General features: G+C 44.8%; 1 protein-coding gene and 2 pseudogenes across 1 annotated transcript; all 3 read right to left on the bottom strand.

Annotated features, from left to right (window-relative positions):
* Positions 1-30,591: 30,591 nt before the first annotated feature.
* Positions 30,592-31,354, bottom strand: LOC125546477. The gene has a single exon (XM_048710732.1). It carries the CDS (start codon positions 31,348-31,350, stop codon positions 30,592-30,594), a length of 759 nt encoding a protein of 252 aa, XP_048566689.1. The 5' UTR covers positions 31,351-31,354.
* Positions 31,355-32,288: 934 nt separating this feature from the next.
* LOC125547625 lies at positions 32,289-48,204 on the bottom strand (annotated as a pseudogene).
* Positions 48,205-50,339: 2,135 nt separating this feature from the next.
* Positions 50,340-67,354, bottom strand: LOC125546476 (annotated as a pseudogene).
* Between the last annotated feature and the right edge of the window lie 4,735 nt (positions 67,355-72,089).

Genomic DNA, 72,089 nt, shown 5'->3' with positions numbered 1-72,089 from the left:
TAAGATACGCACGTAACGTATCAGAATCACTGGAGCTGGTGCGACCCCTCCCATGGGCCGTTAGTCGGCCCATTGTTTTTCTTCCCTGTTAGTATGTGTACAGCCGATCGGTAGTACCTCCCCCCGTGTCCTTTTGCTTCTTCTTTTTTTCTTCCATTTTCAATTATCGCGGACGGTGTTGTGTTTTGCCTGTGCGTTTGGCCTTAGTTTTTTTTTTCAGTTTTGTGGGTTTTTGTATGGTTGGACATTTTGATGGACACACAAATGTGTCATATGCAGTTCCACGCGACTTGTGAATGCGCAACTAGAGCGTTGGAGGGCTTGCATATTGAGCATGGGCAAGCTGCGGCCACTTGCACAGAAGACGCTCGCGCGTGACTAATAGGAAAAACTAAATTGTCTAGTTTACTGGAATTGCTAGAATATTGTCCCATTGGTGTATTGCTACACAACACAATGTAGCTCTTATTCTTTACACTAGCATTGCTAATGCTCTGTTTCTTCTTTTTATGTCATGTTGTTTTTCTTTAATCTTTTTTTACAAAAAAAATATTTTGTATTTTTAAATGATCAAGAAATATTTAATGCAACAAATAAAAAAATAAAAAATAAACACAATATAAAGAAGAAGACAATTTAATTGTCTGTGACCAACGAATAACTATATGCGGCTGACTAGTGTGCAAATGGGTATCAACATTATTTTGGAAGGGGAAAAAGTAATTTGCAGGCGAAGGACATGTAATTGTATCCGATCGAGGACATGCAATTGCATGTGGCTGACATGTGTGCAACTGGGTAGACAGACAAGCAACTCATGTGGCCGACATGTGTGCCACCTGATGGCAAATATTAAAAAAATAAAACAATTAAGTTTGCTAGCAAATATTTAAAATACGGATTTGAATCTTCCCTCGTCCCTCACAAAACAATAAAAGGTTGCATTCTCTTTGAAGACATGCAATTATAGTCGGTTGACGCTTGCACTTGCGTGCATAGTAGCAACTACAATTGCCTTCCTTCACCCGGACAGAACAATACTGAGTTGGAGTTGCAATCAGAAGACGCGCATGCAATTGTGTAACTATTGAAAGACATGCAATTGCAGTCAGGGCGAAGTTTGCAGTTGCGTGCCTACTAGCAAACTCCCTTCACAGCAGCATTAAAAAATGTGTCCGAGTATCTGGACAAGTAACTCTTCTCTCCTTTAATATGCTCCTTTTTCTTTCTGAGAAAATGAGCTCCGCTGCGAGAATCAGATACAAAAAAAATCTTCATCCTTGGAAAAACAAAAAAAGGAAAATAAAAAAGGAAAAAAAATTGTATGATTTCAAAAAAGAAAAAAAGAAAACACAAACTGGTTGTGAGATCGGGTGTTTGATGTGTGTTTGCAGGCATGGCAGAGAACGGGGGTGTTATGGTGCGCTCGTGTGACATATAGCGAGGGTAGGGGATTCACGGTATAGCTGCCCCCCTTCCGCCCATGCAAAAAAGTCTAGTTGCAAAAAATGTTTGTAAAAAGACATGTAGTTATAGTCCAGGGACAGCGCTTGCAATGTCATGACTAGTTGTCCCCCTCTCTCTTGTTGCCGCCCCTCTGACAAAACAAAGGCACCTAGTTGCAACTAAGTTAGAAGACACTAAGTTACGACCATGCTAGAAGACATGCGATTGAATGAGTATAGTCGGACATGCAGTTGGACACCTCTCTCGTTGTCGCCCCCTCCGACAAAACAAGTGTCTCCCCTAGTTGCGACCAAGTTAGAAGACATGCAGTTGCGTGGCCGTTGTGGGACATGTAACTGGGCCCCATCTCTCTTGACGCCCCCCCCCCTCCGACAAAACAAAGGTCATCCCAGTTGTGACAAAGTTAGAAGACATGGAGTTGCATGCCCATTGTGGGACATGCAACTGACACCTCTCCCTGCACAACAAAAATGGAAGCTGAGTTGCAACCAAGTTATAAGACATGCAGTTGCGTGCCTAGTGTGGGACATACAACTGGTGCCTCTCCCCGTACAACAAAAAATGGAAGTTGAGTTAACATCGCAACCAAGTTATAAGACATGTAGCTGCGGCCATGCTCAAAGACATGTAGTTGCGTGCACATTGTGGGAGATGCAACTGGTGCCTCTCCCCATACAACAACAAAATGAAAGTTGAGTTGCAACCGAGTTATAAGACATGCAGTTGCGACCAAGTCAGAAGACATGAAGTTGCGTGCCTAGTGTGGGGGCAGGCAACTGGGACCCATCTCTCTTGACATCGCCCCCCCCCCCCCCCCCCCCCCCCCCGACAAAATAAAGGTCATCCCAGTTGCAACCAAGTTAGAAGACATGGAGTTGCGTGCCCATTGTGGGACATGCAACTGGCGCCTCTCCCCGCACAACAAAAATGGAAGCCGAGTTGCTACCAAGTTATAAGACATGCAGTTGCAACCATGGTCGAAGACATGCAGTTGCGTGCCTAGTGTGGGACATACAACCAGTGCCTCTCCCCGTACAAAAAAAAGGAAGTTGAGATAACGTTGCAACCAAGTTAGAAGACATGCAGTTGCGTCCCCGTTGTGGGACATGCAACTGGCGCCTCTCCCCGTACAACAAAAATGGATGTCGAGTTATACCTAAGTTATAAGACATGCAGTTGCGACCAAGTAAGAAGACATGCAGTTATGTGCCTAGCTTGGGGTATGCAACTGGGCCCCATCTCTCTCGACGCCGCCCCATCCGACAAAACAAAGGTCATCCTAGTTGGGACTAAGTTAGAAGACATGGAGTTGCGTGCCCGTTGTGGGACATGCAACTGGCGCTTCTCCCCGCACAACAAAAATGAAAGCCGAGTTGTAACGAAGTTATAAGACATGCAGTTGCGCGCCTAGTGTAAGACATGCAACTAGGCCCCATCTCTCTCGACATAGCCCCCTCCGACAAAACAAAGACCCTCCTAGTTGATACCAAGTTAGAAAACACGCAGTTGCGTGCCCATTGTAGGACATGCAACTGGTGCCTCTCCCCGCACAACAAAAACTGAAAGTCGAGTTGCAACCAAGAAAAACCAACAAAAGGGCTATACAACTCCTAGTTATGGCCCAGTAATACATATGAGGGTATTTGAGTTCAAAGATAATCCTCAAAAACATGGATCTGATTTCGCGAAAGTAATGTTTTTGCAAAATCATATTCTTCGACCTACTAATATCGACTAGAATAAAACAAAACAAGTGAATTGAATCACTCCTGCTGATGGCTTCAGTAATGTGTATGAGGGAATATGAGAGAAGCACTTCTTGAGACACCAAAAAATATCCCGGTAAAGAACAATATAGATGATAGCACTCACCAGATTAAAAAAAGGGGGGAAAATGTGTCAAAAAGGATAACTAGCAGAGGTTTATATCCTAAAAAACAAAAAAATGTCAACTTAGCAAAAACCCTAAGCACACATCTGTCTTGTCACCTACTCATGAATAGAGGGTGTAAAAAAATGCACTATACTCTCTGTACAGAGGATGTACAGAGGGGGTGTGAAAATTTCTCTATAAGTACATACAAGCATAAAAAATGTGTTGATAAAATACTACTTCCAGTACAATCCAACAGAGAAACGCACTTCATCTTCAGTCTCTTGGCCAACTAAAAGAAATTTAGTACTACTAGTTGTAAAACAATCTTTACTGGAAAGAACCTCAAAATAAACAGCAAAAAGAACTGAATGACACTTGACGGTGGCACATAAAAATGGAGCTTTATTTATCAAGGTAAGTGAATCTACCTACAAGCAAAGAAACCAGTTTCATCGTCAAAAATTCCACCACACCGACATTGCCAATAGACACGCGTGAGCGAGAGACATATAGTTGTAAACTAGAAGGCAATATTTTCAAATAAACATAAAAATAGGAAGTTTTTAATAAATAATTTAAAACAAAAAGGTAGGAAGAATGGCCATTAGCCTGAAAAATATTTGTAAAGACCATAAAAGAAAGTCACATAATCAACCGATTTTGCAAAATGAACACACCCAAAGTTGCTTATTCCATTGGATCTCGACTTCCAGGTCGGGAAAGAAGAAATTTCAGAAACACAAAGAAATAATTTTTTTTTTGTAAAATGACACATATCGGGCATGTTTCTTATCTCATCCCCGCACACACTACCTCATCTAGTTGCAAAACACATTGTACTCCTTGCAGTTGCCAGTGAGTTTGGATGCAGGCAGTTGTGCAGGCGTTCTACCCCCTTGTAGTTGCACGTGGTTCCCATAAATACAATTGTGCATATGGGACACATGGTTTTTTTTTAGTTCAAGAACACATGATTTTTTTAGTGGTAAAAAATACAAAGAAACAACAATTGTTTCTTTATCAACCTGACGTAGAAAAGGATAAGACATATAAACATGACTAAAATATTTTTTGGTAATACATAAATTAGAAAAGCAAAAATTATAGAAATAAATAGGCAATATAATAAACAAAAAAATCATGTAGAAAAGACATCAACAAAGTTAGTATAAAAATAGCTCAAGCGTACCAAAATATTTGTTTTACAATTTTTTAGATGTTCGATATTTCAATAAAAATAAAAAATATATAAATATAAAAAATGTAAAAATATCTTACTAAAAATGATAAATAAATACACTAAAATAGAAAATAAAAATTTAAATAAAAAGGAAGGATAAAAGTAGACGTGAATACACAAACTGAGCTGCCCTAGTGAGCTTCTTACTGTGCACACTTGCCCAACAAAAAAAAGAAAAATACAATGTATTCACATGGAAGACCTATGAGAAAATAAAATACAGAAAAGAAAAAATGTATAAAGAACTGCAAGCGACAACCCATGGCCCAGAATGGAAAGCAATGTAGCGGCAGAAGGTCCAGTGCCCGCTGGGACAAAGCCCAGTACGTTTTGGACAAGAAATACATCAGCACTATAGAATACAGATCGATCTAAGCAAAAGCAAATCGTACGGCTAACCTCGTCGACTGAGACTTCACTAAATCTTAGTCAACTGAGATATAGCAAACCCATAGTTCACTAAGAAGGTTTTCAGTTTCAAGAAATTCTTAGCAGCATCAGAAAATTCCTAACCGGCTGCTATGACTTTGATCTGACAGAGGGGTCAATAATGTAGCGCAAAGAGTGGTGCGGGAGGGTCACCAACTGAAAACTGGGGTTATATATGAACTGAATCACATATAATAATGATAAAAATAGTCGTCATAACCTTGACCGTCTATCATCGCATTCAGACACATGCAAAAAAAATAAATCAACCACAATGTCTTTGCTCAAAAATCTAAAAAATGCATCATTTTTTCAAATAAGGAAAAGTGTATTCCAACATGCATAACTTACAAGTACTTTTTTCTTTCATGGTAATACGTGTCTCATTTATATATCATAAGGATCATAATGCAAGCCACGCACAAACCGACCTGTCAAAACTGAGAAGACGGCCAAACGCTAGCCTTTGCACAAAGAAAGACCACCCGAGAAGTAAAAATACAAACAAGACCGAAGAATCCTATGAGGTGACACCAACGCCCATCACCTGCCTCTAGCACCACCACAGCAGCCGCCAAAACAAAAAATGACGGATCACCTCTATACCTGAGCTCGACACGACTCCATCACTGATATGCAGCTTTGCGGACCTCCAAGGTGGCTCATCAAAGACGAAACCATTACCATTGAACGAAACATATCAGGGCAACACCCCGGACACGTCATCAAACTCCAGATCTGGCACCCCCCACATGACTAAGACGTCAAAGAAGAAAGCCATACCTACCATCCACGAACCACAAACCTAGCACACGATCCACCATCTTTTAGATGGCGTCGATGCAGACCACAATCTACATCCGCTCCTGGACTATCTCCCAAGCTCCGCACTAGCGTTGGAGCCAATGGCAAAGCCAGAGGATACATGTCCACCACGAGGATGCCACGACCGCTGCATAATCCTTGCTTGAATAGACTAATTTTCAAATTCATCCCCAACCATAGGACCAATCACCTCGTTGGAGTAGAATATGAAGAAACTTTATTCATCACCGCCATCACCGCCGCCAAAGCAAAGACAATAAACAGCCTAAAACCCTAAACTACAAGAGCCTAAAACGATCAACACCGACGATCGAAGTCGTCGGACCAGGGGAGCCGCCAGAGGCCAGCAGTGGAGGCGAGTCCCTGGCGGCGGAAGGCGAGATCGCCTTTTCTTCTTATGGAGGAAGAAAGAAAAGCGATATTTCTTTTTGTTGAGAATTGAAGGAATTTACAAGTTCTCACTTGATGGAAAAAATGAGGCACTACGGTTAGAGATGACCAATTGTACAATATTTAATCCATTTACCATCAGTGGTTTAAATAGCAATCAGAATTTCTATTCCTGAGCCTGTAAAGGGTAGAAAACTCTAGGCAGCCACCCCTGGTGAATTTATCCCTTGTACCAGACCAATGCGATAGCATCAATAAAAACTTGAAAAAAAATTAACCGGTCTCGGTTGAAGTTGCATTGCAATGACATAACATCAGTAACTAAGCTGTCGTTCTTGTGAGCACACAAGAACCACAAACCATTTTCAGTAATCTTAGTAAGCCACCTAAGTGCGGTGTGAGCACCGCACTTTAATATCCCTCCCGCCTAATATATACAACCAGTGTTTACTCCATCACACAGTCCTTATGTTCCAGCTTCTAATCTACAAATTGTACATCGGATGTCGCATTATCCACGACTTTGGTGTTCCTTTAGTAGCAGTAAACATCTACAAAGGTTAGATGCCAATACCTACAGGAACTTAAGCCAGGGATCAGAAATCTAAGTTCAGTCGCAACCCACAGGGCCTGGAGGAAAGTTTTCGATTATACCTGATGCGCTGACAATATTTTAAGTCTCACACAGTCATCATTCTGTTTCAACGGGTGCCCTGGTTCTTATCAGTGGCAGGTCCTAGCACTGTAATCACCTGCAGCATGGTCATTCCTCCAGAAACAATTATTTCCGTAGAGAGCTAATAGCAGAAATTTAAGATTAGAAATCCAGGTGATATAGTAAGAATGCTATAAAAAGAATAAAAACTCAACGAACGCAAAGAGGCATGCCCTCAAAATAAGCTTATGCTGGATTGAGATGTTACAAATAAACTACCAGCAAGAGGATAACATGATATCTGAGTGAGTTCTGGTAGAGAACCTAACAACAACAGCACATAGTATTCGAACTGTTCATAGGATTTAGCAGTTGAAGGAACTGCTATAAAAGACATCAAATTAGCAGACTAATGCGTGAAGGCCCCATAAACTTTAAGCAGCTCTCATAATAAGCTATAAAAAGAATAACAAACTCAACAAACGCAAAGAGGCATGCCCTCAGAATAAGCTTATGCTGGATTGAGATGTTACAAATAAACTACCAGCAAGAGGATAACATGATATTTGAGTGACTTCTAGTAGAGAACCTAACAACAACAGCATATAGTATTCGAAGTGTTCACAGGATTTAGCAGTTGAAGAAACTGCTATAAAAGACATCAAATTATCAGACTAATGCGTGAAGGCCCCATAAACTTTAAGCAGCTCTAGCTGGCCTTTTCAGTGCTTGCACAACAAATTTATGTAAGAGAGACTGATTTAAACCACCAGCCAGGATAAGATGACTAATAAGATGAACCCAGCCAGGCTACATTAGGCTTAATCTTCAATTATTTTTGGTGAATCTTAACACTTTTGAGATTTAAAGAGATGACACAAATTACAACCCAACTAATGGATAACCCTTTCCTGAAAGTTATAACTATTTCATGAATGAGGTAACACAGAAAAAGAGCACACAAAAGTATGGTATGAATCTTTGTGTGTCTAATGAAATTATCAAATCAAATTTCTCAAAAGCATATAAATGAGTAAATTATATAGAATGAAGCATTCAAATGTGGTTGATGCCATAAATATCTGTAGAAAGCGATGTGCATAAACAAGTACCTGAAGAATCATGCTCGATGTTATAAATCCAAATGCGTATTCACCAGCACGGAGATGGCTAATTATTGCCACTTCTTTAAATGCTGCTGTACTTTGATCTGTCAAATGGATAAAATACATTATAAGAATTCTTTTCTGGTTGGACAGAAGGAACTACAAGTTGGAACATAAAGATTTCAATTCCAAGTTTGTAGATGAGTAAATGTGATGCATAGAAAATTATGTTGACCTGTTGTCTCATGATTCATATGGTCTTCATGTGGATTATCCTATTAACTTCATAAGCTCATGTAACTTAAAGAAAAGTGGCCTATAAACGTGTTTCTTTGTGAAAGTACTGGTACTATGGAAATGGGAACCATCCATGCTGGAGATTTCCTGGTTCGTTGCTACTTATTTTAGCATATAAACTTGCAAAATCGGAAGTTGATTACTTATAAGCAGAGGCGTTTCTGTTCAACTCTTGGGATGAAAACTACTGCTGTTAAAGCAGCTCAGGGGGCAGTTCAGTGCTCCTCTGAAGCTTTCTTTTCATATTGAGGCTGATATTTCTGATTCTCTGAACGAGTGCTTCGTTTACAGCTTCTGAGCTACAACATCGATGTCCTGGGTTGTCAACAGGCCTTGGTTAAAGTTTACACTTTGCAGGATAGAAAAAAAAAAGAGAATGCTAAGCATAACTCTGTCATAGCTATAATTAGGAACAATGCATACTGTAAGCCTGTAACAATTCTGTTCTTCTTGTCCTGAAAGGATCTTACGCATTTCCCTATTGCTTTTTGCGGATGATGTAGTTTGGCTTTTAGGTTTTTTTTTTTTGCAGAACTATCTTCCTAGCGTTTTTTCTCTCTCGCTCTTTATCTCCCTCTTAATTTCCCTCTCACTTCCATGAGCATGCCTACATATGTTGTTTAGGCAGAAATAGAGCAGGCAATCGCAGGCATATACCTCTTACTCCCTGGAAGTAGTAAATCTTGCCTTCATCAATTACAGGGAGGAGCTTCCAACTGGACTTTAAAGACCATTTGTATTGTAATCTATCAATATCTTGAGAGAATATATTATTAGCATGTGCATCATACGACGACTGGAACTTACAACAACACAAAGTGAAACAAATATCATGTGCATCTCTAGGAAGGAGAGAAAATGCCTAACTCATGTGAGTGCTTTACTTAGACGAACATGGTAACACGGAACCTATCTCGTAAATGGTTACACTGCAAAATAATCATTTGGGTTTGGGCAGCGATAGACTGTTACCTAAATAATTGTATAATAATGACCGCACTCTCTGGCTAAAGAATGAAAAGGCGTGGAGAACTGAAAAGATAAATCTTAAATGTCTATTATGGAAACATGGATGTCAAAATTGATAATTCCTGAAATCGATTATACTCCCCATCCATAGCAATGTTTCGACCCAGCAGGCAGAGCAACAAACAATTAAATAGTGCGGGTGACCTAGAAAAAATATACCAGATGTAAACAAACTAGAAGTGAAAAGCACGCCAAACAAATGATGCGGCGATTCCTACAGCCAAAACTATCGACCTCTTGAAATAAGTAGGCACTAAAGGGGAAAGAAAGGAAAAGACATGTACCTGAGGGATATTAGTGCGGAGCTAAGTATTTAGTAAACCTACAATCTAGTTCTATATTCCCTGGATCATGTGGCTTCCCAAAGTCAAAAGGCTAGAATAGAAGGTGTGTTTGGGAACTTTGGGTTATTACTCCTTGTCTAATTAGACAGCTAAAACATGACGTCAGGTTATAACCAATGGCAAATTCAGACCATATGACCACCTCCGTAGAGCACGTTCTTCTTCAGTAGAAATGGGGCTATCTAAGGCAGCATAAATCAATAGGTAGAAGTGCATTTTTCAAGACGATCTAATTTCTAAATAAATATTAGGGCACTGGAAAACGGATATATACCTTTGTATTTCTACAGTAGCTCAATGTGATTATTAGTCGACCTCCCGATGATGATTAATATGTGCCAACAGTTTTGGTCAACCTTTCTAATCAATATAAATGTTCAAATCTGTTAGATTAAGATCATCCTTTCCCATCAATGGATATAGAATTGTAACTCCATTGCTTATAGCAGAATACTTGCTGAGATAAAAATGTGTTTCATGCAATATGTATAAAGTAAGACACACAAACTAAAATTACAGAAGGGGTCATGAGAAACATGTGCATTAGTATTTAAGAGACCCCTTGCATACGACATGAATCAGAAAAGTACAGTGTGGGATGCATTATAATTTTAAGGTTGAGGTTGTTTTCCTGAGATAAAATCAAGAAATTGAGATATCCTCAGCACAAGCAGGAGAGAAAAAATCGAGGAGCCTATGATGATGACTTGAACTCGTACCTGCTGATGGTCCACAGCCTCCGTTGTCATCCCACCCGCGGACGTCACCAGTTGTGCCCTTGCGCAAGCCGCGCTAGGGTATGCTACCGCCATGCATTATATACAATATGACTTCATCGACATCATCACACAGCTGCACAAGTAGACACAAAAGAATAGCCAACTTATCACTATTTGGTAGAAAGTAGTCCAGACATTGCTGCCTAATGATTAGACGCAGGCCTCAGTATAACCAATGCCTTATGTGTAACATTTCTTTCTAAAACGTAAAACATGGACAAATGGTAAGAAAATATAGCTGCCTGAATACTAAACCATGATCTTATTACTAAGCATCATAATTTTCAGCTAACCGTTTCTATCTCCAAGAGCAGTATAGCAAATCCATGTGGGCATGGGAAGACAATATAGTGAAACAAGCAACAACATACTTTTTTGGTAAAGCATCGGCATTCTCAAAGAGTATCCGCGATGGCGGAAAATCGCAGCCCACCTGGTACTGTTTTACTTTTGAGAGTAGGAATTTCTACTTCTATACGGCGGCCATTGTGTGACCGCCTGCAAGAATAATAATAAAATTATTTGTTACCCCAAACGCAGACCTCTGCATATGAGAAACAACAGCATCAACTTGATTGTTCTCTTTTACAAATTTCTCTGCATATGAGCAAAAATATTTCCATGTGCAAATAACTACAATTTACTTATTATTACACTGCTCACACTGAGAAGGTCAAGAATGATTATCATATTGACCAAAATCACGACACCTACACGACTACGGAGGAAAGAAAATGAAGAAAACAAGAACTGCTCAGATCGGAGATTCTTTATCAAACAGGAGGCAGAAGGGAGTGAAGTGGCAGCTCACCACGGTGGGTAAAGATGAAACACAGCCAAGAACACAAAAACCAGCAGCAACCTCATAGATCCTGTAGGGGGAGAAAAATAAAGAGTCAGGGAGGACAGAACCGGGGCACACCAAAGGGATCGCAAAAAAAAACACGGCCCCATAGAGAAGCTGAAACGTACGGAGCAACCAAAGGACCGAGGGCCATGACAACAATCGAAAGAAACAACGAGCAGAACAAGCAGTCATGGCGGGCACACCGAATGTGCTCTTCAACCAAGCTGTGAAAGAAAGCTATACATCCTGTGATTAAGAAATTTAGTTAGTACTTAGTGCTGCATATACAAGCTTCAAAGAAAAAGTGTCATGGGTGTGTGTGACCACCAATTCATCCCAAAATATATTTTACAGGGAAATTGTTGCACAATGTTACTTCACAAACATGGATAGAAGATGACATACTTAACTTAACAATTCTTGCATAAATGGAAAAAAAAAACTGTACCAACTGATGCTACTTCTCTTACCAGAAGAACAAACCAGATCAACTAAATACAGGGGCACGAATCTGGTCAACATCGGGGCTTGACTTTCCTCCTGTTGCTGCTGGTGGCCATGGAACAATCGAAGGGGAGGAAGAACAGCACGGCACCTGACAGAAGTTGCCGGTGCGAGGCGCCGTCAGAGAGGAAGAAAGAACGGACACAACAATCACACAGCAACAAGAACGGGGAACTGGAGGGGAGCAGGGATTGGGAAGAATTTACCTACATACCATGTCCTAGGTCGTGGATTCATCTTGGGCGCCGGGGGGAGAAACGCCTGGTTAGGAGACACGAGTGCCGGCGGACCGCCTTCCCTCCAGCAGCAGCGTGCCCAAGACCAACTTCACCAGGGCTGAACCATGTGACCCTTCTCTTCGAGGAGAAGCTGGCACGCGGGAGAGGATCCGACAGGATCTGATCGAAGAAGAGGAGGAGAGGCAGCGCTGGGTAGAGAAGGAGGAGAAGGGGCATGGCGGCGGTCGAGAGGAGGAAAGATGAGGCATGGGGTGTGGGGATCGAGGACGGGAGGGGATTGGCAGCTAGGTTTTCACCCGCTTTGACTGCGCACAAAAAATAAGGGACACTGAGATTTCTTCCCAGTGTAGCTGTAAAATGGGCCCGTGGAGAAAGGAGGCCCGCCTGACATCCACTGAAGCACGAAAGAATAACGTGCAGAGAAACGAACGGAGCGATTTTTGACAGCACCGTAAAATCAAGCCAACAAGGCAGATCATGCGATCCAAAACTACTGCGCGACAAAGGTAACTCAGGATGGCGGGTAGAGTAGCGGCTTTTATAGGAGAAATATATCAGCACATAAAGACGTGCAAAGAGAAAGGTTGCAGCTGCCGATGTTATACCTGAGATGGAAGCAGATGTTATTTCCTTTTGCAAACCAGAAGTTATAATACTATTATTTCCGACCGTCAGTAGTTTAAGTTTCTATTTCTGCAAGAGTACTTGGTAGCAAAAGTAGCAACAAGCTAAAAAAAGGGCAGCCCGGTGCATGTAGCTCCCGCTTGCGCAAGGTCCAGGGAAGGGTAAATGGCATAAATTGACCAGTCATGCTAATATGCACAATCCGGGAGTTGCTTGACTCAAATTTTTATTTCAATTTTTAATGATTACAGATATGATAAATTTTGAAGTTCCTATTTTGTCATAGAAATTCACTATCAGTAAACTGCTGGTATTTAAATCATTACACATGAAAAGATGGCAAAAAATTTAGCATACCTATTAGTATAATCTTCTTCGCTCTCTTCTTGTACCTGGAATATAACATAACATTTATGAATAAAAGAAATGCCGTCCAATAGTACTACATTGGTTGTTTTTCCAAAAGAAAAAGACAAGTATCATATATTAATCTTACATATTCTGCCAATCAGATACACCAAAAAATTAACACGTTGAAAGATAGTGAAGAACAATAGAATGGACTACATATGTGAGTTTCTTTTGCTTGAGCTACCATGTCGCTCAAATACAGGTTTGGCAAAAAAAGAAGAAGTTATAGGCATGTGTAGATTTAATAGCCGATACAGATTCAATAAAAAAAAACGTGTGTTTCATTGACATTGCAGTGATGGTATCAGTATGCATAGCACACAATTAGGGGGAACAGGTATCCTATATGATTCTTCAATATTCTGCCGATGAAACATACTAAAAGAAAATACACTGCAGGATAGTCAAGAACAATAGAGCATTGACTTTCTTTTGAATGAGTAATATGTCGCCAATATACAGGTTTGGCAAAAAGAAAAGACCTATATGGATTCGATAGCCAATATAAAATATCACATACACTGTGAATTAGAAGCATGTGTTTCATTGACATTGCAATGGATGGTACATCTCAGTCCTGATAGCAATTATCAGGAACGTGCATGCTCTGTTAGTTTTTTCTGCATGATCCACAGTGCACGAAAAACAAAGAGTACTAAGGGTACAGAACAAGACCAATAAAGTGGTAGTATTTGGCTGGATGAGCCCCCCTGGGGATATTATCCCCCTGCTTATAACGATGTAACTGTTATTTCAATTTAATGAAGTGGTGTTGCTTTAAAAAAACAGAGTACTAAGGGTACAGAACTAGACCGGTGCATGAGTTCTGTTGAGATTGCACTAGTCTGTAGTTCATTTTAGTCCACATACTGTAATAATCAGCAGGTACGCGCATGCACGCTATGCTCATTTTTCCTGTAAACCTCCCATGTACTAAACTGAAGAGTAAACAGAACTAAACCAGTGCATCATTTTTGCACAGGTCAAACTCACTGCCACTATTATGCGTGTGAAGCTCACCACAGGTGGACGGAGAAATGCGGTCGGAGCAGTGGCACTCGAAGATATCATAGGCGGTGTTGATCCGACAACGCCCTCCACTCTCCTCGCACACCTTGCAATCATCCCCCATGTACTCCAGAAGAGACCTGCACTTCATCAACTGCCGGTAGTCCGCCCTGGAAGTGCGCCCTCGTACCCCAATACCGGCATCATGGACACCTGGATATGAATACAAGTAAGCTCTCTGGAGTAACAAAAAAAGGCAATACAACTTAAATTTGCTTTATTAATCAACTAAATACAGTTTTATGAACTACTAAACTAAATCAAGATGTACTCCATTTTTTTATCATGCCCATTACTAAATAATAAGTTTCATATTGCCATGCCATGTAACAAGGCTCTTCATTTAGAATTTTAGGATAAATTGTAGCCTATTTGCATGTCACTTGCTTCTTTCAAAAAATAAAGACATAGTATTAGCATGCATTCTAAGTCTTCCATCACGCTAACCAATGGATTATTCTAAGTAGCATAATGCAGACTGTCGAGGGGAATAATATATATAGCATAACTTCTATGGCTAACCCACATATTGCATTATTCAGTAGTCCTAGATCACCACAGATGTTAGAAGAAAATGTGGAACATGCTGTTTCACATATGTACTTACCTACCAGACTAAAAAGTCCAGGTTTCCCATAAATAGTTATGAATGGGAAAATGTCTCCACCTGAATATAATTACAACTATCACAAAGAAACATGAGAAAACATGAGAAACAAGATGTTACACATTTGCAGGGGCATGTAGTCAGTATACATGTATGTTTTGTTCATGCAAGTCCAGCATGTGAAATTGCACTACAGGTGACCTGGTATTTTGTTCCCTGCTTCAACAGGAATATAATTACAATTACCGACTACCAAAAACATGAGAAACAACATGTTCCACATTTGCAGTGGCATGTAGTCTGTCAGTACATGTATATGTTTTGTTGATGCAAGTGCAGCTGGTGAAATTCCATTACAGGTGATGTGGTATTTCTCTCTACTGAACTGTGAGTCTGTGATTTACACACCTTAACAGAAACGAACCGGTTCTAATTATCAGATGTCTAGCTATTCGTTGTTCCACTCAATCCAAGCCTGCTTACCACGTAAGGGAGATGAGAGGGTGTGATCTGAGAGGGAAACCGAACATGCTTGGCCTCGGAGCCCAGATGACACACGATCGCTGGTCGCTACATGAGCCTTGTCATGTGTGACTGTAGGCGCCTGCGGCCACGAATCCATAAAAAAACGGCCGCGTGGAAGGAGATGCTCATCCACGACAGTGGCTGCATCGGGAGCAGGCGGCGAGGGAGACTTTGGATTGCGTGGACGTGGAGCTTCTCAGCTCCAAGGAGGTCCTCTAAATCAATTTGAGATAGGCCATATCAGTACGACATTATTATCATGGCATGTGCTTGCTTTGTTTTAGATGCTACAGATACACATCCTGGAAAATGGCAATTGTTCATCAAGATACTGTTTTATCCCACTGAGTGGAGTGGTAAAACAATCGACAAGTGAATTCTGCAGTGGTGATGCGAACTCAATTAAAGTAGGAGGTGTCGCTCTGCGTGTGGCAACTATAAACCACTAATTCAGATCAATTAACTGAACTGAAAAAACAACCAAACACTGGGAGCTCATATGGCATCCAGATAAGAAATGTGGAGGCCATCGAACATCGAACCAGCAGCCAACTTCGTCCTACGTGATTGCTAACTGGAGTATACCCACGGTGACGAATCGACCAATGGACGGTGAAGCCATACAGACTCGACCATGCGTGCACGGGAGTAGGGACTAGGGAGTACGTCGAGGCGCGACGGCGTACCTCTCTTGCGGGCGCGGGGGCGGGGGGCGGTGGCCAGCGCGCGGCGCGCTGGGAAGGCGATCTTCTTTTGCCGCCACGCCATCACCGCTCGCACGGGCGCCGGTATCTTCGCGGCGGCGACCAGCCTTGACACCCCCCCTCTTGCTCTTCCGCTGCACGCCATCGCCGCTTGCCGTCCAAGATCCGACCGTGGTGGTGGTGTTTGTGGAGGCCGTCGGGTGGCGGCATTGCAGAGGACCAGCGGCGTCGTACGGAGAGGAGGCTGGCGGAGGCGGCGGATCATGTAGCGCCGATGGGAACCATGGGGCGGCCTCGTCGCGCTCGGACGCAGAATCGGCGACATCATGCCGCCCGGAGCACGGGGAAGGGGAGGAGATATTATGTGGCAGCAACGAAGCGGCGGCGGGTGAGAACCCTAGCCGGGTTAGGGGAAGAAGATAGGGGGGGCGCGGTGAGGAAAGAAGCGTGGGCGGCGGCGGCGGCGGCGGGAGAGGGAAGCGAACCGGAAGTGGAGAGAAAAAAAAAAGGCGTACGTGGGTGGGAGGACGGGCGGAGTGCGAAATGGTTTTTTTATGGGAGACGAAACTTTATTCTTTTTTTAGGTGTATATGTATATGTAGGTAATATAAATAGTAGGAGTATAAGTAGAGCTTATTATTTTTTTGACGGGAAAGTATAAGTAGAGATTAATAACATGGCGAAGTGTATTCTTTTGTTTTGCAGAGCATGCTCGGAAGATTATGGTGGGTTTGTATAAGACGTGGTTCAGAGAATCTATCAATTGCGGCGTCCTTAATTTGTGCCACTTCTTTGTATATGTCATTACTTGTAGTACCAATTGGAGTATTGAATTATGATTTCTTTTTCGGAGAAGGGAGAACAGAGGCTGCACTAGCAGGTTGGAGCAAATCAGCCAAGTTTATACTAGCAGGTTGTGCAGTGAAGAGGGGGTTGTAGAAATTATGAATGTGATCCTTTAAAGCCCCCTAACCTAAAATAAACCCCCCATGGTCATCCACGCAGCCTAGTGATTTTGTTTCACTTTTTTCTCTGTGAACAACAATTGTGAAAAAATGTGTATTATGGTCACTATTTCTCAACCAATCTATGTGTGCTCTTTGTTTCCAATAGCTGTCCATCTGTTCTTCCAGTCATTCCAGACTTGAGATTTTTGAATAGCACATGGCGACTGAATGTCATTTAATATGTGTTTGGCTACCTGCACCAAATCTAACCAAGCCCTGGATGCAGGTTTTTTTTTTGTTTTTTGGTTGTTTGGATTGTTTACAAACATTACTGGCCATGCATGACACGGTGATTAAAGCACCTCTGACCCTGACTTTGGAGGAACGGTAAAATCCACCGTTTCCACCGAGCCAAACCCGAGGATTTGGAGGAGGCGCACGTAGGTTACAACGGCCGCACACGCGGGGACACGTGGTAGAAGTCGCGTTGGTTTCCGAAGCGACGTCGTAACAACCCTCACCCTCCGCCCACTGCCCACTCTCTCCTCCGTGCACTGCCCACTCTCTCCTTCACCCACCGCTTCACTCTCCCCTTCTCTCCCTGCTCACTCTCCCCTCTATCTCTCACCGCGGGACCACAAAATCTGCACGGTGAGCACCGCAACGAGCACCCTCCTCCACGTCAATGCCGGTATGCCCTCTGCTCCCTCGGTTGCATCAATTTTTATGTGGCCACGTAACATTTGCCATGGTTTGTAGACACCTAGTTGGGCTTCGATTTTGGGACCGAATGAATCAATTTTGTTTAGAGATTCAAGAGTTTTCACGCACACGGGGTAGGAATTTCTAGGATTTGAACAAACCCTCGACTTGATTCATCGACACTTTGGATATAGCCTAGCCGCAACGAAGATTCGAGGGTTTCGCACACACGGGGTATGAATTTTGAGGTTTTGAACAAACCCTCGAATCGATTCATCGGCACTTTGGATATCTTTGTCGGGGTCGTCCGGAACAAACTTGATCATACATGTAGTACATTTTTTATCGGAGCCCTAGTTCATATGTGTATATTCATTGTAGATTGACAAGTTCATCATGGGAGGCAATGACAAAGGGATGTCGCCTTTGACGGGAAGGGCAAAGGGAGCGCCTCGGGGAAGAAGGGCAAGCTGACGCTACAAATCAGACTCGAGGGGATGCAGGCAAACAAACTATGTGCAAAAATTGGTTTTGACATGTATTCACTCATCCAGACTAAGTCGGGATATGCAAAGTGCCCAAAATAGATGCAGATAATCAAACAACTCCTTAACACATAGCCAGAGAGGAAGTGAGCATCGGAGAACCCAGTATAAGAAAGAACTCGGCGCTGATCAAATGATCCTTGCGCAAGTCACATCCATTACGCAAAAGAAGCCAGGATAGTTACCACTTGCAATAGTTGAGAATGTCAAAATATACAGGAAACATAATTATCTAATTTTATTGAACCAGCCGCTTTCTCCTTCTCAGTAGCAGTAGTTCCAAATATATTTTTTACCCCGCACTTCTCTTTTCCATCTTCCTTGCTCTGTCCTGTTCTTCAGCTTTATATAGAAAGTTCAACAATATCTGCCAGGATCGCCAGCTACAAATAGAAACAGTTGAGCTAAATAGACCAGGTCGGCAGCTACTGAGAAAGGACATAGGGAAAGAGCTCAGGAAGGAGCTGCCAACAACAAAAGAAACTACCAAAATCAGCCTATCCAGTATCTTTTTTCCTTGTTATTTATATTATCTTAATTATGTATTTTTCCCCATTTAATTAATCAATATAAGTATTCAGCAGAAGTCGAGAATCCTTTCTGTGAATCCAGCGACGTACTGGCACAAACAGAATGACCCTGGTTCTTCACCAAATATAGCATGCATCACTTGCTTTAAATGTGTCTGTCCTTTCCTGGGACAAAGGATTAACGCCAATTCTTAGGCTCAAAGGTACGTGAATCCTTCTCTCAGGAAAAGAAATACGCAAGGGAAAACAGAGCACGCAATCCAAGTAAGATAGTAGTACCTCATAGAGAACCTCCGGTGCTATCAAATAAGCTGAGAAGCTTGCAGCAGCAGCAGCATAGCTTGACACAGCAAAGAGCTTAGCCATCAAATATAGAATGCGAACCCGTGCCAGCAAAGGAGAGGAACTTTGGACAAACACGTTCATCATGCCTTACAGAACAATACTACAACGCACCTATCAGCTCTTCTGCACCACCTAGATAACTATTTTGTATCTAAAGTTGTAAACACACATAAGTAGTCTGCCAGCATTAGGGCATCTCCAAGGCGCACCCGCAAACCTCCCGCAACCGTCCGGAACGCACTGCCCATACCGCGGAAGCCATCTAACGCCGACCTGTATCGGTCCGTGGAGCGGTCCGAACACGATTTCTCTCGCAAACCGGAGACAAACACGGGGGGCTTTGCGGGCGTCCGGACCGCTCTCAAGCCCACTTCTGATTGCCCCGGCCCACCAACCACCCCCCCCTCCCACGCTCGCTTTCCGTCCGAAACAGTCAGCGTCGCTCCTGAGCGTCAGTGCCCGCATTCATGTCCGGCCAGAGCGGACGCGACCACTCAGTGGCGCTGGCATTGAAGCGGCACGCCGGCCGAGAGGCCGCCGCCCGCTCCGCTTTCCGGTGCAGTCAACTATCGTGCATTCAAACGGCATGACAGCCGCCCGTCCGTCCATCTGCCGCCCACATTGATGGTACGCGGTTGCCGATGTGTCTCCTCCGTCACCACTCGTCCGTCTCTCTGCCGTCCACTAGTGCTATATAAACCGCTGCCCTGGCCATAGCCACAGTCATCCTTCTCTGCACCGCCCCCCGCCAAGCTCTATGGGACAGGCTTACGTCGGAACAAAAGAAGGAGATGGCCGCCATTGCTGCCGGCTAGCAGGTCGGTAGGCAGCCGGAGGACGCCTCCGACGATGATGTGCAAATGGAGGAAACCTCCTCCAATGAACCAGCACCAGCCTCTTCCTCTGCGGCACCCTTCTCCTCCACTCCATCCTCGTCGGTGCATTGCACCATTACCATCGGTGAGGCCCGTGCCCATTATATGGACATGGTGTGGGAGGAGCGGGAGGAGTAGTTCCGGGAGGCGCATGCTGGCGCCAACTATAACCACAACCTCCTCCAGGAGCATCTGCAAGCAGAGGAGCAGGTCACCGCCGGCAAGGCGGTCGCGCCGGACGCGGACTTGATGGAGTAGGAGGCGCTGCTCAAGTCTTACCGCTCAGCCTCGCCTGCTGGCGGTACTACCAACGGGTGGTGGAGGTGGTTGCCACCGGCAAGGAGTGCGACAACGGGCAGGCGAGGCATTGTTTGATGAGACCGACGAGGAGGAAAACGATGAGGAAGCTGGCACATTCGCGGGCGCCGCCAACAGCGAGGAAGAGTAGTGCCACGGTAGGTCGCCGCCGCTCGTGTCCTAGGAAGGCCACTGCTCCTCCCCTCCCATCGACACCAAGCTTGGTGAGCTCAACATCGGCGGCCGATTAGTCGCTTGGCGGCGACGTGGAGGCGGACAACTTTAGTTTCTGGGGCTCCGGAGGCGGAGCTGGAGAGCGCCGAGGGGGAACTGGAGACGGTGAAGCTTCAGTTCTCGGGGCTGATGGCTGAACACGGGACCGGACACCGGCGATCATTTAGATTAGGTATAATTTTAATCCAGAGCCCGACTAGCACTGCTTTGATGATGTAATTGTAATGAATTCCGTCATGTTTAAATGAAATCCGGGCATGTTTTAACAAATTTCGTCCGATTGATTTAAGTTGTTGTGAAAATGTATGCGGCTAGCGCTGGATGGTTGCTTCCCGCATTCATGTCCGCGGATGAATGCGAAAGGATTTTTGTGGATTGCTGTTGGAGATACCCTTACTACATGTAGGCTTGTAGACTGCCATCAGCCCAAGGAGTCATGTATCGATTATTCCACAAAAATTGACTCGATAAGAGCGGATTTTTAATATCATACGGCGGATTTTGGATATCATACCATCGAGGATAACTGAGCTGCCACTTTGTTGAGTTGCACAAACCCTTGACCATCTACCGGGAATATGTGATATCCTAAAAGCATAAATAACAATAATAGTACTATATAGCATCCCCTATGCACGTTAAGCGGACATCGAATGCATCACGGCAAACAGATATTTATGTGCATGTCCCTTGAATATTACTATTGAGCAGAGAGTTTTTTGATGAACTACCAAAGGCAAAGTAACAACCAGCTAAAAAAAGAGGCAAAGTAACAACAGAAAATGGAGGGAAATGCTGACAAATCTTAAACTACCCCATCATCAGCAAACTACTGTAATTGGCATGAGAAACATGAACCGTGAGTTTTTGGGAGCCATCACTATGCTCTCCTCCTACACCACTCCTTTCCCCCTGCCACACATGTGGAAGATGAGAAGATCACCAAAGCGGGCCCTTTCTATTGTATGCTGCACCAAACCTCCTTGATCATCACCTACATTTCCGGGTACGCATGCTTCAAGTACCAAGCAGGTACGGGCACACACGAAGAGTAAATAAAATCTAAACAAAACACAAGACTGACCATGTTGGCTACATTTGAAATCTTAAATCACAAACCCTCTTTGGCGTGACGAAGGTTAATTACTCGCCGCTCAAATGTACGTAGTTGACATTCGAGATCGTAGGAAACCAATGGTACCTAGGAATAAAACCGAATCATGCAACACGATTTACAGAGGTTTGATTCGCCGCAACAAGGCCTCATGAATGTGTAAGCTTCACCGCGCCGGGAAGCTGGCGGTTTGACATGCGCTCAGCAGGTTGCAGCAGGGCCGCACTCTGGTTCTATACTGGGCGTTTTTATGTCCTTTTATGCGGTCCGGTTGGTGTCTCGCTGGTGAGTGCGATATACACCAAAATACACTCTACATGCAACCATTTTTTTGGAAATTAATGGGTATATATCACTCTAAAAAGCATGTAAGACCACACATGGTCGCATAGGGTTGCAGAGAAGTACGGTTGTGCAAATCATAAGTCAAAGTTGCACTTGTTGCCGTTGATAGGCAACAAATGGGGGAACTTCATTTGTTGTATTAGGGCATCTCCGACGCTGATCCTCAAATCAAACACTGTATTCGTTCATGAAACGGTGGGGACCAGCCTGCGGACACTGATGCAGGAACCGGCCGAAAACAGGGCTTTCGTTCGGCCAGAAAAGAGCATTAATCCTTGTTGCGTTACGAACCGGGACTAATGTGAGCATTAGTCCCGATTCGAGCGGCGAGGGCACCGTACAGGCATTACTCCCGGTTCAAATGGGACCTTTAGTCCCGGTTGGTGCCACGAACCGGTACTAAAGGGTGCGATGCCCATTAGTACCGGTTGTACCAGTTCGTGCCACGAACCGGTACTAATGAGGTTGAGACCTTTAGTACCGGTTCGTGCCATAAACCGGTACTAACGGTGCAATTTTCAAATCCTACCCCCCCCCCTTATCGCCTTTTCAGTTTTGTAAAAATCAAAAGAAAATGATAAAAACTTCAAAAGTTAAAATCCTTCGAGATGTAGTTATGTTACCACATCTACTAGTTAGGAAATTTTAAAAACTTAAATTTGGACATGTTTTGCAAAAAGTGCAGGGAAAATGTAAAACGGCTATAACTTTTGCATACGATGTCAGAAAAAAACGTATAATATATCAAAATGTTCAGCATGAAAATCCGCATCCGATTTTGACAACCTATGGCCTGTTTGCAAATTTTTAGAATCCTCAAATTCTAAAAGGAAAAAAAGTTATGCTCAAATTTTAGTTTTTTTTGAATTTTTGTTAAATTTGGTCAAACTACTTATTCAAGAAGTATTAGTGTTACTAAATAATTATTCAAGAATATTAGTGTTACTAAATAATTATTTTAGTTTTTTTGAATTTTGGTCAAATTTGGTCAAATTTGGTCAAACTATGGTCAAACTACATATTCAAGAAATATTAGTGTTACTAAATAACACTTCTGCTTCGGTACACCCCCCTAAACACAAGGACGGCTCAGATTAGCCCATACCTCTTCATAAGTAAGGGCATGATAGTCATAATTTATAAACTCTTCATGTATATGCTGTTTTTTTTTTTGACAAACACGTATACACTGTACATGAACGGACGTGCACACCCTGCCGCGGGCTGGCCCATTCAGCCTTCTTTTTCTTTATGAAACCGCAAAAAATCATGGTACAGCAGGATTCGAACCTAGGTCCTCCAGAAATTAGGACACCCGCACTAACCAACTCGGCAACGGGAGGTCATGTGTTGTGCATATTTTTTAATACTTAAAATAGGACACTGGAAAAGCGGAACATTTTCTGTTTGGTATTTTATTTTTGTTTTTTGTTTCTTAAATGCGTGAAGTTTTTATAATTAGTGATTTTTTTTCGAAAATGACGACAAAATTTCAAATTCTTGAATTTTTCTTCCAAATCAGTGAACTTTTTTTCCCCAAAATTGATCAGTTCTCTTCTCAAATTCATGAACTATTTCGCAAATTGGCGATTTGTTTTTAAAAATTGTTGAACTTTTTTATAAAATTGACGAACTTTGTTTCTAAATCAATGTTTTTTTTTTCAAATTTGTGATTATTTTCCCAAATCAATGAACTTTCCTTCAAAATCGATAAACTTATTTTGACTTTTTGATGAACTTTTTTCAAAATCAATAAAAGAAAAGAAAAACAAAATAATATAAAAACCCATGTAAAGACCGAAGAAAAAACCAGCCCGGTTGAAAAGGAAAACCAGAGTCTTTTTTCAGTGTTATATTTGACGCACTACAAAAGATGGAAAAAGAAAAACTTAGACCATGATCAACAGAGGTGTTCGAGTAGGCGAGATGGCTCCATATAAGAGCACGTCGTTTCCCGACATGCTTGAAAGGGCCCATATTTTTTTTGATGCCTTGTATGAGCAATTCAAGGCACCATGCCAAGTTGTTTTGCTTTTCCGTGGATGACTACCATGGTCATGCCCACCAGGTTGAAAAGGTTGGGGTCATTTTAAGAATGTCCAAAAGTAGACCATGTTTAATGGAGGATGTTCGGGTTGGCTAGAAGACTCTACCTGAGGGTACATTGTTTCTCAACATTCTTCAAATGGCCTAATTTTTCCCACCTCCTTCTATGAGTAAATCAAGGCGCCATGTCAAGCTGTTTATGTTTTCGACAATTCTTGCATTTTTTAGAGTTTTCTCGATGAAAAATGGCTTATAAATGGTCGGACGTGACACAACATGCATATGTTGTGGGAAATTCATTCAAACCTGACATGGATGCCTACCATGGGCATGCCCGCCTACTGGAAAAGGTTGGGGTCATTTCATGCATGTCCAAAAATATATCATGTTCAACAGAGGGTGTTCAGGTAAGCGAGAAGGGTCCATTTGAGGGCATGTTTTTGCGGCATCCATTAACTCACCCTAAATCTTTCCATGATCTTATATGATCGATTAAACACACCATGCCAAGTTTGTTTTGGTTTTCGACAAATTTGATCTTTTCTGGACTTCTCTCGGTTAAAAAAGGCAACTAAATGATAGGACGTGTCGCAACTTGCATATTTTGTCGGAAATCATTCAAACCTGGCATGGATCCTTACCACGGGCATGCCCCCTGCCTGCAAAAGTTTGGGTCATTTAAATTTTTTCAAAACTAGACCATGTTCAATGGAGGGTGCACCCGGATGGGCATGCCCATGGTAGGCAACCATGCTAGGTTTAACAATTTCCGACACCATATGTAAGTTGCGACATGTTCGACCATTTTATCGGTCTTCTTTTACTAAGAAAACTCCAGAAAATGCAGAACTTGTCGAAACCCAAATCAACTTGGCATGGTGCCTTGAATTGCTCATAAAAGGCCATGGGAAAAATTAGGTCCGTTTCTTCTTCTTTTTTGCTGGGGAAATTGGGGCCATTTCAAAGATATTGAAAAATAATGTGCTCTCAGAAGAACCATTCCGACCTTACCGAATAATCTCCGTTAAACATGGTGTTTTTTGGACATCCTTGAAATGACCCCAACTAATAAATATAAAGGGATAAAATTGAAAACCGTAAGTATTTTTTAAAAGCATTTAATAAAAAAATAGAAAAATAATTTGGAATCATTAGTTTAAAAAGTTAGTTAAAACATGTATTTTGGTATTAAAAAAATAGAAAAGTGAATTAGTAAAATAAGAAATGAAATGAAAAAGATAGAAAAGAAAATAGAACGCTTAGGCCTTGGCCTAACTAGGCGACGACATTGCTCTCGTCGGGCGCGTGTGGGCCCGGTCTAAGAGCTCACGGATTTGAAAAAAGTTCATCAATTTTTTTACAAAGTATTCATGGATCTGAAAATTTTCAAAAAAAGTTCACTAAGGAAATTTGCCAAAAGGTTTTCTCGGTTTTGGGAACCTCGGCTTCCCAGCCATTTTTTCCGGCTTTGGGACATTCTCGAAGTTCGTGAACCGTGTTTTCTCTTTTTCTCTTTTTATATTCTCTCTCGTTCATTTCTTGTCTTCTTTGACTTTTCGTTTATTCTGTTTAGTGTTTCTATTTCTCATAAATTAAAATTTTTCGGAATTCAATTTTTTTCATATTCTTCTGGAATTCCAAATTCGTTACTCTTTTAAAAAAATGTACATGTTTAAAATTTTGTTATTTTATAAAAAAACTGTTCCTGTTTTGACATTCTGAGCAAGTTTGAAAGGCATGAACATTTTTTTAAATTTATGCACAATTTAAAAAAACAAATATTAGTCTTTTATGAACAAAACAGGAAAACTAGAAACCATAACAAAAACCGTGCAAAAAAAACATAAACCAAAGAGTGAAGGTGCTGTGTTTTTTTTTCTTGGCGTTGTGTCTCTCGAACAAGAAGAAGAAAACAAGGTTAGTAAGCATATCAGATGTGCTAGCCCAGATGGTTTGTGTGGTTACATGTACTGCGTGAGGACTGTAGTTCTAATCCAGCCGACGACATCCATTTTTTGATGATTAAAACTAAAAAAGCTAAATGGGCTGAGTCCATGTGGGAGGGCTGTTCGCCGGGTATTATACGAACCTACAACGTATACGTAGAAAAGTGAGTACAATCTATAAAAAGTCCATACTACCCTTTATACGTTTTGTGAGGGGGGGTGTACCGAAGCATTGCTCTTGATTGGTTATATTAGGAAAATCCACTCAAATTAGGCACTGCTTGTCCTAGATTAGCTACGAGCTTGATTAAAAGATGATTTGACGGGTGAACTTACGTGCAGGAGTAGGAAGAGGGCGCTCCCATGTCAGGAGGAAGCCGATCGTTGACGAGCTGCTCGTAGTCACTCACGTTCGCGTCGCCTGCTCGAAGCCATCATAGTTGTTGTAAGCTCGTAGCCCCTCATCTCGTTGTAACGGCCTACTGCGCGAACAAACACCTCGCATTTGTTCCCGCACCTCATCCTTGTCTGCACTAGCTCTCTACGTTGACATGCCAGAGCCGCTGTTGCAGCCTCGTCCGTGCAATTGCACAACATGAAGTTCAGATTGGTGGCCGAATTTGATGGAGGTGTTCCAGATTGGTAATTGGCAGGTGTTGGAGGCGTGCAATAATGACAGCTTGCCTAGATCAACGACATGCAAACTATCATCCCCATAAGAGATGTTGATGATTGCAAGTCCGTAGCTGAGAGGTACAGAGAGGCTAGAGAGCTCAGTAGAACTGAAGAACTGTTGTCCTAGGCAACTTGCCTAGAACTGAAGAGCTATTGCGCATTGGTATGTTCTCACCTGCCACTCTCCTATCTGTCTCCCTCTCTCCACAGGCACTAGCGACAGTGGAGTATTTCTAGTGGTGGGAAGGTGCCTCTTGTTTTATTGTCTCTTTTCACGATTATATGGTCCAATTTTGTTTGTCATATTATATGTGGTTTCTAAACCATCCACGGCAGCTGGCTATGTAGTAGTGTTGGGCCGCCAATTTTTTACAGAACCTCTTCAGAAGGCTAGGTGGTCTGACATTGCATTATAGAAGAAGAGAGTCGATCCAGTTTATAAGGGCTTTACATATTTGCAACAACAAGATCAAACAAAGTTTGTAAAAGTTTTTTTTTATCATTTTCAGTATATCAACTGAATTACTTGAAGACAAATAATGGGTTAAGCTTGGAAGAGTTGATATGTCTCCATCGTATCTACTTTTCCAAACTCCTTTGCCCTTGTTTTGGACTCTAATTTGTATGATTTGAATGAAACTAAGTTGGATTGACGTTGTTTTCAGCAAAACTGTCATGGTGTTATTATTGTGCAGAATAAAAGTTCTCGCAATGACCTGAAAATTTACGGAGAATATTTTTGAAATATATAAAAAAATACAAGCGAAAGAATCAATAAGAGGGGGCCCACCGGCTGACCACAAGCCTGGGGGGCGCGCCCTTGTGGCTTGTGGGTCTCCTGGACCTCCACCGACCTGAACCCCGACCCCCATATATTCACTTTCGGGGAGAAAAAATCCAAGAGAAGATTTCATCCCGTTTCACGATACGGAGCCGCCGCCACCTCCTATTCTTCATCGAGAGGGCAGATCTGGAGTCCGTTTGGGGCTCTGGAGAGGGGAAATCGACACCGTAGTCATCATCAATCATCCTCCATCACCAATTTCATTATGCTCACCGCCGTGCATGAGTAATTCTATCGTAGGTTTGCTGGACAGTGATGGGTTGAATGAGATTTATCATGTAATCGGGTTAGTTTTGTTAGGGTTTGATCCCTAGTATCGACTATATTCTGAGATTGATATTGTTATGACTTTGCTATGCTTAATGCTTATCACTAGGGCCCGGGTGCCATGATTTCAGATCTAAGCCTATTATGTTTTCATGAATATATATGTGTTCTTGATCCTATCTTGCAAGTTGTAGACACCTAGCTACTATGATATAAGATCCGCATACCCCAAGGTGACAATAATTGGGATTCTTTCCGGTGTTTACCGTAGTTTGAAAAGTTCATGTATTCACTAAATGCTAATGCTTTGGTCTGGTTATTTATTACAAGGAGGCTTTAATATCCCATAGTTTCCAATAGGACACCGCTGCCACGGGAGGATAGGACAAAAGATGTCATGCAAGTGCTTTTCGATAAGCATGTATGACTATATTCGAAATACATGCCTACATTACATTGATGAATTGGAGCTAGTTTTGTGTCACCCTAGGTTATATCTGTTGCATGATGAATGCCATCCGACATAATTATTCATTATTGATCCATTACCTATGAGCTTTTCACATATTGATCTTTGCTACGTTACTTTACCGTTGTCACTGTTACAATTGCTACAAAACTACTATTGTTACTTTTGTTACCATTACCGTTACTTCCATACTACTTTGCTGTTAAATATTTTGCTGCACATATTAAGTCTTTCAGGTGTGGTTGGATTGAAAACTCAGCTGCTAATACTTGAGAATATTCTTTGGTTCCCCTTGTGTCGAATCAATAAATTTGAGTTGAATACTCTACTCTCGAAAACTGTTGAGATCCTCTATACTTGTGGGTTATCACTGGGCACCCCCATCGATGGATGCAGCCTCCAGGTGCCAGATCAGCTGTGGCCCTCCCCAGCACCACTCCGCATAACCCACAGGAAGGGAGGATAAGAGATAATGGCGCCGCCACCATGCCCGGGGCCACCGCCCCGGCTTGCCTATGCCGACAAGACGTCGCCGCCGCCAGTTGCCTCTCGTCGTCCAGGGCTGCCGCTACGGCTTTGCTCGTCGGCTTCACCTGTTGGTGACAAGGGGAGCTGGGGTGGAGGTGGGGAAAACGGGAGGCGAGTGAGAGAGGAGAGTGCGGTTTACACAAGGAAACCAATTAGATGTGTTTTTTTTGCAATGAACATCAAAGTTGGGAAAATGCTAGATAAAATCATTTTGAAATTCTAACCCGTATAATTTGAACTTCAATCCTTTCTATGAGTAATTTGATTTCACGTGTACAACAACTAACAATATAACCAGTTACATTCAATGCTCGCTAGTAGTAATAGCACTCGAGAATTTGTTGTCAACGAAAGTCACCATCGCCGTCTCACCGTGGCAAGCGAAGCGAGACCGTCGGGACCAAAAGAAAGGAGTCGGGAACAAGGAGTGGCAAAATCAGCAGCCACACAGGAGGGTACAACCTTCACCACCCTCGGCGGTAATTGACCAGACGCAACATTAGGAGCAAACCAGGCACCCTATGCCCGATCGAGCTCGAAATGGGCTCGTGTAGTAGCTCCCGCCGTCGCGGTGCAGTACGTGTGCCACCATCTCTGCCACCCCCAACATGAGCCATACCTCCGTTCGCCGAATACGACATCAGGCAAGCCCAGACCCAGATGGGGCTCAAAAGGGAGGGCGACGCCCCGTAGCCAAGCAGCCGTGCCATCGCCACCTCACCACTCAAGATGACACGCCACTGCCGGATCCGTCGCCGGCCTAGGAGCACCGCCGCCAGCTGGCACCACCCGAGCCGTACCACCACTCGGCGCGGGGGGGGGGGGGGGGGGGGGGTTGGGGTGATGGGGCCGCTGCCGCCGGCACTGCACGAGCAAAGCCCCGTGGCCCATGCCGGCGGCGGGGGGGGGGGTTGGGGGGGGGGGGGGAGGCGCTGGGAGGAGGAAGGAGGGGATTCCCCGGTTGCCTCGCTCGGGGATACGACGTGGGGGTCAGGATCCAAAGACAAGACCCAGACGAAGATCACGTACCAGGCATGCATTGCAGCTTGCGTATGATTTGGAATTGTCTCTATGAACGCCCTTGGGACACTGAACTAAGAGAGAACAATAGCGGAGAATGAAAGGTAGCCTGTATGGGAAATGCTACTATGCTAGTGAGTCTACACATCCTGGGAGAAAGAATAAACTTCGGTTGTTCTCAGAAGAAACAAAGACTGTAACTGGTTGAAGATACCTAGCCACCCAGGGAATAGTTATTTCAAATATATTGACATATTTTTATTAGTGTAAAAAGGAGGTTTACGTATGACTCTAAAATAATTTAACAGCAACATTCAAAATTTTCCCTTGACGTATTAATTTTTTTATTTTTTTATTTGAAAACTATAGAAGTGTGTCATATTTTTATGAATAGAAGAATGTGTTAGTAGGCTGCACATGTGGACGTCCACCCTAACGAGCAAAGCACCGTGATTAGGCCGAAATCGCCCCCAGAAAAATAAATATATGCGCACTAGTCCGAGCTTCATAAAGTAAGTATTTGCCATTGGGCTGTCCGAGGATGAGTGAACGCAGTCCACCAAGCCCAATCGGCCGTGGTGCAGACTTTAGAAGTTGAGAGTTCAGTCCAGACAAACAAATGCGAGTTCAGTAAGTCACCGTTACGAGGCAAAAGTTCTGTCAGAAGGCTTTGTTCGGAAGTATACCCCAGTTAAACTTGCTAATGAATGTCTAATGACTTACTTTTTTTTTTCGAAAAGGGTCTAATGACTTACTACCTCCATTCCAAAATATAAGACGTTTTGATAGACTATAAACTACTACCTACTGAGACCACAAAGTACTAACACGATTGATTGCTTGGTTCGATTATGGAAATCCAAGCAAATTAGGCAGTGCTGCTAGCCGAACTTGATTTAAAGATAATTTGAAGGGATTAACTTACGTGGAGGGGGAGGAGGTTCATTCCTTGTCATAGGTGCAGCTGGAGGGAGAGGAGGCAGTTCCCATGTCAGGTGGAAGCCATCGCGGATGAGCCGCTCGTAGTCACTCGCGTTCGCCCGTGCTGACGAGCCCAGCACCGGCACGACGAGAGCATCACAGCCCTCTAAGGCATAGCCGGCATAGTCCCCGGCGGGGTCGTATGGCACGCCCGCGCGAACAAACGCGTTGCTCGTGTTCACGCACCTCATCGTCGTGGCCTGCACCAGCTCTTTCTCCTGGCGTGCTGCTGCCCCGGCCTCCTCCGTGCAGTTGTATGAGATGAGGCTCAGGTTGATGGGGTCGATCCTAAACTGGGGGGCCAGTTTGACGGAGGTGTTCCACATCGGCAGGCAGCTGCTGGAGACCTGAAATAGTTCCAGCTTGCTTAGATCAACGATACGCAGGCTGCGTTCCCTATAGGAGATGTCCATGACTGCAAAGCCGGCGTTGTTGGGCACAGAGCTCGGAAGAAGTGGATAACTGCCGTTATAGCATGTAAGCTCAAAGTCCCGCGATCCAGGCGAACCACATGATCTTCCCGTTTCCAAGTCAGTGAACCAAAATGGATTTAAGATTGTAACGTTGCCGCACTTGGCCGAGCAGCCTTCCCCTTGCTGCTCCTCAGCCGCCGTGACTGCAAGCATCAGCGGAAAACACCAGGCCCAGACCAAGATCAGGAATCGGCCATGCATCGCAGCGGCAGTAAGGTTTGGAATTGGTCTCGGTGAAGGCTGTGGGAAAACTGAACTAACAGAGAAGAACACTACTGGACTGGAGAATGAATGGTACGTAGCCTCTATGGGCAATGCTAGTGAGTCCACACGTCCTGGGACGACCAAAACACTTTGACTCTTCTCAATAGAAACAAAGACTTTGACTCTTCTCAAAAGAAACAAAGACTTTGACTGGTTGAGTAACGAGTTCTATAAGATACCCAGCCAGTAGCCGGGACTTCCGTTGACTGACTATGGGCTGAAGTCACCCACTTGGCCTGCTCGAAGGCCCGCCCGCTTGGTGTGGTTACAAGAAACGGGAAAAGGCCGAGAGCCCAACTCTGAAAGCGTTACTGCCGCCGGCGGCTGATTCGCCGCGTCATGTCGCCGTGCCACCTCCCTTGCCCCGGCGCCGCCGTATCCGGCAGCTGCCGTCGTGAGCCACACAACATACTCTTATATGCTAGTTTCGTGGATAAGATACTTCAATCTTGAAATGAATTGTTGCAATTTTTAGCTTCACAATGATGCATCCAATCCAGGTTACTGAATTTTGTAGGGTCGTGGTTCGCATAGAGCCTTAATGACGCTTACTTTGATTTGGAGGCCGAGCTATTGCTTGCTTGCATGATCCTGCTAGTTGTCTGACTCTGACATACCACTCGGGTGCCTTTGGAAACTTGGAATACCAAGCACATCCAGTCACCCAAATAACTACTATTTGCTTTATTCCTATTTTGCTTTCTATCAAATACAACAATCTCAAATGACTATTCCTTATCAAATTGCGCAGCCATTCTTAGTAGAAACACAATGCGATGTTTGAAAATAAATATTTCTGTTACACACTGTACTATCATAATGGTAATGCAGTGGCAATTCGAATTTACATTTGTCCACTTAATCCTACTTTTGGACTATGGTAACAGAGAAGGGGATGCGGAGCAATACGATGATCTGTAACCATAACTTGTATGCGACGACAAGTATGACGGGATCGAGGGACATGAAAGGAACGGCTTTGGTGGCATCTCCAATTCGTTGATGCTCTTTTCCAACATATCAATCACCTTGCTCATCGAAGGACGGTTTTCAGGGTTAGTTTGTATGCACCATAGGCCGACCAAGGCCATCTTTCTCATGGCCTCTTCAAGGTCGCAGGTGACTTCACAACTTTGTACCAGTTCTGTTATACTGTCATAAATCTGGTTTGGAAAAATACACATAACTTGAGCTGTTGGTAACCGCTTTTCCTTTATTTATCCTTCCTCCTACCATTTCCAGGAGCATTATTCCATAGCTATAGACATCTGACTTTGTAGAAACGACTCCAAAACCTCTAGAGAATACTTCTGGAGCAATGAATCCAATAGTACCTCTTGCTTCGGCGAAAGAGAGGATGCTACCGGCCTTGAGGTGACACAATTTCTCTAAACCGAAATCCGCAATCTTGGGACAAAAATCGTGATCTAGAAGTATATTCTGAGGCTTGATGTCAAAATGGATGATGCGAGTACTACATCCTTGATGCAAATATTCCAATCCTCGTGCGATGCCAAGTGCTATTTGCTGTAACTTGTCCCATCCAATAACTAGATCTGAATTCTCTGTGTAAATATACTTCTCCAGTGAACCATTAGCCATATACTCATAAACAAGGGCTCGCTTAGCTCCTTCTAAGCAAAAATCGAGCAGACAGACGATGTTAATATGTGATGTCCTACAAATGCTAATTGCCTCAGGAACTCCTCTCCATTGCCTTTGGAAACTTTTAGGAGCTTCACGGCAACCGCACAGCCATCTTGTAGGCTACCCCTAAATACCGTGCCATATCCACCTTCTCCAAGTTTATCCTTGAAAGAGCTAGTCATTTGTTTCAGCTCCGAGTACTTGTATCTTTTTGGCGCCAAAGATCCATACATCCTCAACATTTCTTCCATGCTTGATTTATTATCAGTCTGCTTTGGGAGGATGGAAAGACTAATCTTTGCTTATGTCGGTGCACCCCCCAAACTAGACATGTTAGCCAGCCGATTGTAGCAGATAGAGAAACTGTAAAAAAAACGAAAAGTGAACATCATTTAGTAAAGTTGATAGTATATCAGTATATGTATGAGACTGTGTAAACTATCCCTTTCCCAATATAGCCATTTAGGAATCTTCACTAGTAGAAAAGGGGGCAACGGTCCAGGCCGGGTCAGCCCATTAGTCCCGGTTCAATCTAGAAACCGGACCAATGGGGGCATTGGACCCGGTTCGTGAGCCCAGGGGGCCTGCCGGGCCACATGGGCCATTGGTCCCGGTTCATCAGGACCTTTTGGTCCCGGTTGGTGGGACGAACCGGGACCAATGGGCATGGCTCCTGGCCCACCACCATTGGTCCCGGTTGGTGGCCTGAACCGGGACCAAAGGCTTCCCTTTAGTCCCGGTCCAAGCCACGAACCGGGACCAATAGTGCTGCCTATATATACCCTCGCCCGCGAGCAGAGCACTCTAGTGCTCTGTTTTTCTGGGCCGGTGAGGGGAGGGGTTTGTGGTGCTCTAGCTCACCTCCTATGCACATGAGGTGTTCGATGAAATGCCCGAGCCACACTAGTTAAGCTTTCTCCTCTCGAAGCTCGACCTCAAAGCTCCATTTTCCTCGAGATTTGTCTAGATTTAGCGGTCCGTCATGCCCCACCCCCGTCTTCACCGCCGTCGATCACCCGCGCCGATCTCATCACCGACACCACCGTGGTGAGCCTCTTGTTCTTATCTTCTTTCTGAAAGGAAAAATATTGTTACTTGTATGTTTAGATAGATACTTGTATCATTTTCTTACTTTTATTATTGCATCTTATATGATTCGGATGGTTTTGGTATCCGCCCCCGTCGGCCCTCGTCCTGTCTATGATTCGGATGTGGTATATATATATTAATCTTTATAACTATTGGTTCATTTATTGTTTATGAAAATTATGCGGACCAACGTGACATAGATTTTATTTATCTAGGATGTATGTGAACCGGAAATTCCAACCGACCCTATTGTCGAGAGGTTAAATTTAGTTGAAGAAGAAAACAATTTCTTGAAGGAAAAAAAAATTGAGGAGGAGAAGATGATATTGGAGTTGCATGTTACGGATGTCGTCGATAATCACGAGATCAAGATGGATGCAATGCGCTTGAAGATTAGAAAGATTAGAAAATATGCCATTCATACCAAGGCTTGGTATCATTATGCCGTTGGATCAATTGTTACCTTGGTTGCGATTATGATCGCCTTTGTTTTCGCATTAAAATATTTTACATAGTTTCAATGTATGGTTTAATTAATTAGATGCTCTGGAGAGCTATATGTTGTTAGATGAGAACTATGTATGTACTTTGCTTTTAATGTGATGATGAACTTCTATTAATTTGGACACTTAATTATATATATTATGCACGCAGATGAACCGGCAATGGATGTACGGTGACAGACACACCTCCGAGTACATTAAGGGCGTGCATGAATTTCTCGATGCGGCTGAGGCAAACAAGCAGAATGGTTTTATATGTTGTCCATGCCCTGATTGTGGGAATACGAAGTCTTACTCTGACCGGAAAATCCTTCACACCCACTTGCTTTACAAGGGTTTCATGCCACACTATAATGTTTGGACGAGGCACGGAGAAATAGGGGTTATGATGGAAGACGACGAAGAAGAAGAGTACGATGACAACTACGTGCCCCCTGAATACCGTGATGCTGCAACGGGGGGAGCTGGTGAAGATCAAGAGGAACCAGACGATGTGCCCAATGATGCTGCAACGGGTGAAGCTGCTGAAGATCAAGAGGAACCAGACGATGTGCCCGATGATGATGATCTCCGCCGGGTCATTGTCGATGCAAGGACGCAATGCGAAAGTCAAAAGGAGAAGCTGAAGTTCGATCGCATGTTAGAGGATCACAAAAAAGGGTTGTACCCCAATTGCGAAGATGGCAACACAAAGCTCGGTACCGTACTGGAATTGCCGCAGTGGAAGGCAGAGAATGCTGTGCCTGACAAAGGATTTGAGAAGCTACTGAAAATATTGAAGAAGAAGCTTTCAAAGGATAACGAATTGCCCGACAGTACATACGCAACAAAGAAGGTCGTATGCCCTCTAGGATTGGAGGTGGAGAAGATACATGCATGCCCTAATGACTGCATCCTATACCGCGGTGCATACAAGGATCTGAACGCCTGCCCCGTATGCGGTGCATTGCGGTATAAGATCAGACGAGATGACCCTGGTGATGTTCACGGCGAGCCCCACAGGAAGAGGGTTCCTGCGAAGGTGATGTGGTATGCTCCTATAATACCACGGTTGAAACGTTTGTTCAGAAACGGAAAGCATGCCAAGTCGATGCGATGGCACAGTGAGGACCGTAAGAAAGACGGGAAGTTGAGAGCACCCGCTGACGGGTCGCAGTGGAGAAAAATCGTGAGAAAGTACTGGGATGAGTTTGCAAAGGACCCAAGGAACGTATGGTTTACTTTAAGCGCGGATGGCATTAATCCTTTCGGGGAGCAGAGCAGCAATCACAGCACCTGGCCGGTCACTCTATGTATGTATAACCTTCCTCCTTGGATGTGCATGAAGCGGAAGTTCATTATGATGCCAATTCTCATCCAAGGCCCTAAGCAACCCGGCAACGACATTGATGTGTACCTAAGGCCATTAGTTGAAGAACTTTTACAGCTGTGGAATGGAAACGGTGTACGTACGTGGGATGAGCACGGACAGGAGGAATTTAACCTAAAGGCGTTGTTGTTCATGACCATCAACGATTGGCCCGCTCTCAGTAACCTTTCAAGACAGACAAACAAAGGATACCACGCATGCACACACTGTTTAGATGACACTGAAAGTATATACCTGGACAAATGCAGGAAGAATGTGTACCTGGGCCATCGTCGATTTCTTCCGACCAACCATCAATGTCGAAAGAAAGGCAAGCATTTCAAAGGCGAGGCAGATCACCGGAAGAAGCCCGCCATGCGTACCGGTGGTCACGTACTTGCTATGGTCAATGATTTACACGTAATCTTTGGAAAGGGTCCCAACGCACTAGCTGTTCCGAATGACGCTGAGGGACACGCACCCATGTGAAAGAAGAAATCTATATTTTGGGACCTACCCTACTGGAAAGACCTAGAGGTCCGCTCTTCAATCAACGTGATGCACGTGACGAAGAACCTTTGCATGAACCTGCTAGGCTTCTTGGGCGTGTATGGAAAGACAAAAGATACACCTGAGGCACGGGAGGACCTGTAACGTTTGCACGAAAAAGACGGCATGCCTCAGAAGTAGTATGAAGGCCCTGCCAGCTACGCTCTTACGAAAGATGAGAAAGAAATCTTCTTTGAATGCCTGCTCAGTATGAAGGTCCCGACTGGCTTCTCGTCGAATATAAAGGGAATAATAAATATCCCAGAGAAAAAGTTCCAGAACCTAAAGTCTTATGACTGCCACATGATTATGACGCAACTGCTTCCGGTTGCATTGAGGGGGCTTTTACCGGAAAACGTCCGATTAGCCATTGTGAAGCTATGTGCATTTCTCAATGCAATCTCTCAGAAGGTGATCGATCCAGAAATGGTACCAAGGCTAAGGAGTGATGTGACGCAATGTCTTGTCAGTTTCGAGCTGGTGTTCCCACCATCCTTCTTCAATATCATGACGCATGTCCTAGTTCATCTAGTCGACGAGATTGTCGTTCTGGGACCCGTGTTTCTACACAATATGTTCCCCTTTGAGAGGTTCATGGGAGTCCTAAAGAAATATGTCCGTAACCGCGCTAGGCCAGAAGGAAGCATCTCCATGGGCCATCAAACAGAGGATGTCATCGGGTTTTGTGTTGACTTCATTCCTGGCCTTAAGAAGATAGGTCTCCCTAAATTGCGGTATGAGGGGAGACTGACTGGAAAAGGCACGCTAGGAGCGGACTCAATAATATGCAGGGACGGGCATTCTTGGTCTCAAGCACACTACACAGTTCTACAGAACTCTACCTTGGTGATCCCGTATGTCGATGAACACAAGAACAGTCTGCGCTCCAAACACCCGGAGCAGTGCGACGACTGGATTACATGTTAACACATTAGGACTTTCAGCAGTTGGTTGGAAGCACGTCTCAGAGGTGACAACACTGTTTGTGATGAGTTGTACTTGTTGTCCAGGGGACCATCTTTGACTGTATTGATTTACAAAGGATACGAGATAAATGAGAATACATTCTACACGATTGACCAAGATCAAAAGAGCACCAACCAAAACAGCAGTGTCCGCTTTGATGCAACAACCGAGAAGGGAAAGGACACATATTATGGTTACATAGTGGACATATGGGAACTTGACTACGGACAAGATTGTAAGGTCCCTTTGTTTAAGTGCAAATAGGTCAATCTGTCAGGAGGCGGGTACATGTAGACCCACAGTACGGAATGACAACAGTCGATCTGAAAAATCTTGGGTACACTGACGAACCGTTTGTCCTAGCCAATGATGTGGCACATGTTATCTATGTGAAGGACATGTCTACCAGACCGAGAAAAAGAAAAGATAAGGAAACGAATACATCATACGATGAGCCAAAGCGCCACATAGTTCTTTCAGGAAAAAGGGACATCCTGGGAGTGGAGGGCAAGACAGACATGTCTGAAGATTATGAAAGGTTTCATGAAATTCCTCCCTTCAATGTCAAGGCTGACCCAAGCATCCTGATAAACGATGAAGATTATCCATGGTTACGGCGCAATAAGCAAATGACACAAGCGAAGAAAAAGTGAAGACTTTCTCCCGCAACTATTATGATGATACCATTCCAAATTTGTAATAGACGAGTATGCTATGCCAACTTTTTTACAGTTCATTTGAAAACTATGAATTTAGGTCGAATTTTCTCTATAGGTGCATCTATGTTCATTTTTTTAATAAAGTTAATCACAAACTTGTGATTCACACAAATTTCAAAGAATTCAAATTTTAACTATTCAAATTTGAAAACTAATGGCACTAACAGAAAGTTTATATTTTTTCTAAAAATAATGGCACTAACAGAAAGTTAATAATTTTGCTGACCTAAAAGCAAAAAGAATTAAAAAATAAAGCAAGAAAAAAAATAAAATAAATAAAGCAACAAAGAAAACAAAAAACTAAAAAAGTGTTTTCAAATTTGAAAACTAATGGCACTAACAGAAAGTTTATAATTTTTCTAAAACTAAAAGCTAAAAGAATTAAAAAATAAAGCAAGAAACAAAAGAAAATAAATAATGCAGAAAACAAAACAAAAAAACTGGAAAAAAATTAAATATAGCAACAATAAGTATTTAGTTCTAAGTAGAAACAAAAAAAAAACAAAAAAACAAAAAAAGTGCCACCTACTGGGCCCCCACGGCCTGAATACGACTAGAAACCCTACCATGGGCTAGGATTCAGGCCCGCGGGAGGCCCAGTAGGCCCACATGCACAGATTGCAGTGTTAGGCCCGAAAGCCTGCTTTAGAGAGGAGCTCGAGAGGGATGGCGCACCGCACCTTATAAACAGGTGCGCCTCCCTCTCAACTAGCGAGGTGGGACTAAATATTTGGGTTCGGGGCAGCACAGGCCTTTGGTCCCGGTTGGTGGCTCCAACCGGGGCTAAAGGGGGGCATTAGTCCCGGTTGGTGCTACGACCCGGGACTAATGCCACCCTTTAGTCCCGGTTGGTGCCCCCAACCGGGACCAAACGCCGCCGCTTCCCGCCCTTTGGGCTGCTGAAAAGTGACCTTTGGTCCAGATTGGTGGCACCAACCGGGACTAAAGGGGGTCATTAGTCCCGGTTTGTGCCACGAACCGGGACCAAAGCCTTTTCTATATAAGCAAACACTTAGCAGTTTTCGACCAAATCACGCACTTCTCCCCCGACGCCCCTGCTCCTCCTCGTCGCCGTCGCCGCCCGGCGCCCCTGCTCCTCCTCGTCGCCATCGCCACCGACGCCGTCAGGCTGCTCGCCTTCGCCATCGCTGCCGCCACCGACGCCGTCAGGCTGATCGCCTTCGCCGTCGCCGCCGCCCCCTGTGAGCACGCCCCCTCCCGTCCCGCGCCCCTGCACGCCCCTCTCCTGCGCGGCCGCCGCGCCGCCGCCCCTGCCCTGCGCGGCTGCCGTGCGCCGCCCCTGCCCTGCGCTGGCGCCGCGCGCCGCCCAGCCGCCCCTGCCCTGCCCCGCCGGTGCCACCGCTGCCGCCATGCCCCTCTGCCCCGCCGGCGCCAACAATTTTTTTATTAGTTTAATTTTTTTCATATATATATAATGTATGTGTATGTATGTGGCTATATGTTTCTGTTCATATGTTGCAATATGTTTTTTTATTTTTATTAGTTTATTTTTTTTGTTCATATGTGATGTATATGTGTATGTGGCTATAATGTATATGTGTATGTGATGTATGTGGCTAGAATTTGCTAAATGTATATGTTAAAAATGTTTTTTTGTTCATAGAAGTTTTTTGTTCATATATAGAAAGTTACAATTTTAGAAAAGTTTTATATATGCAAAAGTTACAATTTTAGAAAAAGAAGGATAGGAAAGAAGAAAATAAGAAGAGGAAAGAAAGAAGAAGAGGAGAGGAAAAGAAGAGGAGAAATAAATAAGAAGAAGAAAAAAGAAGAGGAGAAGAAGAAAGGAATAGTGGAGAGGAAGAGAAAATAGAATATTCTATTTTCTCTTCCTCTCCACTATTCCTTTCTTCTTCTCCTCTTTTCTTTTCTTCTTTTTTTTCTTCGATCTTCTCCTCTTTCTTCTTCTTCTTCTTCTTCTTCTTAATTTTTATCGGGAACGAGGGTGTCGAGGATCGCCGAGGGGTCGAGGGTCGGGAACTAGGGTCGAGGGTTCGAGGGGTCGAGGATCGCTCGGCACTAGGCAACCTCCCGACCCCTCGGCGATCCTCTTGAACATGAGAGGACGAAGAGGATAAAAAAAGAAGAGGAAGAAGAAAAAAAAAGAGGAGAAGAAAGAATAGAGGAGACTCCTCTATTCTTTCTTCTCCTCTTTTTTTTCTTCTTCCTCTTTTTTTATCGGGAACGAGGGTCGTCGAGGGACATAGATGTAGTGTCGTCGTTGTCGATATACCCCCTCCCGATAGCTTCAACACGTGGGGGGGGGGTCGATATTACCCCCTCCTTGAAGCGTTCTCGAGGCCACCCCAAACCCTTGAAGCGTTGTCAAGGCCACCCCAAACCCTAGAGAAGCAGCGTCGAGGCCACTAATTAATATATATGATTCCTTACTACGTTTGCCACTAATATATCCATCTGTCATGTTTGAATAATAATTGCCATGTTGTAAATATTTGTAGAAACTATGGACACCGACCGAGACGAAGCAAAAGAAGCGTTGTTGAGGGACATAATCACAAATGGAAGTGATGCCGTCTCGTTGTTTCTCAACGACACCGATGGTCTGGAAGGAGAGGGTGAAGAAGCTGGCTCCGGTGACCTAATGCCGGTGCAAGAAGAAGAACATGAGGATGGCTGGTGACCCAATGCCGGTGCAAGGAGACCGTGATGACGGCTCCGGTGACTGATCCGAGTCCGGCCAGGTATATATATATATATATATTAGTTAAGCATGTGCTGACTAGCTAATTGATGCATTCATTGTTTTGGTGTGTACACATATTAATTAAGTCTTTGTTCTTTTTTCTAGCCCTCCGGATCGAGCACAACTGAGGTAAAGAGACGAGGCCCGAAGAAAAAGTTGAGCTCAGATGAAAGGTTTGAGATCATAGCAATCGCGCCCGACGGCCAACCTATTGAACCCATCCGAACAAAGAAGGCATTTGTTGCTCAGTGCGGGGTTCTGGTTAGGGACAAGATCCCGATCAGCATCCAGCAATGGTTGAAGCCGGCTACTGAAGACCCTGAGGTGTCTTACGTCAATGATATGCAGAAAAATGATCTTTGGACTGAGCTGAAGACAAATTTCACCCTACCGCCAGAGGATGATCCAGAGAAGCTAGTTAAAGAGCAATTAATCAAGTCTTTTGCTCTTAAGAGGATGGCAGACCTATTCAGGAGGTGGAAGAAAGACCTAAATAGGTTTGTCGAGAAAAAAGAGACACCAGAATTCAAGGGCATATATGAGAAGATCAGAGATGACTGGCCTGCATTTGTGGCCCACAAGACATCGGAAAAGAGTAAGAAGATGTCGGCGACAAACAAGAAAAATGCTGCGAAGAAGAAGCTTCACCATCGCACGGGGTCAGGTGGCTACCTCGTAGCCCGGCCTAAGTGGGCCAAGGCTGAGAATGATCTGGTTGAAAAAGGGATCAAACCAGAGACAATGAGCTGGCTAGACCGTTGCCGGACTTGGTTCTTCGGGGCTGGCGGAACCTTGGATCCTGTAACAGGGAAGTGCATTTGGACGGACGAGCAACTTGACATACCCTAGAAGAAGCTTCGGTACTATATCGCTGCAGCGCAGAAAGGGACGTTCCTTCTAGACAGAGAGAATGACGAGCTCACATCGGCCCTCGAGAATCCTGAGCACCCTGGACGGACACGAGGCACGCCAGGCTCCATTCCATGGAGGGCTGGGTTTCCGGACGCAGGCGGTTACAAAAGCCAGGAGAGGAAGAAGAAAGTGCAGCAGTCCGAACTGCAGGCGCTTAAAGCAAGGGTACTCGGGATAGAGGAACGAGAAGCAAATCGCAGCAAACGAACTGCCAAAGCTTCCCCTGAAGCTACCCCGCCATCTCAGCGGAGAAGCAGCGTGGCTTCCACCGAGCTACTTCAGCCGGAGCTTGTCTTGACGGCTCCTGCCAGCTATCCCGTGGATGCTATCACGGGGGCTCAAAATTGCCACCTTATGACGCAATGGATGAATATGAAGGTCAAGGTGGCTGTTGGCTCTGTTTTTCCTAATGAACCCGACGCAACTTTTCACTGCCAGCCGATTCCAGAAGGATATGCTAAGGTGATGGTGGATGAAATAACGGAGGGATTTGAGGACCTCCCACTTGACAACCCTACCGGAGAAGGGGAGACTCGACTGGGTTCTGCTCTGAAGACTCCATGCCTATGGCGGAAGGAGCTCATCAACCTTCCAAACTGGACGCCTCCGCCTCCTCCTCCGGCGAGTCAGGGCACTCCGCCTCCTCCACCGCCTCCTCCTCCGGCGAGTGACGATCAGGGCCCTCGGCCGGCTCCTTCTCCGGCGCGTGGCGGCACTCCGCCTCCTTCTCCGCCTGCGCCGGCGCGCCCGAGCAACCAGCCTACTCATTCTCCGCCTCGTCAGCAAGGGCGGAAGAGACCCGCCGCCACTCCAGCAGCTGCTCCGGCGCGTCGTAGTCCTTCTCCTCCGCCTCGTAAGCAAGTCAAGAAGACTGCCGCTCCGTCTGCTCTGCCGGCGTCTAGCAGTACAGCCAGAGGCGGGAGGAAATACAGATTCAGTCCTTCTCTGAAGACTCCAGAGAAGTTACCATATGAGAGGACCCCGGAGGAGAATGCGAGGATCGCGCGAACCGAGAAGGATGACTGGTTTCAAGGGTTGAAAGCACAGAGACATCCACCTCCGAAGGAGAAGGTAGATCCGATGAAAGTGAAGTGCACTCTGGCTGCCCTGGCAAAACCACCCAAGTCTCCGCCGAAAGGCAACTATGAGCGCATTATTGGAAAGGCATTTGCCGAAGCGGAGCGGTCGGGAAGTACTGTCAGTGATAAAAGGATGAAAGAACGACGAGCTGGGAAACAAATTGCCCAGCTCGGCGAACAAGCAAAGCAATCGTGCCCCCCCGCTCAAGGTGCCTAGCGTCGATCCGAGGATGGTGCCCGATTATAACAATCTTGACGATTACCTGCCCGACGATGTACATTATGATTTCCTGGACGTACAGATACACAGATACGAGTACGGGAAGCCTCTCGTCAAAGATGAAAGATCTCTATCAATGATGATGCGAAGATTGCATGATTGGTACTTGAAAATCTGCAGAGTCTGGGGGGAGGAGTACTTTGTATGCGAGAGTTAAACCGGAGCATGACCTTGTTGGAATTGATCTGTTGCCTATTCCATTTGAGGAGTTCTATCAGTTTTTCAATCAATTGGCCCTCGATAAAGCAACGGTCACCTGCTACTGTCTGTAAGTACTACTACTTCTGTCATTAAGTCTCTCTATATAGCTCAGCTCTTTCATTGCATGTATTTATAATTATCCTCACTATATTATGCAGATTGAAGATCGCCGAATTGAAGAAAAGACAAATCGGTGATATTGGGTTCATTAACACAAATCTCATAGATGCAGTTCAGGTTAAACATCATGCCGCACAAACCGAGGCCAGCTTGCTACGACCATTCCAAATAAATGAACACAAAGATATAATACTCTTTCCTTACAACTTCAAGTGAGTGCTGTCTTGTGCATATTCGGTTTCCCTTATATATTAGTCCAGGTTATAGTAATGTAATTGATGAGTTATGCATGCGTGCGCAGTTTCCACTATATTCTCCTGGAGATTAGGCTTGAGCAGGGAGTAGTAACTGTCTTGGACTCGAGACGAAAAGATCCCCAGGAGTGTGCGGACATGACTGCAATCCTTGAGAAGTAAGTTAAATCGATCATTATCCACCATATCAGCAAATTTGTTCATTTCCTGATATCAAGTAATTGTTTTCTTTTGTCTGGCAGGGTTTGGAGAAAATTCAGCACAAAATCCCCGGGACTGCCGAAGGAGTTGCAATTTAGATACCCGAAAGTAAGTACTATAGTACCATGTTCCGCGCGTCTCCTAGCTATTGATTCAAGCGCTAGTTTCATCAATACCATTTGGCATTCTTGCTTATCTGTTTGATTGACCTCTATTTCTTGTAAAGTGGTTGTGGCAGGAACAAGGGAATGATTTCTGTGGATACTACGTTTGCGAGTCCATCCGCCACACGACCTGTGAGCGGGGCTACTCTGACAAACAATATGAAGTGCGTAAGAAATAATATTCACAATTTTTGTTTATTACCATCATTTGTGTTGAGTTTCATTCATTCATATATATATGTATTGACCCCCTTCTTTAAATTAGATGTTTCGGCAGCGGGATGAACTCCTAGAACCAGATCGCATGCGAGCAATTCAAGAGGAATTGGCGGCATTCTTTCTTGACCACGTGATCGCTGAAGACGAAGAATACTATGTGGACCATGCGTCCATAATTTAGGAGATTATATTTGTAAAAGATAATTATTGTATATATGTAGCCGGTAGTGTCGGACGATAGATATACGAGAACTTGTTGTTCGACCAATCTCTCGGAGAAGGAGAGGTGGTCGATATCACTTCTCTCTGTATGCATATATGTTCATGACGATCTTCTGTTTCCTTCGTTTGTTTACTAGCTAGTTAGCGTGCCTAGTCCTCTTTATACGTATGTATAGTACGTAGCGTCGACCAAGCACGGACATAAGAGAGGACACTTCTCTCTATTAATTAGCTATCTAACATAATATATGAAATACCTAAATTAACCCCCCAAAACCCCCAAACCCCCCCCCCTTTCAAAAAAAACCAAAAACCCCAAGCACAGAAATGTTGACGCGTGGAGGTCTATTGGTCCCGGTTGGTGCCACCAACCGGGACCAAAGACCCTCCTGCCTGGGCTCGGCGCACAGGCCACGTGGAGGCCCATCTGTCCCGGTTCTGGTTTGAACTGGGACTAAAGAGTGAGGGTATTAGTAACGACCCTTTAGTCCCGGTCAAGGAACCGGGACTAAAGACCCTTATGAACCGGGACAAAAGGCCGGTTTTCTACTAGTGCTTTCAATTTCACGTCATTAAATTAGAAATCTCCATAATTTTGTTAATATTAGAGTTAGCAATTTGCCTTTAGATAGAATCAAAGTATGAAAGTTTGAGACAAAGTATCATGTATTTTCCGAGCCGAAGCCATGATAGACATACCTATCAAAATTAACTTCTTGTTGTGTCTGCCATGCCATCTGCAGTGAAATTATTATGATTAGTCAATGTAAGTATCAATCACAAAATAAAAAAACAACAAAATGAGCCATGGCAATTTGACAGCCAAGCGCAACTAGCTATTAGAAATGCATGCGGCATAAGCAGATTAAAATTTTAACTCCAACGGGAAAGATCAGTAGACCGACATCACATCAAAACTTGTAGTTTCTAAGATGTCATGTAGGTCCAAATAGCAGCATCTCTCAACATGTCAGCCGAGCTGAACAAACAAAAAATAAAGAGGATAAGGGCATCTCCAACACGGACTCTTAAACCGCCACACAAAGCGTCTGACATCCCTGCCCTACCCAAATCCTCTCACTCGCCCTTTCCCGCCTGAAGCAATCAGCGCCGCTCTAGAGCGTTCAGTGCGGCATTCATGCGTTCATCCGTCATCAGATCATTCCATAAAGTGCAATGCGTTGACCAAGTCAAAATCATGTACTAATCTCAAATTGGGGATCTCAATTGATTGACAGAGCTTTCACGCCTAGAGAGCTTAGTGAATTAAAGGATAAGTCACTGACATGACTAATTTGCTCGGTTCGATTAGGAAAGTGCAAACAAATTAGGCAGCTGCTTGTCCTGGTGTAGCTACCAACTTGATTAAAATAATAATTTGGTGGTTGAACTTATGTGCTGCTGCAGGCAGATGGGGAGGGGGGTCCTCCCATGTCAAGAGGAAGCCATCCTTGATGAGCTGCTCGTAGTCGCTTGCGTTCGTCTTGCCCGACGACCAGCCCAGTACCGGCACAACGGTTGCATCGCAACCCTCCATGGCGTAGCTGGCATAGTACCCAATCCGGTCGTGATGCACTCCCGCGTAAACAAACACCTCCCACTCGTTCCCACACCTCACTCTTGTCTGCACCAAGCCTTTGTCCCGACGTGCAGCAGCCACCGTGCTTTCCTCCGTGCAATTGTACAAAATGAGATTCAGGTTGCCGAGGTCGATCTTGAACTGGGTGTCTAGTTTGGCGGAGGCAGGGGCGGGCCCAGGAATTGAAGTGTGTGTATTCAAATTTTAAAAACTTTTTTTTGAAAGCCTATAACCTTCCTTTTGGCGTGTATAACCATTATAGCAACATATTACTAGTTGTAAAATATAATAAAAAGGATATCTTGTAATATATTATACTTATAAAAATTAATCATAAATTGGAAATTGTCCAACATATAGAAGTAATATTTTTTCAGCATAGCATGGCAAAATTTAGGATAAATAGAGGATAGAAATAGGAAATGATAAGAAAGCTTACAAATGAAATGATAAATTTGCAATCCCCGATGTTTTGAAAATGAGCTATGATGTCTTCATCCTTAACTTGCAAGAATAATTCCCTTTCAATGACTAATCTTTATAGGTTATGCTGATTGTAACAAATTCAAAATTTATACACGCTCTCACATTACGAATTCAAATGAAAAGTTGCAAATTATCATATCTAAACAATTCATAGTTGACTGCAAACAACTCTCTAATTCATTATAATTAAATAGAAGACAAGAGATCAAACTAACTTACTCAGGCCGTGTTTGGTAATACTCCGCTCCTTTGCCAGGGAGCAGAGCGGACATAGCGCCCATTTAGCTGCTCGCCCAAATTACACTAGATGCCGCCCCGCTCCCGCAGTGGAGTTAGGAGCGGAGAGTTTCCGAACGGCCCCTTAGTCTTCGTACGTTTGTACTGCAGCCTGCTGGACAGTACGAGAAGAAAACCATGCCCCTGCCAGCAGTGAGAAATGAACTCAGTTCGACTAAGAAATAAAAATCGGCATGAGAGGAGAAATCCCAGTTTCAGAAGGCGAATGATTAATATATCTAATTAGCAATTATATCTGAATCTGTGGGTTGTGGATTTGAAATTGCATCTATGCCTGATGCCCGTTGCAGACTGCAGGGATCAGAATCAATGGGTTGGGGGATGGATTTGTTGCGCCGTCCGCGCCGCCGCACGCACGTGCGATCGCCGATCAGGCGATGGCAACAGCTCTGGCCGCATGGCGGCTCGCGTGCGAAGAGATCGAACAGGGGAAGGGATGTGACGGTTATCCTGCGTCTGATCGATGGACAGTTTTTTAGGGCGATGATGGACGTGTGTGGGCTGTGAGGTACAGCCATTTGGGCCAATGGGCAGTCGTGCTGTTGAGGGAAAATAGAGGGTGGGCTAGCCTCTGTTTTTGGGCTGAAATGCCTATCTTGCATGTGTTGCGTATCAGTTTCGTTTTTCCTTATACGTACACAATATTTATACAACATATACCTAGTTTTTTTGGCAAAAATCATGGGTATTCAACTGAATACCCTTGAATTGAGGTGAGCCCGCCCCTGGGCGGAGGTGTTCCCAATCTTTATGCGGCAACCGCTGGAGGCTTCCAATAGTTTCTGCTTGACTTCATCAACGACTCGCAAGCTGCGTTCCTCGTAAGAGATACTGTTGATTGCAAAGCCGGGGATGAGGGGCACGGAGCTCCGCAGGGTTGCACTGCTGTTATTATAGCAAGTGACCTTGAAGTCCAAGATACCACACGATCTTGCCGCGTCTGTCTCAGCGAGCCAGAACGGATTAGAGATGGTGAGGTTGCCGCACCTGTTGGCCGAGCGCGAGCAGCCTTCCCCTTGCTGCTCGTCAGCCCCGACGAGCATCACTGGCAGCCACCAAACCCCAATGAACACTAAGAACCAGTAGACAAGAGACATCGAAATACAAGAGCTGTAATTTGTGTCAGCAAGACACAGAAGGGGAGCAAACAAAATTCGTGATCATGCATGTGTTGTGTGGATATACGAGAGAGAAATGATGTGGCAAAGAACGGATGCGATATGGTTGGGGAATGGAGTCATCTCGCAGTCGTCGTACGTCTAACATGGGAACTCCTATCTTAATTGACGGAGCAAATGGAAGACCTGGGACAAATTATGAGTGGCTGTAGATCAAGTTGGTGGAGGACTTTTCAGGCATGTTGATATCGCGATGGTTGTCCTAGCGCTGTCGTGTGCCGCAGCGAGAAGATATTATGAATGGTGTTAGCCAACTACCTTGACTGGTTCTGTCAACGCAATTACTTCCCCATATACCCACTAGAGAGAGTTAACATCGAAATGTCTCAATCCACATTTAGTTGGTGCAGTGTTCCGCAATTTTATCAGGAATGCATTCCCACCATATAAGGCATTCTTATGTTTAGAGCAAGGAACTGGAGGCACGGAGCATTGTGTTATTTTGTGTGTTTAATGTTTATTAACAGGTATGTGAATTTGGAGGCAAGAAAATTGGAACAGGAACAATGGCAAAGCTGGTTGGGCACATCGGAATGGTAAGAAATAGATTTGCTGATGAATTGCGTGGATGATGTATGTGAAGGCGGAAGGCAAATAGATGAATGACAGCTAAAGTCTGAAGGAATTGACTGGTCGAGTTATGGCCTTTTTAAAAGATACTCTCTCCATTCACAAATATAAGATGTTTTGAATATTTCGATATAGAATACAAACGGACTGAAATGAGTGAGAAAACATACTAAAATGCGTCTATACTCTATATACATCCAAATCCGAAGAAAGATAGAACATAGAGAGTAATATTTAGTTCAGAAAACCCCATCGGACAAGTCTTGACCAATTAGATGCGATGTGACTGTACGTCGACCGAGGACGGAGGATGCTTTGTAGACAGAAGTACCATGGTACGTTCCTGTCTTGTATTTCAGTGTCAGCATTTTTACTTGTAAGAATCGGCATGTGAGATTGAAACCGTTCACGAACCTTCCATAAGTTGCATATACTATCTGAAAAGTCCTCTTCAAGTGAGCATTTTCCGAGGGAATTCACGAACCTTCCATAAGTTTCATTGTCAGCATTTTACTTGTAAGAATCGTCATTTTACTTGTATTTCACAGTCTGTTCTAGTGTCGGTGTTTTTCGCTGTGTTTTTGGGGCAGTTTGTTTTGGTCGTTTGTACTCCCTCTCTATCTTTAATATAATACATGCAGCTCTCCTACATGGTTCGAAAAAAAAGAGTGAGATCATTTCCCGCGTCACCAAAGTACAGTGGTTGTAGGCGGCCGAGCCAGAACGGGTACCCGGCGTACTGACGTTCCTGTACGTACGGCCTTGGACGCGCAGGTCGCCACAGCTGCGGCCTCCGGCGTCGTGGCTCGGTGCAGCAACATGAAAGCATGTTACCAGGACGGACAAGAGTGCTCGCAGAAACGGGGGATGCATCGACGTTCTATCCGTAGATCCTTGGGTGGTGTTGCGTGGAAAAAGGCACGTAGGCGGGGAATTAGCAATGGTAGGAGTTTGGGCCCCTTCGCTCGCCAGGATCCTGCTTGAACCAAAACGTTGGAGAGCAAAATGTTCCTCCAAAAAAAATGAAAGGGGGAGTTTTTTTTTTTCGAGGGATGGAATGGGGAGGTGATGGGTCTCACGCGGCCTGATGTGTTGCTCTGAGGACTCGTCTACATGGCCTTTTGCAAGGCCTACAGCCCAAACCTGCCGACGTGATTGGAGTCGTACGGCACCGCTGGCGGCCGGTAATGGTGTATTGCCCCCGATTAACCGCGCTCATCCCCGGCGCCGCTGCAGCGTGAGGCTGCCGCCGTGAGCTGCACAGAGCAGAGTCAGTAGCCTATGCCACATCGGACTAGCGTTGGTTAGGGCGGCGAAGGGGAGCCACGGTAGCGATGTTGCCTGAGAAACGGCGGAAACCCTCGTCTCGCCAGCGGGGGACAGTAAATTCGGAGTACGGCGGTGGTCATGGGCGAAGTTGTGTACGCGTGAAGGAAAGGCACGGCGCCATTTCCTCGAGTGGGTACCACCTGCCGAGCAGAGGACCAAGTAAGTATACCGCCTTAGACTTCCACGGTTAATCTGCTTGCTGCGAATTGGCATATAATTAGTCGCAAATTTATACTCTTGATGGTCTTGTTAGTTGTGTTTTTTTAGGAATAGCTGCTTGCCTTTGGCATAAGATCCAATCCTTTTATCTGTTTGAACTTGTAAGGTGGAACACAAAATTCGTGCGCTAGTACTTCCTGGAATACAGTGATCTTTGGAGGCTTTGGTTATCACCTGGTGACAGGCTAGTGGTACAACGTTGGTATGCGCTAGTACAAATATGACATGCATTTAGGTGCCTGTCGGAGAAAAAAAATTGATTGGCATTGACATGTCCGTATGCAGGCTAATTTCTGATTTTTGTAGAACTGTAATGTGTGCCTGTGCATTGCTGTGATTGTTATCAACAATGGGTTTTATGATAACCGGCTGTGCAAGTTTGTTGTCGCCACTCCTAATGTAGGATGAACTCAAAGTTATGACATTGTGCCGCTTCCGTTCATCACGCCCTTCCCAACTACCAACCTGAAAAAACATAATATGTTAGTCAATATAACCCCCATCTAGTTATGCAGTGACTATTTCCTTACATGGACAATGCTTTGCTGTAATGGAACTTCAGTTCAACAAGACATTTATCTGAGTTTTATTTATAATCAGAGAAGCATGCTTTACAAACAGAGCCACCCTTCACTCTAGGTCATTCGGACACAGCACATGGAATCAGCGTATGTTGCACATAAACTAAAACTTTTGATTTCACCACTGTTAGATCCCCATAACATGGTTCTTCTCTATAACCTTAAAGCGCTTCTTATTAGGGTTTTTCAATCAAAGTTAGAAGATTGAGTAATTTATATTGGAATTTCCAGTCAATTGTGCATTCACAATTCTTTAATGACTATGATACAATGTCGAACTTAGTTGAGCCTGTTCAATTTCTGAATATACTTTAGTACAAGTTACCTTCTCAAAGAGGTGGAAATTGTTATGTGTTTCCTGAATTCACAAGCCTTATCTCCTCAGATGTCGTAGAGCTTGCACTTTGTACATTCATCTTATGAGCTGCATTTTCACTAGAATCAGGGATAAGCAAGTAGGTCAAGTTACTAAAAGTATTTGGAAAAAAATAACTTCACGGAAAAAAGGGAAACCAAATAGATGTAGAAGTATCTTACAGTAGTCCACTGAAGTTTTGCTTCTCTCAAACATTTCTACAACTTTGGTTATAGTAGGGTGATACAGAGGTAATACTTGTATGCACCACAAGCCAATCAAGGTCATCTTTCTTGCAATTTCCTCAATGTCACTTGTAACTTCACATGCCTCTAATTCATCGTCTTGAGCAAAGTGATCATAAATCCAATCTGGGAAATACTTTTCGCTTGATTTTTCAGCCACCGATTTCACATTTTTCCTGCCTCCAACCATCTCTAGCAACACCATTCCATAACTATAAACATCTGACTTTGTTGAAACAATTCCGAAGTTTCGTGAGTGAACTTCTGGAGCAATGAATCCAATTGTTCCTCTAGCACCAATCATTGAAAGCTTGCTCTCCTTGGTACGACATAGTTTAGCAAGACCAAAATCGGCAATTTTTGGGCAAAAATCTTGGTCTAGAAGGATATTTTGAGGCTTAATGTCAAAATGGACGATCCGTGTATTACAACTATGGTGCAAATATTCCAGTCCACGAGCTATCCCGATAGCTATTGCATAGAGCCTCTCCCATCCTAAAATTTCTTTTGGCTTCTCTGAGTAAATGTATCTATCCAGGGAACCATTGCACATGTACTCATATATAAGAGCTTGTTTTGATCCTTCCAAACAAAATCCGAACAAGCTAACAATATTCACATGAGAGGTCCTACCAATGCTCATAACCTCATTAACAAACTCTTCCCCGTTTCCTTTGCAATTATGTAAGAATTTCACAGCAACCAGACGACCATCATGTAGCTTTCCTTCAAGACCATACCATAACTACCTTGACCAAGCTGCTTATTGCGAGAAGACGTTATCTTCATTACCTCTGAGTACGTGAATCTTTTTGGAGCAAGTCATCCATAAATTATTATCATGGCCTCGTAATGCCTTTCAGTGGTGCTGCTATTCTTTTTCCAGAGGAGAAACCAGTTCCTTTTCCCCGTCATATACCACATCAGCACGTAAATACATGCAAAGAGTAGCGCTGCAGCTGCTGATGTCAAAGCTGAGGTGGAAGAAGTAGATGTACCAGGTGTTATAATATGGGTATTTAGATCTATAAGAACATCGAGGGTTTTAAATTCAAGTTAATTGGTTCTATGGTTATGGTTTCACATGACCACATGCTTTCAATTTTTTTTCGGACACTTTAGACGCACTACACTGGGCACCTCCGCCAATTCGGATCTCCACCCGCCGGCGCCTGACCTTAGCGCCAGGGTGGTCCGCTCCGGTGCCGGTCGGATCTGGATCGCGATTTTCTTGCCTCCGTGCAGATGACGGAGGTGAGGACTCCTCGACGGCCGAGACCTCCGAGGCATCGCGCCGGCGTAAGACTGACGAGGAGCTGGCCGCCGAGTTTTGGGCCGACATTGGGTATCCTACATCAGCCTCACGAGTATGGGAGAGACCGTCATCTAGGCGAGGATCTGCTCAGAAGGATGGTGCACAAGAGGTAAACGGTTCTCCGACCTCGCCGGCAATTCATTCGCGGGGGTCGCCGCCGGCTGCATGCCGGCACGTGAGGGCTCCGGCTATATCTAGGCCTATGGTACGGCCCTGGATCGGACCTCTCCCTGCCCCCAGAGTCTCTCCCTCTCGTACTCTGGGAGATGCCATGCCCTCGGCCGGCTTGGCGAGGACGGCGGTGATCACGCCGACGGCGCCTCCGATGTTTCCTGCGACGGGCGTTTCGCCGGACGAGTGGGGCGGTCGATAGGCCTAGGCCCTCACCCGATCTCAGGTGCGTCACATCCGAACCGTTCTTTACGCATGGTTAATCTCAACCGTTGGTTGTTTCATATGTGGAACAGGGACACTCCTCGCAGAAACCCTAATCTTCCTCGATCCTTTGTGGCTGCCGTCTGCTCGGGGATGGGTCGCGACGCGCCCGCGCCGCCGGGCTCTGGGCAGGTCCGACCTGCAGCCGCCGCGCCGATGCCCTCGGACGCCTCCTCGTCTGGTGGTGCCCCTGGCTTCGCACCTGGGGTGTTCCCCCCGGTGATCCCTTCTTCCTCCGCTCAAAGTGTCATGCCGAACCTTCCCCAACAGACTCCAGCACCGGGGCAGCAGCAACAACAGATGTATCAAATGCCACAGCAGTTCTTTCAGCAGCAACCGATGTATCATGCGCCGCCGGGGTACATGCAGCAAATGGCGCCGGTGTACCCATATCAACCAGCCGGCCCTTTCTTGCAACAGAGCCATGGTCACCCCACTACTGTCCAGCCAATGGCCTTTAACGCTGGTCTGGCAAACCCGGCGGCCGGAGTTCAGACAGGGAATATCCGTCCTAGGAAACTGAAGGGAGGAAAAGGAAATCGGCCTAAGAACCGTGCGGGAAACGCCTCGATCATCGCTGCTCCACCCACCTTGCCTTATCATGGCGTACAAGGTGCTCCGGCTTTTGTCTCGGGGCCTCTTGTGACTGCTGCTCCTCTTATGGCACCGGCTCAACAACAACATGATGTGGCTCAGGCGACACCTGCTCCCGGGGTGAACACGGTAATGACCAAGTTGTGGTGTACCAAGTGTCAGTCGGCCGGACATGTGGCTTCAGATTTTGAAACACAGCAGTATTGTTTCATCTGTAACAAGGCGAACCATCCGATGACTACTCGGCGGTGTCCAGCTCTCAAGATGCCGAAGCCGGCGGCGATGCTTTGTGGCTATGGGACTGAGAGCATGGCCTTCTTTCAGATGCCTGACAATGTTTGCAGGGCAGACCTCGCACCACAATCCTCCCCAACGGCTCTTGTTACGATCTCGGGAGGCTCTATCTCTTCGAGCATAGTGGAGGCGGAGGTTGCTAAGATCGCTCAATATCAGCAACAGTGGACGTGGGAGGCTATCTCTCATGGCTAGAATGCTTTTATCATGTCTTTTCCCAGTGACGAGGTGCTCCTGAGAGTTACTGGTTTCACGGTCTTCATCAAATCGCATAATGTCACTTTGGAGTTCAAGGCTTGTCATTCCGAGGAGATTCTGAATCGTTTTGAGCTTATTCCAGTTTGGGTGCATGTGCACGGAGTTCCTCACGCTCTCCGGCATTTCTTGGGTCTCTGGGCAGTTGGCTCTGTTATTGGTGCCACTCTTGACGTCGACCTCCTTTGTTTGCGCCGCCGTGGTATTGTGAGGATTCAGGTTGGCGTGCTTAATCTTGATGCTTTTAAGATGAGCCCTGTCAACTCCCTCTCGTCGGATGTGGTTGTTCAGAAGAAGGGCTATGAATTCCGGTACACTCTGGAAGATGATGATTTCCGTGCGGACGCTGATTTTGTGCCTCGCGTTTGGGAGCATGGCGATGATACGGAAGGGGACAAGGAGCATGATCGAGAGGACACTTCAAGGGCTGATGACAAGAGCAAGAGGCCGAAAGCGTCTTCGTCGTCAGCTAACACGGCGGCATCATCTTCCTCGAGAGGAGTGGTTCCGATGCAAATCACCTCTTTCACGACCGTTCCTGCCAGTACACATCCATGCTTGGCATCGCGGCCTTTGTCGGGGGACCCGCCAGCGGCAACGGAGCTCGTGCCTCCCCAGAACCCTCCCTCGCTTGCCAGCTCTGCACCGCCTCCACCACCTCAACCGGATGCTTCGCCCATGTCAGCCATTCGGACATGGGTTGATGGGCCTGCGGCGCCCTTGGCGATGGGATCACCGTCGGAGGCTGCTTTGGAGCATCTGACGACACCGACATCGGCTTCTTCTCGGTCTTCTGGTCGTCGGGGTTTGATTTTCTCCCCGGCGGTGCGTGCAGATCATGACATGGTTGGCGATGGGATCACCGTTGGAGGCTGCTTTGGAGCATCTGACGACACCGACATCGGCTTCTTCTCGGTCTTCTGGTCGTCGGGGTGTGATTTTCTCCCGGGCGGTGCGTGCAGATCATGACATGGCCTTGGCGATGCTTCGGGCGCTGTCTCCTGGGAGGCTGCTCCTTGTATCGCTGTTATGGAGGATGAGCTGCAGCGTTCTAGGTCTCCCGCTGCTGCGCCGGAGCCGTCTACACCACCTTTCCGGCCCTTTGGGATGCGGGTTGCTTCGGAGTTTACTACTTCACTGCCTAGACGTAGCGGCCGCCATGTTGTGGGGGCTGATGGGGCCTCTGCCACTGATGAGGATTCCATGCAGAGGGCCATGCGTAGAACGGCATCGCGGAACCTCGACTTTGATGGTACGTCTCCTTGCAAATCTTTTCTATCTTTTGATAAAGCCAAAATGTTTTCAAATATTGCTAGCCTTGGTATTTCATTAGGTAGAAATGATGCAGTAGTTGATTTCTCAGTTAAAGCTCTTAAGCAAATGGAGTTCGACCGGCTTACGGTTGCTCCTAGAACGCTTCTGACGGCGGATCCACTAGTATCAGATGAGGGGGATGAGGAGTCCGATGCCAACCATGAAGGCAGACTCCGCTCTCATCTGGTCAATGATACTACAGAGGTAGACTTTGAAGATACCATGCGTGATACGATGCTTTGTGAGCTCGTTGCATCGGTACGTAAGAACAAGTCTAACTCTGGTAGTAAAAAGGGTCGCTTTCTCATCTGGTCAATGATACTACAGAGGTAGACTTTGAAGATACCATGCGTGATACGATGCTTTGTGAGCTCGTTGCATCGGTACGTAAGAACAAGTCTAACTCTGGTAGTAAAAAGGGTCGTCCTAAGAAGAAGACCAAAGTATCCAAACGTAATAAAGTTTCTCCATGAAAGGAATGTTTTGGAATAGCAGAGGTCTTGGTGACTTGGCTAAGTACAAACATATTTCCGATTGTGTTAGGGATCATGCCCTCGACTTCGTGGCAATCTCTGAGTGTAGTAAGCGTGACTTTCCAACGGGTGATTTGGACCATTTTTCATGTGGCAAAGATTACGAATGGCATATCCTGCCGCCTTCAGGGAGGTCCGGAGGTATTCTTTTAGGAATACACTCCACTTACTTGGAACTTCTTTCAACTTCAAAGGGGGAGTATCATATTAAATTCCACCTTAGAAACAAGTCCGATGATTTCATTTGGAGCTTGGTTGCCGTATATGGTGCTGCTCAAGATGAATTTAAAGCGGCTTTCCTCAAAGAACTTGTCAATACCTGCAGAGAAAATCCTCACCCCATGCTACTTGGGGGGGGGGGACTTCAATATTTTGTGATACCAGCAGGATAAAAACAATGATAGGTTCGACACTCAATGGTCGTTTCTTTTTAATGCTGTCATTGACAGTCTTGATTTGCGGGAACTCTCTCTCTCGGGGCGCCAATTTACCTGGGCCAATAATAGATCTATCCCGACATTCGAAAAACTTGATCGGGTGCTAGTCACCACAGACTGGGAATTTAAATATCCATTAGCATCAGTGCGGGCTTTGGAGAGAATTGAGGCCTTATCGGATCATGCTCCATTGCTTACTAATTTTGGTCAAGCAGCACCCACTTCGAACCGCCATCAGTTTAAATTTGAACTGGGGTGGCTCACTAGAGAGGGTTTCCCTGAATTGGTTAAAAAGGTGTGGCAACGCCCAACACGGGGTGATACACCAATTCAACGTTGGAATAATCGCATTCGTGCGTTGCGCCAATTCCTCCGCGGATGGGCTAAACACACCGCTGGGATTTATAAGAAAGAGAAGTTGCGACTATCTGTCATGATTGACTCTTTAGATAAGATCGCGGAGGTGAGGCTTCTATCTGCGGCTGAGATTGAGCAAAAAAGTCATCTCAATGAGTAGCTAGCCCGTCTCTTACGCGAAGAGGAAATCAAATGGTACCAAGGGTGCAAGAGCAACTCGTTGGTACTTGGGGATGATAACACGAAGTACTTTCAAATGTTAGCCAATGGCAGACATAGAAAGAAACGAATATTCACCCTTGATCAGGACGAGGGTCGCATTGAGGGGGACGCTCCGCTCAAGGACTTTATTACAAAATACTATAAAGACTTGTTTTGGTCCTTCCTTGGAAACTACGCTGGAGATGGATGAGTCTATTTGTCATGACATCCAGCAGGTTTCCGCTGCGGAAAATGAATTCCTAACCTCTGCTTTCACTGAGGAGGAAATACAGACTGCGATTTTTCAAATGCAACACAACAAATCTCCGGGACCGGATGGTTTTCCGGCGGAGTTTTATCAATTTTTTTGGGATATGTTAAAGTCTGACCTGGTTCAATTGTTTAATGAACTGCATGCTCATAGACTAGACATCTCCAGACTCAATTTTGGTGAAATTATCCTTTTACCAAAGATAAAGGATGCCAATCGGATTCAACAATATAGACCGATTTGCTTACTAAACGTGAGCTTCAAAATTTTCACCAAGGTCGCGACTAACCGCCTGAATGGGGTCGCAGACCATGTAGTCAAACCAACACAAACAGCTTTCATGCAAGGACGGAACATCTTAGACGGTGTTGCTGTCCTACATGAAACTGTTCATGAGCTCCATCATAAAAAGTTGAATGGGGTCATCTTTAAGATTGACTTCGAGAAAGCTTATGATAAGGTGAAGTGGCCTTTTTTGCTTCAAACTCTTCGTATGAAAGGGTTTTCCGATACTTGGTGCCGATGGGTTGAGAACTTTGTGTCTGGAGGTAGCGTGGCTATCAAGGTGAACGATGACGTAGGCAATTATTTCCAGACTAGGAAGGGGCTACGCCAAGGCGACCCCGCATCACCTATCCTTTTCAACATCGTGGCTGATATGCTAGTTACTCTCATTGAGAGGGCCAAGCTAGCTGGTCAAATCACCGGGGTCATTCCTCATCTAGTAGAAGGAGGCCTGTCAATCTTACAGTATGCGGATGACACCATTTTGTTTTTGAATCACGACCTAGAAAAGGCCAGAAACCTCAAATTGTTATTATGCGCTTTTGAGGATCTTTCTGGCCTTAAGATAAACTTTCATAAGAGTGAACTTTTCTGCTTTGGCGAAGCCGCAGAAACTTCACAAGAATATGCTGATATATTTTGGATGCCAACTAGGCCAATTTCCGATTCGATATCTAGGTATTCCTATTCATTATCGGCGTTTGACAATCGCTGAATGGAAACATGTTGAAGAAAGACCGGAGAAATGGTTGGCGAGCTGGAAGGCCAAACTCCTGTCCTATGGGGGCCGACTAGTTCTTATCAACTCGGTACTTACCAACATGGTTCTTTATATGCTATCTTTTTTTATCTGCCAAAAGGTGTTCTCCAACGCCTTGATTATTTTAGATCAAGGTTTTTTTGGCAGAGTGACAATGAAAAAAAGAAATATCGCTTGGCTAGGTGGAATATATTATGTTGTCCTAAAAGCCAAGGGGGACTCGGAATCCAGGATCTTGAGATCAAAAACATTGCATTGCTCAGCAAATGGGTATACAGATTACTCACCGAGGATGGTGTTTGGCAGGAGATCATTCGTAATAAATACATTGGGTCCAAAGCAATCTCCCAGGTCTACTGGAAACCAGGTGACTCTCATTTTTGGAGTGGGGTTATGAAAGCTAAAGAATTCTTTTTCCAATTTGGCACTTTCTCGGTTAGGGACGGCTCCCATAGATTCGATTCTGGGAAGACACCTGGCTCGGGACTACTCCTCTAAATGTGCAATACCCAAGCTTATATCGGAATAGTTAGACATAAGTTTGTCACGATTAAGCAGGTATTGGGACAAGAACACCCGGATATTTCTTTTCGCAGAACGATTTCTGGACCTCGTCTGACTGCATGGAACGATTTGCTGACTCGTTTGGGAGCTGTCCAACTGTCGGCTGAATCGGACATCTTTAAATGGAACCTGCATCTGAATGGAAGATTTTCGATTAAATCTATGTATGATGCATTGGTTCATAACGAGGTTCCATCTGATAATAGAAAATTGTGGAAGCTTAAGATTCCTCTAAAAGTGAAAATTTTCCTATGGTTTCTCAACATAAGGAGTTATCTTAACTAGGGACAATCTAGCTCGACGAAACTGGCAAGGTTGCAAAAAATGTGTTTTCTGCAATCATAATGAATCCATTAAACACCTATTTTTTGATTGCAAGTTTGCTAGATCGGTGATGGGCAATAGTCCAAATTGCTTCGAATCTATATCCTCCACGCAGCGTACGGAATATGTTCGGCAATTGGTTGAGGGGAATAGATAAACAATTGTCTAAGCACATTCTTGCGGGGGCAGCTGCCTTATGTTGGGCGTTGTGGCTCACCAGGAATGATATTGTTTTTAATCATAAAAGTGTTTCATCTCCTATGCAGGTAATTCATATATGCTCGCGATGGCTCCGTATGTGGTCTATCCTGCAGAGGCCGGAGGACAGAGACTTTTTTATGATGGCTTCTACCCGGTTGGAGTGCTCGGCCAGGGACATTTTTTACCCCCATGGATGGCGGTGTGACCTTCGGATTGGACCGGCATCACCTTAGGCCTCTTTTATCTTTTTTCGCTACTGCTGGCGTTTTTTGCCTTTTTATTTTGGCTTCTAGTACTTTGTAACTTTGGCTGTGTGCATCTAGCTATGTAGAGGCCGGGTGATCTTTGATGCGGTTGTATCAATTCGATATTTCAATTCAATGAAAAGCCCTTTATCGAAAAAAAATTGTTTTTCACACAACCACAGGTTCTGTTATAATCTTTCCAGTCCGCCCTAACGATCCTATTAGTGAGTTTGGACAGCAAACAGACAGCACAAGACCAACTAGTTAGGTGCCTAAGGGGACGCTTATGTGGTGTTTGTCACAGATGGACTTGGACCTCACCAATCAGCTTGCTCCTGCCTCTCTCTACCTTGTCCCTATCTCTACATACAACTCCCAATTTTGGACAATATGCTCTTCTGTACGGCTGCTCCACCATTGCAGACTTCCTGCTTGATCAGGAGCTCTACACGCACCCAAAGCTGTCCAGGAGGCCACCTCCTGGCCATCCCCAGTGGGAGCTATACCCCTCTGATCTGCATATCCCTCCTCTCCTGCCACGGTGTATGACACTATCCCAAGGCCGCTACTGTTCATCTAAGAGCGCGCTGGGTCGGACGGTTCCAGGAGGAAGAGGTTGCTAATGGTGCTGGCTTTCAAGGCTAACCACACGTGCTCCAGATTCTCTGACGCTCAACTAAGCTATGTCTCCGCAATGAGGAGCTTCACGTTGCACGACCCAGGCTCCAACGGGTTATAGGAATGGGTTGAAAGGGTTGAAAGATTACAAGGCGGCAAAAGTAGGGAAAAAACTGAAGATGGAGGATATTGATCCTAGTTGACTTTTATTATGCACAAACTGACAGTACTTGTTCCAATCAAATTATACAGTCGAACTTAAGAAAATATATCTTTTTTTTAACAGAAAAAATATGTATGTTAGGCATCATGTGGTTTAGGAGCTATTGACATTTAAATGATAACATGTGAAAATATGGTGCAAGTGCTAGCATACCTATTAGTAGTATCTTTGTGCCAGCCCTCTTGCTACCTGGAATATCGCACAATATTATTTAGTTCAAAAATCAATACCATCAAATATATTATATTGTTTTTTACAAAAATAGTAATTAACAGGCTCAATACATAAACATATAAAAAAATGTTCTACGCAATACTGTAAAGAGCACGGACTGCATATCTCACTTCGTTTAAATACTAATTTGATACAATAATACAGCAAGTTATATATATGCCCTCATAATTGTGGAAAATCTTACTCTGGCAGTTACCAGCCTGTATATGTAACTTGTTGTCATGAACACACTCATTCTGAGCACTGACAAAACTAAGTGGAGTATAGCTCTGGCAATCTTATTTTAATGTCACAAACTGATATAATATCACAAACTGATGACCCAGCAAGACACTAGATTCAAAAGTTGATTTTACATAAATACTGATGTTATCTAAGATCATGTACTAACAACACAACCTGTCGAAAATCTGCAAATAGCATATTAATATGTAATTATGCAATTCCGAAAGCAGCAGAACTATTGATGGTTGATAGAAAAGAAGCACACTAGCTTTTGGTACCCATCAAAGTAGGCTGAGCCACTTGTTCTGTCTCTAGTTTTTGGTACCCACTTGAAAGTATATTATCGAAGTTTTAATAATGCAAACAGCTGCCGGCGAGGGCATCAAGTTCTGAAATTTACTATAATGCAAGCAGCTGAGGCTTGAGGCCAGTGGGCCACTTCAAGTGGCCAAGTGCTACTGATTCTAGAGTTTATTTACCGATGAAGAAGTACAGTATTGAGAGTACTCTATCTTCCAAGGGGGGAGTTGGTCGGGAGGACCATTGCTCATACTGCGTGCCTATGAAGAACGTCTACTAGTCAATGTCACCAAGGGAGCCGCCTCCTCCCTCCTGATCCCCTCCCATACGATATGATCTAGGGCTTCAAGCTGCCGCCTCCCCTCTCTTCGCCACTGCCGGAGCTCCGCGAGGCACAGCCCAGGCGCGGGATCATGGCGGCGGTGGCGCCTTCCTCTGTCGTGGCTCATGGATGGGGTTGCGGTGGAGATTCACGCAGGTGCCCAGAAGGAGGGGCGGTGGGGTGGCTCCGGTCGTGCAGTTTCCCGACGGCTGATGTCACCCATGGGTGTGCTAGATGATGGAGGAGGTCAATCTGGTGGTGCAGACGGGGATGAATGTGAATTTGCCAGCGAAAGCTTGGTTCGCCCTTGGCGAAAACCGTCAAAGGCGGTGCCAGCGGGCGTCATTACCTCATTGAAGGCGTTGTGGGACAATCTGTGTTTCCTGTTTGCCCTGAGGGAAACCCCAGATTTAGGCCTTCCGTATCGGATGATGGCGAGGTTCCTCCATTATCACCCCCATGGGGGCATCATCTTTGGGGTTGTACACTAACCGGAGGGACAAGTGTTTGGCTTGGTGGTTGGGTGCAATGTGGAGCGACGTGCCATCTAGAGTATCGACGATGGCGAGTCTTCGCGGCAAGATGGAACGGGGTCTAGGCGGTGGATCCTCTTCGATGGGTATGTGTAGGAGGCATGCGCTATTCAGTGTCGTGGTGGCGTCGATGGCAGGAGGCCGGGTCTGCCAAGATCAGTGCATTATTTGCTCCTGAAGATGGGACTTCCGAAGAAGGCAGCGACGGATTCAGCGTGCACATGTGGTGCATGATGAGGGTCTGATAGACCGGTTGGTACAGCCGGCGGGGGGCTTGCTGAGGCCACCGGATTTCTTGATGTGCGTGGCGCGCGGTCAGGGCACATCATCAATCTTGTAGTTAGGGTGACAATTTTTGCCAGAAATATGACTTTGGGGTGATTATGTATTTATTTTGTAAAGTTGTTGAATCTATATCTATACCCATTATTAAAGGGAATATGTATTCTTGGTTTGGCTTAGTCCTTTTCGTTTGGTTTGAGTGCACGCTAAAATTCTGTAGTAAGCGATCTGGGCCAGATACTTGTATGTTGATAGGCCTTTTTTGGGCTTTCACAGACCATGAAAAATAATTGGATCAAAATAAATCAACATTGTGGGAATTGAACACATGACCTTCTGTTTGGATCTTTCATGTAACAACCAACAACGTACGCACCATTCACATTTACGAATCCCAACTCGTTCTAAATATACGAATGGCAGTCCTCATGTTTAAGGCTATAATTAAATGAAATCAGTGGGAGATTATGCCCGGCAAAGAAAATATGAACATAGCTAAATTGCATCTTATTATTTTATGTTCATTTTGTAGAAAGATGCTACCTTGCAGCATATTCTTCATAGTGAATCCGGTAATGTGCACAAAACATTAATTTTTCCCTTTGCAACGCACATGCATATGTGCTAGTAATGTAATAAAGATGAATGTGTGCATCGCTCGATGCACCTTTTTGAAAAAAGTCAATGCCACCGATTGGCTATATAAGTAAACACCGACTCTTAAATTGTGACCCATTGACTTGACTGAAAAGAAGAATAAAAAAGAATGTGATCTAGGAAAAAAAATACTGAAGGTGTAGTTCATGCCTAGAATGCAATGGACCGGCGGAATCTGACCTAACATAGTAAGCTTGCACTAATTTGGCGAAAACAACTCAAGAACTGGGGGAGAAGCTTAACCACCGGCTGCGATGTTTGGCCATTTTTTGATTTGACTTCCTCACAAACTAGCAATTTTTTTCTCTAAGTGGAGTAATCTGGATGGAAAGCTGCTAAGTGGGGTAATTAGCATTAAAAAATGACAAAGGAGAGGGTAAAAACTGAAATTCACTCTAAAAGATACTGCAATGACGATGGGTCACCGAAAAGCCAAACGAGGGCTTCATCAGCGTGTTAATTAAACTGATGCTTAGTTCGTCCTACAAATTACTCTTTCGTTCGTCTAAAATAAGAAAGAATTTACTAGGGTGCAGAGTTGAGTTACTGAACTCACCGCACTCTACGGGCCGCACGCCGTCGGAGCAATTGCAGGAAAACCCGGTGCCTTCATTGCCATAAGAGCACCGGCCGCCGCTTGTCACACACTTGGAGCAATCGCCTGACGGCACCGTCCACTCGAGAAGAAACCCCTGTCTCATGCTGGGGACATAGTCGCTGCCATCAGCGAAACCAAGGACGGGCACCACTGCGACACGACACGATGGAGGGAGCCCGCTTTGTTCACGCTGGTGGTCGCCATACGCCCCACCAAGGCGGAAGAAGGACTCGTCGGCGCAACGCGTGCGGTGGAAACCCGACGGCGTCACCTCTTGCTGCTGCTTGGTGCAGTTGTAGAGGACGACAACCTCCCTGTTCTTCTTGCTGATGGTGTACGGCCCAGCCCGAGACCCAGCGAGATGTTGAACCACCATGGCGAGCAGCCGGCGCGGGGCGGGACGAGGAGATTATGGTTCACGGCGACCAAGGAGGAGTTCTCCGCAGAGACCCGGGAGACCTGGTATTGCCCGAGGAAGGAGTTACTGAGGAATGCTTGGCCGCCGTCGCAGTTGAGCTGGAAGGACGGGGACCCGCATGGCTGCTGACCTTCTTCCTCCAGCCAGAACGGGTAGGCTATTGTCATGTCGCCGCATGTCTTGGGCGAGCATGTAGCCAAATCTTCGGTGCTAGCCACCGGAGGTAATGGAAGCACGGAAGCCAAGAGCAGCAGTAAGAGCAGGATGGCCATATCGTGGATCGTGGATGAGACAAGCGGGGATCGGGCATCGACTTCTGAAATTTATAATTCAAGCATCCGAGGCTTTAGGCAAGTGGCCAAGTGCTACTGATTCTAGAGGTTATTTATCAACGCTGCTATACACACGACAAAGTCAAGCCGATGCTTGCACGACGATATGGTTAGAACCGTCCATGCAAAGCAGAAAGTGCAGCCCAGCCGCAGATTTACTGTCGTCCACAAATCATCCAAAGGAAAGTCGTCTGTATAGTAGTTTCGGTTATTTATCGATGAAGAAGTACAGTAGTAATGAGAGTACTCTCTATCTTGGAAGGGGAAAGTTGGTCGTGAGGACCCCACCATTCCTCGTACCACGTGCCTATGAAGCACAATAGTTTACTAGTCAATGCAACCAATTGGGCATTATAAGTAAACACCGACTCTTCGATTGTGACATATTTGACTTGGCTCAAAAGAAAAATTGACCCAAAGAAAACTGAAGGGCTAGTTCAATATGCCATGCCTGGAAATGCAATGGATGTGGCCAAAAGTGCCAGCAAAAATTTGGCCGTCTGCGTTGGCAAAACTAAATAAATCGGTAAACAACCCAAGGATTGGGTGAGTTATTTTTCTAGCGCCTCGAATGTTTGACTACTCCGTTTTTCTCTTTTCTTTGATTTTTCCACAAACTAATTGGAGTATGACGACAGTTGCTTTAGGTTCAATCTTAAATCTTTTAGAAAAGAAAACTTCACCATGACTAATGCTTGGTGGCATCCGTTTTTTTTTAAGGTTAGCATAGATGTGAGCATTTCAGCCTACTCTAACTAGCCACCTGGTCTGACATGCAGTTCTTCGTTCACTTTAGACTTCCTTTACCGGGCATTGGTTAGGGTTAACCCACCATATATACTCCTATAATTTCCTGTTTTTTACCCAACCATCCTATTCGTTGATTTCTCTTAAAGGAACAACCAATTTTTACAAAGTACTAGCAATCAAACAAACATCCCAACATTAAACCAAAAAGGAAGCATTATCCAGAACACCGGCTTACATATCTATGACTAAATGATAAAGTCAGCAAATTAAGCCTAGTTACATTTATTACTGGCCACATAAGTGAATCAAATCGCGATCAAGATGCCAATAAAATGACTCAAGCCAAGCTTCACCACAAAGTAATTCTCAGCACTGTCATATTCTACGTGTGACTCCTTGTGTAATACTTATATACTCCTATACGCTGTCGTCGTTTCGTCAAACATAATGCAACAATAAGGGTTGTCGGAAAATCAAACAAAGAAGAATTGAGAAGTCACTCCACTGCTTACTTGGTGTGTTAATTAGAACTAGGGCCTAGTATTCCTAAAAAACTGGGGCGTGGTTCCTCCTAAAAATTGTGTGAGGATTTTGTACTCCCTAGTTCCATGGAGCTCGAAATTTTGCAAAACCCCAAAAATTATACGTGATATGGGGATGTATACTTCATGTTTGTATATTTTCATTATACTTCATGTTTGTATATTTTCATTGTGAAATACGTTTTGATGTGATCTACAGTTCTACACAGAAAAATAAAACCATGAACTTTTCTAGTGAATAATAGAGTACATGCTGCTAGAATTTCATTGGTTTTTTAGCTCACATGATTTTATCATGAAACTTTACAAACATGTAGTATACATCCCTATATACATGTGTAATTTTTGTTGAAATTAACCACGATTAGTAGTCTGTGTCCGGCTCGGACCGGAACACATCACCGAATAGAACTTGTAGTGGTAGGCTAGATTAGCTACTATATAATCCTATTTATCCCCTGTAATCTTGTAATAATTCTACGTGAGCAAGTCTCCTGTAGATCAATCAACCAGGCTGATTGCTTGGTTAGGACGTGCGCGTCAACTCCTCAGCTAGCTCGTGTCATCTCGACGAACAAGCCTTCGTAGGTACAGTCTACCGTACGGCCGGAAAGTACTCGGCCGGTTCGACAACTGCGTGATAGCTCTTGACAAAAAGTAATCGTCTACGAGCACGTATGAAATTTGGGCCAACAATTTTTTCAGAAAATGTTTAACTTATAAGTTGATTTTTGAAATTTTCAAATTCATGCTCCATGGTGCTCCAGCTCCATTTCATTCGTAGAAAAGAATTAAGAATTAACTAGGGAAATCAATGTGCAGAGTAAGAGTTTTCTTTAACAAGATGTGCAGAGTTGAGTTCCTGAACTCACCGCACTTCTCGGGGCGCACACCGTCGGAGCAACTGCAGGAAAACACCGTCGCATCGTTGGCGTACCTGCACCATCCGCCGCTTGCCACACACTTGGAGCAATCGTCTGAGGCTACCGTCCACTCGAGAAGAAACCCCTGTCTCACGATGGCGGCGTAGTCGCTGCCGTTGGCGAAGTCAAGAACCGGCACGACTGCGAGACTGCATGACGGAGGGAGTTGGCTCTGTTCACGCTGCTTGCCATACTCCCCGCCAAGGTTGTAGAAGGACTCGTTGGCGCAACCCGTACGGAGGAATCCGGGCGGCGTCGCCTGCTGCTGCTCGGTGCAGTTGTATAGGACGAGCAGCTCCCTGTTCTTCTTGGTGAAGGTATACGCCCCCGACCCGAGACCTTGAGAGATGTTGAACCACCACTTGGGGCAGCCGTCGTCGAGCGGGAGGTTGTGGTCAACGGCGATGAAGGAGGAAGTTCTCGGCGAAGATTTCAAGGACCTGGTAGGCCCCGAACATGGATCGACTGAGAAGAGCTTGGCTGTCGTCGCAGTTGAGCTGGAAAGACGGGGACCCGCACGGCTGCTGACCTTCTTCCTCCAGCCAGAACGGGTAGGCCACGGTCAGGTCGCCGCAAGTCTTGGGCGAGCAGGTAGCCAAATCTTGTGCGCTAACCAACGGAGGCAATCCAAGCACGGAAGCCCAGAGCAACACTAAGAGCGGGATTACCATATCGTGGATCGTGCATGAGCGAAGCGGGGATTAGACGGGCATGGCGTGAAGATTATACGATTGGCAGTCCTAAGAAGATGCCAGCGACAGCAACTGGTTTTGGCCCGAGCCACGAAGGGGACACACATCACATGTAGTAGTACAGTTTTCTTTCATTCTTTTGTCTAACTCCACTGTCATATTGGAAGCATGGTCAGCACTTTTGGTGACGACTTTAATTTGTCCAACGTCAAGCGTCCTCACTAAACTACTCCCATTGGCTATTGGCCCAATGGCCTTTCATACACTGACCCGGAAAACTGACTCCGAGATGCGCTGAATAATGTGCCGACGGCTGCAGCCTCGCCAAGTCAACTGAAAAGAAGTGTGCTGCTTCTGTGTGCAATTGAAAAGAAGTGCTCAAAAAAATGTGGCCTGCACGGCTGCACCAGTTCATTCGGCAAATCACACGTTGCTTTTGAAATGGGCGACATTGTTATCTGATCCAAAAAAATATCCAACCTTGACTAACCAACATAAGCTTCTACGGTATAAGTTTGAAGAACTCTCCTCTCTTCATGAGGCTTCATTTTGATGACATTGTTAAAATCAACGTGAAGCTTTCCGTTCTCGTGTCCATGTACCGCTTTCCATTCTTGTGCCCAAATATCAAGAGTCATTTTACGGTGCATCCGGACGATATGGACCGTCCGTCGGAGCGAATTCGACGGTCCAGATCCGATGCAATACGCTGATGTCACGTGTATTATATCAGACCCCGAGGGGCATTTTTGGGAGAAAAAAATATTTCGAACTGATCTGATTTTCCCTCCCAAATATTTCGATGGTATTCTCGATACCAATTTCAGGGCTATTTTCGGTTCGATATTTACCCCGTTCGCTAGGGTTTATTCCTCGCCGCCGCTATGGTTTTAATCCTCGCCGGCAGGATCTAGCCGCTCGTCGCGGCCCCTCCCTCCCTCGTCGCCGGCAGGATCTAGCCGCGCGTCGCGGCCCCTCCCTTCCTCCACCCCAATTCCCTCGCGATCTCGCACCACCTTTTCAACGAACACAAGAGGAGGCCCACTGCCCTCCCCGCGGCGGTCGCCGGCGAAGAGTCGGCGCCATCCCACCTTCCAGTCCTCCATGCGTGTGCCTATAGCCACAAGGTTATAGGCAACCTCTTTCCCACACCCCAATTGGTTGTTTGCGTCCTCTACATATCATTTCTCTGCCATGGCTGCAGCTTTGATCTGGCCATGCATCTCGTCCGATGGCAAGGTGGTTGGGTATGGATCATGTTCTGCGGGACTAGATGAAGCCGGCCGCCGGCCTCGACGGCCATCCCCATTCGTCCAGCCCCGATAGCTTTATCTACGAACGTTCAATCGTTGCATTCAACATGTATTCTTTCAATTTGGCTGATAGGTGAGATTTGGAGATCAATAGAGATGATAATCTATTAATTTTGGAATGTACTATAAACAATTCATAGCTTATGTTGCTCAATTTATGATGCTCGCTTCTTCTTGTGCAATTTTTGGACTGGGATCAACAGACTTGGCATGTGCTTTATATGAAAAATTAGATTCACATGGGATATCCACCTTTTCAAGATTGTTGTTAAGTCTTATTATGATGTTTTAGCCTTGTTAAAGGGAGAGTAATGGTCCTCGCAAAAAGCAGAGAGAAAGGAATGAGCATTCGATTCTTTCATATGTTGCATTTCATTCTTCCGTGTTTAGTTATGTCCAACATTTGTTACATGCACACACTTGACAAGGTTAGTACAAATAGTAATTTTTCCTCTGTTTTGCAGGGCTATGACAGAACATGCTATGTGATTCCCTGAGGCAGGATGGATGTACCATGGCCACACCACTGTGCTCCTGAAGGTGATCGCTTCAATTCAGCGTTGCATCACCTGCAGAGGCCCCCTATGGTACGTGCTTTTACTCTTGTTATCCTATGCTCTATTTTTTTGGCTTTGCGGCCTGCCTACGAGACATAGCTGGGATTGCGTGTTGAATCAGGCAGTATTTTTGACTTCTGTTGTGAGGCCATGCTCATGCTTTAATAAATTTTTCTCTCGTATGAAAATAGACATATCATAATCCATTATTCTTCTAGGGTTGTCCCAGGCACCATGACTATCACATGGTAGTAAAAAGCAAATATAGATTTCTACGAGATCTCGTAGAGACCAAATTTATTTCAAGCAAAATATAGTAACCAATATTATTGAGGTTTTACAACTTGACTCATGTGCAATGGACTAAGAACACGGCTAGGAAACCTTCTTCGGGACTAAAACCCAACCACACCCTACTCTATCGCTTTATGGCCAAGTGTACACTCCACATGTAAGAATGAACCACAATGCTGGACTAACTGCTTGCATCCTCGTCGTCTTCAACCGCAGCTGCATCTGATTGCCTAGCATGGTACTGCTTGAACCTACTCCTGTATTTCATTTTGTTGTAGGGTGAATCGACAAGCACAACAGGTAGCTCTCTTCTGAATTTGTCGATGTAGACCTGCATGCGAGGATATGTTAGTATCGTTCCATATGTTTCAGAAAATGACAGAATTTTAGGTGTTACTCTACGTACTTCGTCATATTGCAATCTCAGTTTTACTCCCATAAATAATTCGATGTTCTTCAGCATGTACAGTGCACAACAAGAACTGCAACATTTTATTTTGTTAGATCAGCATCTCAGATATTAACAATCTAAAACAAAAACAAAAGCTAATATTGTTGACTAACGTCTCATCGGATTTTGGCACATTAATATTCCATACTGGCCATTGCGTCACGTTAATGTCGTCCCATGCATTGCTTTCAATCCCATTGACTCGCATCGCTGCTCTCAGATGTGCTTCCATCCCACGTACCTGCAAGCCCAATGGGATGAGAAGTTTCCTACGACTAATACTTACATACGATGTTAAATCCTTTCTTATAATTAAATATGTTGAAATTCTCACCATGTTATTTACTTCTCTAGGTATCATACAGTGGAAAAGTGAATCAAGAACCTGAATCTCCTTCCTTCTGGGGTTTACGACCACAAGGAAATACTGGGTGTTTAAACTTTTCATAGGTAGGAAAACCTGGAGTGCACAGATAATTAGATCAACGTGCATAGTAATAAAAAAATCTGTTCTATGTCAGCTTAAAATACCATATCATGTTTCAGGTAGGTGGTGCCTTGTATTGTTCCAGGAATGCCTGCCAAAGCGTCCTCGTAGCACTCCTCTATCCTACCATCTCTTTCGAGCTTAGCGACGCCGGGCACCCTCTCAATGTAAACCAGTTGGCCGTCCCTTGTGTCAATTGGTTGATCATGACGCATGAGCTGGATCGCAACATCAACCACCTACAACAATAATCAAGTTAATTGTATTGTACAAAAATGAAACTTCATAAACTAATTTGTGAAATACTATCTTACTTCGTCACCCAACCATACGCCATCTTCAGATTCATCTTTATGGGTGAGGCATTGCAAATGCTTTGATAGCACGACAATGTCATCAACTAAGACCATTTGTTTTTCACGATTTGTAGTGTTGATCAGTGACGCCACAAAATCCTATCGAACCAAGTCTAGCTGGTCCCTCTGGGTTTCAGGAACTTCTGACCTCTTTTTTAAGTTGCTAGAGCCGATTTTCCTCTTTTTACTGTTCGTGTCCTCGGAATCATTTGTACACTCTGATGGAGTCTTTTTTTCCTTTTTTTCTTCTCAGTGTCGTACGAAGCATACTCGTCATTCTTAAATAATTGCAATACCACCCTTTTCTTTTCGCCCCCATGATTTGGTGGCGTTGATTCAACCACACTTACTTGTTGCTGCTTTTGAAAGGATTTAGCATGGCTATCATCATCTGTGAAGGCACAGGGCTCTTCAGGATCTCGCGATCCTGTAGCCTTCACAAAGTGCTGCTTACTCTGTCTGTTGAACGGATTCTGTCAGACGAAATAAACCGCGTGTTAGCCTTTAGCAGATTCTTGCTCAATAATAGGTAAAATGTGCATCACCTGGAAATCTTCAAGGCTTGTGGTGGCTCTGAAATGCATTTGATTATCAAAACTAGGAGCTCCCTGGATATCATCCACCTCTTTCAAAAGCTTATGAATACCACTGAGATCCTGTTTGATTTTTGCAGCAGCTCTTTTGAATGCTTCATCCTGTACGTGGAAGATCAAATGTTATTTCTGAAACGACAATGATTGTTTCATAATTAAGTTACCATGCGTACGTCAAAATCTTCATGGGGGGCTCCATGTCATCATTTTTTATTCCCTGCTTACAATCGTGCTTAGCAGCGACCTCCGTGACATCCTTTTATTTCCCCTAGCCAGAAGCCTGCTCAGCATTCTCAACAGAGGCCTCCATTGGGTGTGAAGGTGCCCCGAGGTCAGATAGATGTATGTCCCCCACTCCTGGAAATATTCCATCGTGTTCTTTCTTTAAAAAATACATGTTATTCTGGGGTGTTTTGATAGTAAACTAAATTAAAAAAAAACTTGTACACGTAAATTTCCAATTATATATACTAATCTCATAATTCTAGGCTTACCTTCAATTCTTTGATGAGGTCCTCCGTGAGCTTGCCATTTGTACGGGTACGCCTAAGGCA

Source organism: Triticum urartu, chromosome 3 (assembly GCF_003073215.2).
Source record: "Triticum urartu cultivar G1812 chromosome 3, Tu2.1, whole genome shotgun sequence".
Taxonomy (NCBI): Eukaryota; Viridiplantae; Streptophyta; class Magnoliopsida; order Poales; family Poaceae; genus Triticum; species Triticum urartu.
Note: the sequence above shows the minus strand (reverse complement) of the source record. Positions and strands in the feature narration are given on the sequence as shown.

Coding starts and splice junctions, on each gene's coding strand:
- LOC125546477 (XM_048710732.1), bottom strand. CDS start 31,350: ATGCATGGCCGATTCCTGATCTTGGTCTGGGCCTGGTGTTTTCCGCTG.